The sequence below is a fragment of the Humulus lupulus genome, chromosome 8 (assembly GCF_963169125.1).
Source record: "Humulus lupulus chromosome 8, drHumLupu1.1, whole genome shotgun sequence".
NCBI classification, from domain to species: Eukaryota; Viridiplantae; Streptophyta; class Magnoliopsida; order Rosales; family Cannabaceae; genus Humulus; species Humulus lupulus.
In genome coordinates, this window is record NC_084800.1 from 19470613 (window position 1) to 19542701 (window position 72089).

General features: G+C 33.6%; 4 protein-coding genes and 1 long non-coding RNA gene across 9 annotated transcripts; 2 read left to right on the forward strand and 3 right to left on the reverse strand.

The window, feature by feature from the left end:
• Positions 1-2708: 2708 nt before the first annotated feature.
• On the forward strand, positions 2709-3599 carry LOC133793538 (protein ASYMMETRIC LEAVES 2-like; the record flags this gene model as incomplete). The annotated part of the gene is made up of 2 exons (XM_062230867.1): positions 2709-3034; positions 3581-3599. Coding segments are annotated over exons 1-2 (345 nt in total), but the record flags the coding sequence as incomplete, so codon positions are not given.
• A 10860-nt stretch (positions 3600-14459) lies between these two features.
• Positions 14460-19386, forward strand: LOC133795417 (RNA pseudouridine synthase 6, chloroplastic). 3 transcript variants are annotated; one of them, XM_062232869.1, is made up of 10 exons: positions 14460-14769; positions 15279-15407; positions 15493-15747; positions 15834-15915; positions 16282-16397; positions 16616-16670; positions 16905-17016; positions 17387-17556; positions 17842-18157; positions 18789-19386. In XM_062232869.1, exons 1-9 carry the CDS (start codon positions 14525-14527, stop codon positions 18124-18126), a joined length of 1449 nt encoding a protein of 482 aa, XP_062088853.1. In that variant the 5' UTR covers positions 14460-14524; the 3' UTR covers positions 18127-18157; positions 18789-19386. The 3 variants fall into 3 exon arrangements, with proteins under 3 accessions (XP_062088853.1, XP_062088854.1, XP_062088852.1); XM_062232870.1 differs by having other exon boundaries at positions 18908-19386; XM_062232868.1 differs by having other exon boundaries at positions 14462-14769; positions 17842-18152.
• Positions 18482-22426, reverse strand: LOC133795415 (beta-glucosidase 46-like). Of its 2 annotated transcripts, XM_062232864.1 has the most exons (12): positions 22233-22426; positions 22002-22068; positions 21824-21882; positions 21048-21123; positions 20850-20924; positions 20621-20708; positions 20243-20495; positions 19723-19838; positions 19390-19651; positions 19187-19289; positions 18978-19086; positions 18482-18897 (listed from the first exon to the last, which is right to left on the reverse strand). In XM_062232864.1, the coding sequence occupies exons 1-12, from the start codon at positions 22398-22400 to the stop codon at positions 18681-18683; spliced, it is 1593 nt and encodes a 530-aa protein (XP_062088848.1). In that variant the 5' UTR covers positions 22401-22426; the 3' UTR covers positions 18482-18680. The 2 variants fall into 2 exon arrangements, with proteins under 2 accessions (XP_062088848.1, XP_062088849.1); XM_062232865.1 differs by lacking the exon at positions 22233-22426 and having other exon boundaries at positions 21994-22057.
• A 3396-nt stretch (positions 22427-25822) lies between these two features.
• LOC133793539 (uncharacterized) lies at positions 25823-27597 on the reverse strand. Its single transcript, XR_009874867.1, has 2 exons — positions 27435-27597; positions 25823-26090 (listed from the first exon to the last, which is right to left on the reverse strand). It is a non-coding gene; the product is annotated as an uncharacterized LOC133793539 (long non-coding RNA).
• Positions 27598-30726: 3129 nt separating this feature from the next.
• LOC133795416 (beta-glucosidase 47-like) lies at positions 30727-37708 on the reverse strand. Of its 2 annotated transcripts, none has more exons than XM_062232866.1 (12): positions 37351-37708; positions 37201-37267; positions 37029-37087; positions 33528-33603; positions 32712-32786; positions 32547-32634; positions 32194-32446; positions 31890-32005; positions 31545-31800; positions 31348-31450; positions 31156-31264; positions 30727-31058 (listed from the first exon to the last, which is right to left on the reverse strand). In XM_062232866.1, exons 1-12 carry the CDS (start codon positions 37483-37485, stop codon positions 30854-30856), a joined length of 1542 nt encoding a protein of 513 aa, XP_062088850.1. In that variant the 5' UTR covers positions 37486-37708; the 3' UTR covers positions 30727-30853. The 2 variants fall into 2 exon arrangements, with proteins under 2 accessions (XP_062088850.1, XP_062088851.1); XM_062232867.1 differs by having other exon boundaries at positions 30913-31053.
• Between the last annotated feature and the right edge of the window lie 34381 nt (positions 37709-72089).

A 72089-nucleotide genomic window follows, 5' to 3' on the forward strand; every position in this document is an offset into this window, starting at 1 on the left:
TAAATGATGGAGTAATAAAATAAAAATGTTACACCAACATTCCTCTTTTGAGGTTGGTGAACAAAAGTTAAAAGAATCTATTGCCTTTTACCAAAATGCACTGTCATGGCATAAAATAAAATTTTGAGGTTGCTAAACTATTTATATTCCAATATAACTACAGAAGAAAAGACTGACTCATTAAAAAGTTACTAAGTAAGAAAGTGAGAAAGAATACATAATTATGTTATTTAGAAAGAAAAAAAATCGTTCTTATTATGTTTAATTGATTTTTACTAATTTAATAATAAATTTCATAACTTTTTCTTGGCATACAATCAAATTATTATATCTGTCATTTTATTTGAAAATAATTTTTAATGTAAATAATAAAATTGTTGTTATTTTATTACTACTTTTAATTAGTTATTCTAAAAAGGAGGCACTCTCATCTCTTATTCAAGGGCACACGAGCGAAGGGAACTGATGGGCTTTCGATGTACTCGGTCAAAATTTAGGATCTCACATCTTTTCTTTGCTGACGATAATATTATATTTGCTTGGACTAATCCTCAAGACTCAAATACTATTGTCAAATTTTATCCACTTATGAGATAACTTCTGGACAATAGGTTGATTTGGATAAGTCATCGATTACTTTTAGTCCAAATGTGGTTGTGGCTGATAGAGCAAATGTGTTGGGTGTGTTAGGTATGGATATGGCAGCTTCCCATGAAAAATATTTGGGTCTCTCAACGGTTTTGGGGCGTAATAAGAAGTGTCCGTTTGAAGGAATTTGTGAACATGTGTGGAAAAGGGTACAAGGATGGCATAGTTGATTTTTTACGGCAGTGGACGTAAAATTCTAGTTAAAGTGGTATTGCAATCAATTCATACTTATCTTATGAGTATCTTTAAGGTGTTGAATACATTGTGTGATAGGCTTCATTCTTTAATTCTGAATTTTCGGTGGGCCTCTTAGGGCATGAACATAAAATACCGTAGGTGGAAATGGACAATGGTGTGTTGATTAACGCCCAAACGTGACTTCTACTAAGCGGTGTTTGTGGTATAGTTGGGCGGTCAATTCCACAAGAAGGTAAAGAAACAAAGAGACAAGTAAAGCGGTTAGAAAATAAGTAATGTGAGAACAATAAATAATCAATATTTTTGTGGATTTGTATGTTTGAAGTATTAAAATAAAAAGAAAATAGATAATAAAAATGCTTGGTGGGGCATCGAGGTTCCACAATATATTTTGGTCACCTATTTACTTTAATAATTTACAAATGTATTTGAGTAATAAAATTTCATACTTGAAGTACATGCACATGTTATTTTTATGAGAAACCTAGAATAGACATAATATCGTTGGCAATATGTAGTAAAAGATTACTCACAAAATAATAAATTAAAATCTCATGCTAATACTATTGTTATGAGAAATCTTAAATCGTCACTATACTATTTTGACGATAATGCAGTGAATGAATTTTTATAAAGTAATAAAATTAATATAAATTATTTTTTGTAAAATTACATAGAAAGAGCTTGACTGAATTTATATAAAATTAATAATAAATATTAATTGTATAAATAAAATAATGATAGAAATAATAAAACTCAAATATTAGGCTTTGAAAAATATTTATAAAAATAAATAAAGATTACAAAATATAAGTTTTCACTCCTAATCCTCACCAAAATTACCCTAGCTTAAGTAAATAGTCATTCTCACAATTTTAATAGTAAATTATTTATTCTAACCTAGAGAGAGGCGAGAAAGAATTCTCTATATTAGAGAGAGAGAAGAGAAGAATGAGGGTGTTAAATGAGTCAAATTGTGATCTTATTTATAGGAAAATGTGATGACTAGATTGCAAAATATAAATTACCATAGGGATTACAAAGAAAATAATTACAAATTATTACTATTATGTCTCTAATACTAGAGGTGTTGCTATATTCAAATGTGAATCCTCATATTTTAGTAAAAAAAATTTATTTTTTATTTTTATAAAATTATTTTTTGTTTAGGTTGACAAAAGATAATAGACAAATATTAATATTTTAATATTTTTGAGTGTGCCTGGTGATGGCTTCTTTTTATTTTTCTTTCCAGGTGGCGTGAAGGAAGATATTAGCTGCTGAAGCCTATGCACGTAGACCGAGCCGATGGGACAGCAGCAGCTAATGCGGCTGTTAGGCGCGTCGGTCGGACTCACAGATGGCGAGCTGGAGCAGGCGGCTGGGTCGGGTTCCGTAGCTCCGGGTAGGCTGCCCTTGTGGAGGACGCATGGCACGTGAGAAGGCGCTAGGTGGCGCGTTGGGATGCTGTGAGCTGCAGGAGAAAGAAACAAAGCCCAGGCGAGCCTATGCTTTTTTGGGCTGGTTCATCTTGAGCTTGACCTCAAGAGAAATTTACATAAAAATGAGAAAATTATATATAGTTTCTAAATTTATCAGAAAAAAATAATTATATAAAATATGGTAAGTTTTGGAAAAAAAGAGTTTAAAATATAGTAATTTTATAAAATATAAAAAATAAATTATGCTTTTGTGCGTATTGAAATTAAATTGGATTAGCTATGTGATATAAGTGCTGCTATTCGAACCAGAGTGATTTTCAAGGTTGTTTCACATAACATAATCATGACTTTTTAGCCAAACTATTCCTTACAACAAGTTTATATATATATATATAGAGATAGGTACGTAGGTACGTGTAGATGGCGTCTTCGAATTCGCCGTGCACAGGGTGTAAGCTGTTGCGGCGGAAGTGCCAGCCAGAGTGCATGTTTGCGCCGTACTTCCTGCCGGAGCAACCGCAGAAATTCGCAAACGTGCACAAAGTGTTCGAAGCAAGCAACGCCGCCAAGCTTCTGAACGAGCTGGCGCCGAGCCACCGTGAGGACGCCGTGAATTCTCTTGCGTATGAAGTCGACATGCAGCTCCGCGACCTCGTCTACGGCTGCGTGGGCGTGATCACCCTCCTCCAACATCAGCTCCGACAGCTCCAGATGGACCTCAGCTCCACCAAATCCGAGCTCTCCAAGTACCAGAACCTCGGCCTCATCGCTCACACTAGTCCTTATATGAATATATATATATATATATACTTCTTCTTTTTCTTCTTCTCATTTCTTTATTCTTTTTCTTCTGTCTATTCTTTTTTTTTTCTTTCTTCAAATCTTGTTTTCTTCTTCTTCTTCTTCTTTTTCACATCTTATTTTGTACTTCATATTTGATTTTTCTGGGTTTTTTTTTTCTTCCAAATCTGTTTAAGTAACCAGGTACCATGACACCTGATTTATTTTATTCATATCTGATTTTTTTTAGACCTAGCTGTAACCAGTTGCAATAATGATTTATTTAGATTCTTTTGTTTAGATTTGATTTTGTTTTCAGACCTGACTAAGTAACCAGGTACCATGACAATTGGTTCTTTTTTTTAGATTTGATTTTTTTTTCAAACATCGCTGTAACCGGTTACGATTATGATTAGTTTAGATTTTTTTGTTTGAATCTTAATTTTTTCCAAGTCTGGCTAAGCAACTGGTTACCATCGCAACTGTTTCTGTTTTTTTCATTTTTTTTTCAGACCTAGTTGTAACCAGTTACCTTCACGATCAATTTAGTTTATTTTTTTCATATAATTTTTTTCACTAAGTAACCGGTTATAATTCAGTTGATATTTTGATAATGGTACATTACTTAGAAAAAATAAAATTATTTTTATAGTTGTAACCAGTTACTACAATACAACTTAAATAATAAAACTGATTTTTATAGTTGTAATCGGCTACCACACATCACTAATAAAATGGACAGTGGCGTACGATTATTATCACAAAAAAAAATCAAAATTATTTTGATAGTGGTAACTAGTTACTGTGGATAAAATATTGATTGAAGAAAATAAAAAATAGAAAAAAAGAAGAAGAAATGATAATTATGTAAAAAAAATATTTTATCAAATATAAATGATAAAAATTAACACAAATAGATTAAAATTATAAAAATAAACTCAAAATATATCAAAAATAGGTACTGAAAAAAATATAAAAGATAAAATATATTATACAAATAAATTTTTACAAATATATGGGAAAAAAACTCCCATAAAAATGTAAAAAAAAAAAAAAATGCCATAAAAAACTTTAAAAAAAATTGCCATATTTTTCAAAGTTTATAAAAAAAATCTCATATTTGTTGTAATTTCCTCTTTCTTCAATTCAAGTAACAAAAATACTAATTAATTCTTACAAAATAAAATAAAATAAAATAAATTATATTAATTCTATGAAAATATTAAACAAAAATTAATTTGTTTTGATTATTAAAATAAATACTTGTCAACCAAAATCAGTTAGAGGGTGAGGGTTTTGTGATATTCATTTGTTTAATAGGGCTTTTGTAGCTAAGCAGGGTTGGCGATTACTATAGATTGAAAATTCCTTGGCGGCTCGTTCGTTAAAGGATAAATTTTATAAGAAGTCTTCCATTTTGAATGTTTTGGATAATGTGGGTTCTTCTAATTTATGGTCAAACTTGGTGGGGGGCTTGGGTCTTTTGAAGCAAGGGATTCGCTGGAATGTTGGAAATGGTACTTGAATTGATGCCTTTCATGATCCTTGGATTCCTCGGCCATCCTCTTTTAAGCTTTGGCCTCAAAAGCCATTTACTTCTCATTTGGTTAATGAATTTATATTATATGGAGGAATTTGGAATGACACTTTGTTGAAACACGTTTTTCTTCCTTGTGATGTACGGGCTATTAAATGATTCCTTTGGGGGTGGCAACAATCAGATGGTATAATTGTGTGGAATTATGAAATAGATGGCAATTTTAGTGTGAAATCAGCATATGCTTTAGTTCTCAATACTTGTGACCTATCAGTTAGTTCTTCATCTAATGGGCTATCTAGTTGGTGGAACGGATGTGGAGCTTCAATAATTTTCCTAAAATTAAGGTGTTCCTATGGAGGTTGTATCATGATGCGATACTAGTGACCACAAATTTAATTAAGCAGAAGATTTATGTTGAGCCTTTTTGTGCAAAGGGTAATTTTTGCACTTCTATTGAGCATTTTTAGTCTGCTGTGTGGGTGTGGCATTTGCTAAAATATCGGCAAATGGGTTCAATGGCAGATTTGCTTGTCTTCCTATTTCGAGGTTGCGATCGGCGTTTGCTATTATGCTTTAGTGGATATGGGGTGATAGAAACTCGGTACTATTTGGGAGAGCTACTTCACATATTGATTGTGTAAATGTCTTGTCTCTGAATGCACTGGTTGAGTTCCAAGGTTTGCAGCGGCGGGGCCTATTAGGTGATGGTGGTTCTTTTACTGCAGCTCATGTTCTCTGGGGTTAGTGTCCGCCTGATATGGGGCATTTTAAGCTTAATACTGATACTTTTATTATGAGTGGGAATTCATTAATGAGATGCAACAAAGATGTTTGGGCTGCTTGGTCAGTGGCTATACTAAGTACTTTTCCAACTTCTATGGTTGAGCTGTTGGCATTATGATATGGGCTGCAAGTAGAAAACCAATTGGGGTTTAAGTTTCAAGTAGCTGAATGCGATTCTACTTTTATTATTGGTTGGGTTTTTAAGGGTTGAATGGTTAGTAGTTTTAGTTCGGTAGTGTCAGATGTTATTTGTTTGTTGAATATCGTAGGTGCTGACTCTTGTTAGTCTATCTATGCATCTTTTCTCAAAAAGTAAAAATAAATAACATATAACGACCTCATTTCTTACCGACTTATGCTGGTATTTTTTTTTCTATTTACTATAGTTGTACTTTTAAGAATAACACTCTTTTTTACATTTTTTTTACTAATTAATTTCTCTTACTCTTTTGCTGTAATTGGACATTTGGGTGGGGAAAACAATATAATTTGTGATTTGATTATTAGAAGGAACAAACACTCTATTCTTTACAATAATTTACATCATTCATTAATATTTCTAAAATATACACACTACACGATGAAATGTATATAGACATATATAAGTTATGATTTTTTTTATAAGATGGTATTCATTGTAATCATAACAAATCACATGCAAATTTAAAAAAAAACTTGAATAATTTAGAATGATTCCATACTTTTAATATTTTCGTGCGCACAAATATTATTTTAGACCTTATTTTCGTCATACTATATATTTCAAATTTTTTTGAAATTTTGTAAGAGGTAAGATGAATACTATCATGTAAAAAAACTGGTACCATAACTTATACCATGTGCAAAAATGTACCATTCATAATGGTGCACAAAATCGAACACCATTATAAGTGGGCCCTAATATTTATCGCTATGATTTAGTATATCTATATCTTTAGATACTATTATGTAAACATTTAAAAAAATATTTGATATTATATATTATAAATTTTTAATGTATATTTGGTATTTTTTTTAGTTTTTTTTTTATAATTTAAATAAAGTAAATAAAATGTGGTTTGATAAGGGAAATTTTACACTGTATGTTCTATAACATAATTTTTTTAAAATGCCAACATAACTTACTCTCCCAAACATATGCTATTTTTAAATTTTTGGACAAAAACACCCCTAGCATTAAACACTTTCTTCCCAGCCGAACTCTCTCATTTCTCTCTCAGTATTTTCTCTCAACCGAGCAGACCCCTCACATTCCCACTATCTCTCTTAGGCGAAGCGGTAAGGTAGTTGTTGTGGTTTTTTTTTCTAAAAAAATTTGAATCGTAATGTATAAAATCGATGAAATGGGTTTGATTTTTAATCTTTATTTTGCAAAAATGTAGCTTAAAATGGGTTTGATTCTATGTGCATCATTTTGGAAGATTATGTTTAAATTCTGCAAAATTTTTGTGGGTCGATGTTCATTCGATTCCACATCGATGCCACTTCGATGCTTTATCAATGGTAATTCGATGACATACAGTGCATGTGCAGATTTTTAAATTATTGAAAAGTTGTTCATCGATGCGCAATCGATGCTCCATCGATAGTATTTCGATGGACCAGTAAATGATGGCGATAGTCCATCGATGCGTAATCGATGGTATATCGATGTCATTTCGATGGTTGCATGGTTTTCATTTTTTTTGTATAAAAGTCGATGAAATTTCGATGCTATGTCGATGCGATGTCGATGGCTTTTATATGTTTATTCAATGCTCCATCAATGCTATTTCGATGGTATATCGATGATTGTTCGAGCACATTAATTTGATGGTGATGCAACGATGGTTATTCGATGCTATGTCGATGCGATGTCGATGGATTTATATGTTTATTCCATGCTCCATCGATGCTATTTCGATGGTATATCGATAGAATTTCGATGACAACAACAAACAACAACAGACTGAGTATTTTTTGTAAATTCAACTAATTCTCTTTTTTGTGTGTGGATATTTTGCATATGCCACCCAAACGTATCCCGCCGCTTGAGATCCCTATAGATGATCATTATGTCGGTCGTATGACCTATAGGGGTTCCGGGAGGTTAACAAAATTGAAGAAAAGATTTGAGGAGCATGGATTGTTGGGGAGGGTGAATGAGCCTGTTTTTGGACCATTCTTCACAGCCCCTGCCTTTTCGTTCTCTGGGGCATTGGTGCACACATTGCTTTTGCGGAAGTTCAAGTCTCTGCGTGGCGATGATGTGCACTTCTTGATGGGCCCAAACTTATGTAAGTTTGGGGTGCACGAGTTTGCCATTATCACTGGCCTGAGCTGCTCCTGTGCATCACTTGTCATTGACATTCAACCTCACATTAATTCCTCCCACCTAGTTGATACATATTTCAGTGTGGAACCCGAGAAAGACATTAGGTTTAGTATGTTGGAACAAGCTTTTAGTATATGCGATGTACCTAATGATTTGTACAAGCTTGGTTTGGTTTACTTTGTGGAGGGGATACTATTGGCCTCTGAGAACGACAATGCTATTTGGCGAGATTCATTGTCGATGGTCGAGGATTTAGATTATTTTGAAAAGTATCTGTGGGGATCCCTTTCATTCAATACAACTGTGAAACAATTCAATAGAGATATGAAAGCGATTGGTGCTACAATACCAGGTAAGAAGGCGAAGAAGATCACTGAGGTGGAGTCTTCTACGGGTGTTTAGGTGGAGGCAAAGTACACTTGCAAGGGGTATCCACCAGCCTTGCAATATTGGGCATACGAGACGATTCTTGATTTACAGAAGGAATACGCCAAGCCCTGTGGATTCAAGTTCCCTAGGATGCTACAGTGGGAGAGCACAGGCCAGCCGAAGCATTTGTATTTGAAGGATGTACTTGCGAGGAGACATATAAGTTATATTAAATTTAAATAATTCAAGAACTTTTGAATTATACTAATCAACTTATTTCGTTTCTAATTTGCTTGTTTTGTTTCCATTATAGTTGTCATGCATTTCTATCCTAAGGCCTCGACCAAATGAGCGAGACTTCTTCGATACCATATATTAGAGGTCAGAGGGGGATGCTCCTAGGTATGCGATGTTGCAGGATATGATCCAGCCTGCACCAGAGGATGGAAGACTTTACAATCCTGAGGCAGAGGCTGCTGCGATGGTTGAGATAGCCGTGGAGGCTGGCATATTTGTGGAGGATGCCCGACAGAGACTGCTCCAGATACTAGTGCAGAACCTACTTCTGCTCCTGCTCCTGGGGCTTATGAGGTTGTGTTGGGTGAGATGGCCAGACTATCAGGTGCAGTGGACGAGGTTAAGGCCACTCTAGGTATCATCCTTAAAAATCAAGAAGTCATCTTAGAGAAGTTGGCAACACTAGGTGGTATACCTACTCCTGCACTTACTCCAGCAGAGGATGTAGAGTGCGACATTCTCCCCACATGTTACGAGCCTCCTGTTGGAGAAGCCACACCTTCTCAGCCAGTGCAGACGGTCTTAGGTACGACTAATCCATGATTTTTTACATGTTTAAAAAAGATTAGATACTAATTGCTCCCGTTATAGGTAAGCGCACTAGACAGAGACCAGTAAGGTACGATGACTATACTCCAGCAGCCAAGAAACCAAAGTTCAAGGACCCAGTTATGATCCTTCCTTTAAAGGTGTTGGATCAAGATATGTTGACAACTTTTAACCGATGGGTACTCGGTGAGATTGACAACAGCAGACCGAGGAAGTTGGAATGTTATGATGGGACCCCTGTTTGGTTCTTAAAGTTGAAGGTGGCAAAAGAATGATTGGCAGAAACTATAAGTCTTTTTATATTTGTTAGAACATTTATCTCATTTTAACAATCCACTCTTCCTTAACGATACTCTATTTATTTGCAGCATCTCGACGCTGCGAATTATCTTATACGGAGACGTCTTTTTGAGTTACTGAAGACGTACCCCGTGAAAGCCACCGTACTTAATTCATCATTTGCACAGTATATTCCTGCTAGATATGAGGAATTCAAGAACAAAAGCAGGACTTACCAATGGAACTCTGACATTCTTAATTTCGTGACAGGAGATGCTAAAAAATACAAGAAGCCTTAGGGTGATTGTAACGAGGTCTACTTCCACTAGTGCTTGTAAAATCGGCATTGGGTCCTTTGTGAAATAAATTTCACTGATTGGATGATCATTGTATTTGACTCAGATCATTCCAACTTTAGCCATAATAAGTTGTCTGAGTTGATCGAGCCTTGGACTAGGATGCTTCCATCTTTACTCAATGCTTCTGGTATGTTTAAAGGACACCCTAGGTTGAAAATAGCTAGACCGAAGATCACCGTTCCAAACTTTGATTGGCGGCGCATGTCCACTGATATTGTCCCACAGTCTAGAACCAGGTATTTAGACGTACTAACTTCAGATTTTCATAACACTGTTCTCCTTTAATTTTCAATACACTCATAAATGCGATTTCTTGGTTTCAGCGGAGATTGCGGCGTATTCGCCATCAAACACTTGGAGTTTATTCTTGGAGACATTCCCTTATCATATGCCATCGAGGACAACATTCAGTAGTTCAGGGATAAATTATGCATCGACATTTTTTTATGAGAATGTGTACCCTTGATGTTAGAACATTTATTTTGATTTCTTTATGTTAGAACATTTATTTTGATTTCTCCTTAGTTTTGTATATAAAAAATGTCATTTCGATGGCTATTCGATGACACACAATAGTATATTTCTCCTTAGTTATGTATATAAACAATGTCATTTCGATTAACAAAGTCCATTAATACACAAATAAAAAGAGTAACAAAGTCCATTAATACACAAAAAAAAAGATTAACAAAGAACATTAGTACCCAAATAATTTTTTTAACATTGATGCCATAAATTTCAAACACGAACTTTACAAGTTGTCCTATTATGGCCTAGACCTCCACAAGTGCTGCACTTGCGTTGTACAACCAATTTATCTCCATTGGAAGGATGGCGTTTCGTCTTAGGCCTACCTTGTTTCTTCTTTGGACGACCAATCGGGTTTTTCTGCACATGTGTTCTCACTTTTATTGTCATAATGTCATGTGGAACAATCCACTCTTCCTCGTTACCAGTAGGATATATAGATTCTGTGTAAGAGGACCTCCATGTCTCAATTTTATAGTAATTTGAACACAGCGAATAAAAGTTCACCCCTCACTTAAGGGATCCAGATAGTGCATGAGCATATGGGATACCAATAATCTGAAACACGCCACATGTGCATGTCTTATTCAGGAGGTCGACTTCACCATTCAGATCACCATCTAACACATGGAACTCATGCCTCCATATTGCATAAAGGGATCAAGAATCGAGCTTTCTTAGCCATATCCACCAAATTTTTCTCATAGGTCGGTGCAAGAGTTGTAGTTATCTTCTCGCTAGTTTCTCTCCAACCACAGAACCAGGACTGCAGTGTGAAGCGAATAAATTCGACGAATGTAGTTATCGGAAAGCTCCTAGCATCCCGGGTTTTATTGTTGAAACTTTCAGCGTAATTGCTTGTCATTATATTATACCTAGTATCCAGGAAAACTAACATTTAATAGTAATGTACATTTAGAAGATTTCATAAATTAAAATACAATTCACAATGACATACCTATTTCCAGGATAGTAAGCACGGGACCACTTATGAAAACCCATGCCTTCTAGGTATTGAGCAATGGCTGGGTCTTTTGATTTGATTTTTTCGAAGTTAGCGTGGAACTCGAATTTCCTAAAAGCATATGCCGCATTATACATCAACACATGACAATGATCAGTCTTGAATTTAGCAACCACATTCATACTAATGTGGTGGTAGCAAGCACCGTGATAGGCATAAGGGAAAATAGTTTCCAAGGCATGTCTAATACTTGCATGCCTGTTAGATACAAACGCCAGGTCCTCAACTTCCCCAATCGCTTCCTTTAGCTTTGACATGAAATACTTCCAAAAATCATGATTCTCACTATCCACAATACCAAATGCAACTGGATATAGATGGTTATTTGCATCCAATGCGACTGCACATAACATTTGCCCACCATATTTTGTCTTTAAGAAAGTGTCGTCCACACATAACACAGGACAACATGTACGAAACCCTCTTCTACTAACTCCGAGTGAGAAAAAGCAATATTTGAATCGATCTTCCTCAGTGACAAAATTTGTCAACGTCCTGGGATTTTTCTGTTGAAGCATGAACATGTACGATGGTAACTTCTGGTAGGATGCTTCCAGTGTCCCTCTGACATAAGAAAGAGCCTTCTCTCGGCATCTCCAAGCTTTTCCATATGACAACTCAATGCCATAATCATTCTTAATGTCATCTCTTATGTTGTTTTCCATGTACGCATTCGATCCAGCCTAATATTTTTTCTTTATGCAATGACCAATAACCCAAGGTGCAGCTTGGCGATGGCCTTTATGTCGGAGGTCAAGTGAGAAAGTGTGTTTGTTGGTGAAATGAGTTATCTCGAACATATACGATTTAGGAATTCTCTTCCCCCTCAATCTCCACCCACAATTAGGATCCTTGCAAGTGATATACCAAACTTCAGTACCTGACTTCTTCACCACAAACTCGAAGTTCTGCTTCATTGCATACAAGTGTGCCTTCGTCTTCAACTTTAACTTGTTCTAAAAAACCTTCCCAACTTCTATTACTCCACAACTCACTCCAGATAACGTGGGGATAACATAAGAGGGGTATGCGATATCTTTAGCAGTATACGCCGGAGAACTCCATCTGTAAAGCCCTGGTTACCCCAGAACAATTACGGTGAACAGTGAACCGGAAATTTGACCCGCTACCCAATAATTCATATCCCGTTACCCTAAAATCCCTGGTAACGCTATAATCATTAAAAACACCCCGAGACTCACCCCGAGCCCCGAGCTCAAACCTGTTATGACCAAACCGATAAATCATGTTTAAAGATCGTCTCATGCCGAAATACTCAAACCAATCCACATTATAATGTGGTCTCACAATATATCATTGACATACAAGCAAGTATACAATTATACCCCCAACGGGCCAAATTACCAAAACACCCCTGTAAACAAATGTGGACTCACATGCATGCATTTAACATCATATTATAATATAACTCTCATAAACATGCATAAACACATTTAATGGCATAATTAAGCAGTTATGGCCCTCCCGGCCTACTAATCCAACCATTAAACCATATTAGGGAATCCGGGGCATTACACCATCTATTTCTATCGTCTTGTGTAGTTGGACGACTGTTCTCTGAGCCAGCAGTCCTCTATCCTTGGCTTTCTTGACGTTTTGGCAATGGTCATACATTTAAATTATCTACTTGAACCACAGGTAGCATCAACAACCAATCCTCTGAGTTATCATCAGAACTACTGCACCCTTCAACTCTTTCATCATCATCACCAAAATGGGCAACTGGATCATCATTGACATAAGGCTCATACTCATACCCATCATCATGCGGGAGATTTGTTGGGGGAAAAAAGTTTCATTATGACTAGGACCTCCCATGCATACACTTGGCCCAGGAGCTATTTGTGGAACAACCGTGCAGGATTGATTATGATTTTCCATATTAACACTCGCTCTAGGAGATGGATCAATAAGAGCAATGTTCTTTGCAATCGAACTAACGCATAAAGGAACCCGATATTTTAAGGACTTCGAATTGTCAAGAATAAGAGCACTAACTCCTTCATCATTTGTGATTTCAATGGGATCTACGCTAAAATCATTGCATGTAAACGACACTTCCAACTTTAAGTCAAACAATGACCTATCCACTTTCAGCTTTGAATACAACTTCTCTAATAATTCTATGTAACCAACATCAATTGGTACATGTATTATAGTGTTCAAACTAGCTTTGAAATTCCATTTTTCTGCAGTCTGTTCCCAAACACCGTTGTAAGAAACAATTATATTTACTCTAGAACCTGCAAATTTACAACAAAAAAAATATATAAGAAAATTATAAAAATAAAGTGTAATCGATGATGAATCGATGCCTATGAAAATCTGTATTACAGTTCAACATCGATGACATTTCGATGCATAATCGATGCCATATCGATGCTGAACCAAATCAACATATATGGCATCGATTCAACATCGATATACCATCAATATTATATCAAACATAACATCTAAATTATATGTTCGCCCCAACATCGAAATTTTATCGATGTACCATTGATATACCATCGAAATATCATCGATATATAATCGATACTGATGGTTGCCATGTGTACGCAATTCTATTTCGATGGTATATCGATGCCATATCGATGCCATATCGATGCTGAACCAAATCAACATATATGGCATCGATTCAACATCGATATACCATCGATATTACATCGAAAATAACATCTAAATTAGATGTTTGCCTTAGCATCGACATTTCATCGATGTACCATCAAAATTGCATCGATATACCATTGAAATGCCATCGATGTACCATCGATTTTGGAATAACTCCCACATAATCCCAGATCCGAAGAACAGTTCAAAAATTGCAGAAAAAAATCCAAACTCAACTGCGGAACAGTTCGAACAAAAAATCTAACCATGACATTTCATATTCACAAGTAGATAGAATGAAATGATATTTACTCATTATTTTTTCTCTTAAAAAACGCTAAGAATGACAATTTCTTCACTTGAAATAAATTCTTTACTTGAAATGAAACTTCCAGATCTGAGCAATCTAATTTCTTCAACGATTTGGTTGTGAAAATCGACAAGGGTTGTTGTGAAAAATAGCTGTAAATGATAGATGTGAGAAAGAGATATAAAGAAAAATGTGTTAAGTTTTAAATTTGATTGATAATAGTATTTTTGTCTAAAAGGGAGGGGACACATTATGGGAGAATTTGTATGAAGGCATGTTAAAAAAATTAAGTATATTATATTATGATGCTAAAATTTCCCTTTGACAATTAAACTATATGTCGTTGATATTGGGCCTCTTCCATCGAACGGTTGTCATCACATCACATTGATTCATGTTGCAATGCAACCAAACCCAATCCTAATTCCTGCTTAAACCTCAGAAGAGGGGGTTTACTATCTAAGGCTCCAAATATGAGTATGGGGTCAGTGAATTTCGCTTCAATCTTCGCCAACGGTTACCGTAGTCTAAGCTCCCCTGCTTTCCTCGTTCGCACCTTGGGTCTCAGTCAAGTCTCTCTCGGTGACCACTCAAACAATCTTGTTCAGGTAGCTTGGTGTCCTCGGACTCGGACTTCAAACAAAAGTATAAGAGCCTTTTCATTTGAAGCCACGAAAACAGATGTTGCCGATATCAGTACTGCTTCTTCTGCTAATGGGTACCTTAAATTTCCCAACTCATGTGCTTTTCACCAATGGAAACTCGAAGTTTTTAAATTCTCGGTGTCTCTGTTTTTGGCTTTGTGTCTATTTATTTGTTATTGTTTTGGTTTCATAGTAGACGTGATTGTGTATCGTATTTTGAAAGCAGTTTGTTTGGTTAATGAATATGTAGCAAAAGAAATGAAGCTTTACAACGTTTAATGTAAAAAAGTATTATTCTTTCAATGGGATTGTCCAATTTTCCATATTTATTAAGTGTTTATTTTCAATACTGCAGCATTACTCATTTTCAAGCCAAAGATCATATATTTTTCCCCATTGTCAATGGTCTTTGTTTTTTTTCCCTTCAATATTTTTTAATCCTATGCTAATAATAAGTACTATTTGCAGTAACAGTGCACAGTCGAGTTATGATTAACACACCTATTAGTTGGGTTCTTTAAATGACTAGTTTTTTATCAAATAATTTTGATTCCTGACTTTTAAGACTTTAAATTCTTATCAGCTACCCTAAATATGATCGCTTGCTACCATGTCCCACGCACAATTTACCTCCAAGGGTTGAACATTTGGTTGTTACTGAAGGGGGACGTGTGCAGGAGTATATCTGTAAAGCCTTGGATCTTCCTCCTTTGTAAGTGTTTCCTGTTTAGTCAATGCATATGATTTCTGTTATAAAAAGATTGAATAATTAGTAAAAACATTTTTATGGTTTGAAGGTTTGTTGCAGATCTCATCCATTTCGGAGCTGTATTTTATGCCCTGGTATGTCCAAGGCCTCCTCCAACTGCAACGCCAGAGCAAATAAAGTTATTCAAACAATACACAGCACCGTCAGCTTTGGTAAATAGAACTTCCATCAAAGGTAAAACTGTACGAGAAGCTCAGAAAACTTTCCGGATAACCTATGTAGACCAGTTTGTTGAAAGTGGAACATACTTGCGCGTACATGTGCATCCAAAGCGTTCTCCAAGGTAGAACACAACATTTGATGGCTTTTGAATCCATTCATTTTCACTAAGCTTCACTCTTCTTGTTGACCAGTAAAATATTTGACTAGGTGCTATGAAATTGACTGGAAATCAAGAATTATAGCCGTGGCTGAATCCTATGTTGTTTTGGACAAACCTGCTGGTACTTCAGTATGTAACAAATCCATAAGTTTTATATTATGTTGATGTGACATCTGAAGGCTCTCTTGAATAAATAGTATTTCTGTATTTATTTCATATTCCTCCATGTGGATGCTGCATCTTTGTAAGTGGCTATAATTGAAAAAAAAAATTTGGTAGGCTGGTAATCAAATTAAGATGTTGTGTTTGTTGTGAATTTTGTAGCAGTAACAAGATTTGGTCTCTGTCTTGAATGTACAAAGAGCTTTTAGCTAGGGTTGTATATGTTTCTGATTTTCTTGAGTATAACTAACCCCTTGATGAACTTTGCTGCTGTTGTTGTTCTCCTTTTCTCAACTTTATTTACACTGAATCATACTATGCACTTTGGGTCAGGTAGGAGGAACCACAGACAACATTGAGGAAACTTGTGCAACTTTTGCAACTCGTGCCTTGGGATTAACAAGCCCATTAAGGACTACACACCAGATTGATAATTGTACGGAAGGATGGTAATTCTCATTGAAGTTGCTGTCATGTGATCTGTTTTTCTTGGATGATGTGTTATTGAAGTTTTTTAAGCCCATTAGGGACTACACACCAGATTGATAATGTTACGGAATGATGGTATAATTCGTATTACAGTTGCTGTCATGTGATATATTTTTCTTGGATGACGTGTCAAGATAATTGAGGGTGTGGAAATAATGCTGTTTAATTCTTTTTGCAGTGTTGTGTTAGCTAGGACCAAGGAGTATTGCTCAGTTTTTCATGGAAAAATCAGAGTAAGTCAATATGATTTTATTTCTTAGTGTTGCCTTTGTAGAGAGGGCATACAACATTAACTCGAAAGTGACCAATATTGAATTGAATGCAATGCAGAAATAAAAAAAATGCTCATAACTGCATGTCACAGGTGTATATGGGTATATGAATGTATCCATGGTCATTTAAGTAATTTGGACCATTTGATCTCAAGGCCAATTGCTTCATTAGGAATTTATTTTTGTAAATATCAGGAGAAAATGGTCAAGAAGCTTTATCTTGCTCTTGCTGCTGCTCCTCTTCCGGTTGGAATAATTACTCACTACATGCGTCCAATTAACATGGCGCCAAGGCTTGTTTCAGAAGGTATTCATTCCTTTAAATAAATTATATTGATAATGGATGAATAAAGCTTTCTTTTAAGTAGGCCTTATTAGCTAAACAGTATGGATGGATACTGTGTTTCCCATTCTTATCCCTTCATGTGTTTATTTATCCCTTTGGGACACTAAGATTGAGGAATTCCTCGCATAATTAGTTAAACTGAGAAAACTGACTTAATTTTCATTACTCTCCAAGGTCTTTTTCTTTACAATTGTTTTCCGTTAGTAAACTCGCCTCTAGTGTAATATGGTAATGCGGAAAAGTTACCATATTTTATCAATGGTTTTTAAAGGGATTCATTCTCTTTAATGTACATATTTAAACTTAAAAACCCAAGCTCTGTGGTCTGCAGAAAAAATTGAAGGATGGCACATGTGTAAACTTGAGATAATAGAATGCAGAAAGGTTCCCTGGCCAAGTAGTGCCATTAAGGAGAAATATTGCGTTGAAGATTGTTACTGGCCTTCAAAAGATTATGCATATGAATGTAAAATCAATCTTTTGACTGGAAAGACTCATCAGGTTAGAAACAGAGACTTTTATTTGCTTTTTTCTCATTTAATATTCATGTTCTCACCTCGCCAGTTTGCAAGGAGCAGTACCAAATATTATCATCCTACACTTTAGTATATTAGGAGATCTAGCCTTTTTAAAGACTTGATCATGTCAAGGGTGTAGGAGTTTGCAAGAAAACTGAAAAAAAAAAAAAAGTGTAGGAATTATTATCTCATAGGACAGTATCCTTTGCTATTAGTAAGACAAGACTTATGAGTTATTGCCTTGGAAATGATAAGTCTTCTGATGCAGATTCGAGCACAATTAACGGCCTGTGGTGCACCAATATTGGGTGATTCAGCATACATGCCAGCTGCACTTGCGGAGATAACCAGTCCAGGAGTGAACCCATTTGGAAAGTACAGGAAAAATCAGTCAGTCGAGGATATAAAAGAAATGGATATTACAGAGTGGATAGCGCAGCATGGAAAGGAACCCAGTGTTGCTATTGGTCTTCAAGCATGTCAGATATCGTGGGATGATGGGAAGCACATGTACGAGGCTGGAATCCCGTGGTGGAGATGTGAAGAAGCTTAAAACAGAGGATATGGATCGACTGCAAGGTCTGGTAACTCCTTGTGCTAAAGTTGATCGATTTGTATGCCATCATAATTTTTCTGGGGATAACCATTGGATAATCCACATAATGGAAAACCAGGACAGCTCCTTTAAAAACATTTCCCCTTGCAAAAAAATACATCATCTGATAAGCCATCAATTTTGAATTGTAACTATCATTGTGTGATAATTTAATACACCATACTCATGTTTTTGTAGCTGATTAATTTGTTATCATGTTACTAGCGATCATCATATTTCTTTTATGAGTTTAGCTTTCTCACATCCAGTGTTGTTAGTGAAAACATTATCAGTAGTTTGCGTTTGCTTTGAATGGATTTAAGCTGATTGTTAGCCAGCCCAGCATGCTGAAGAACTAAAGAAAGTTTTTGTAATACCGGAAAAGCAAACATGAAGTGACTTGCATATAGGATAAACTGCATAGTCATTTCATTTATACAACAGCTATGTAATGAAGTTTTCTATTACTTCTCTCCAAGATAAAAAAAAATTGGAAGAAATATGTGAATTCCTTAGTATTGGAAGCCTTCTCCATTATGTTGTGGAATTATGACCTTTCCCTTGTGCTTTTCAATAAATTCCTTGTACCAAGTTGCTGATAGTTTCTTGCTTCTCTTCAGCGTGGCATAATCTACTTGGTGAAGTCCAAACCTTACTGTGTATCCATATTTCCACTCAAAATTATCAAGCAAAGACCAGGCAAAGTAACTCCTTACATCTGCTCCTTTTCTAAACACAGATAGAACAAGTCATTAAAATCCACGATCACTGTCTCAAGAACAGAAATAATTGCAGTCAACAATGGCTACCTCACTGCTGTCAACAGAGCATCTAAGTAGTCAGCCATATACTTCACTCTGTAGTCATCATGTAGAGTTTCTTTGGTGTTGGTTTCAAGATTCTCAGCGAAACCATACCCTACAAGAGCCACAACAACTCTCATCAGAATTATGCCCTTGTACTGAAGATGAGTATATGTGTCTCTTAATGTCCAATTTCAACTCCACTCTATGCTTACCATTTTCTGTAATGAACATTGGTGTGTTATTGTATCTTTCCATTACATAAGTAACAATTTTCTCCATTCCTTGTGGGTAGACATTTATCCAATCTACTGTACCCTGCACAACCAAAAAGTTTCATTTTATTTGTTCAGAGACCTCAAGGTTAATTGGTAAACTGGTATGAATATCATTGCTATGAGGTCAATATTTTACATACAGGCAGAGATTCTCCAATGGGGACCCCTGTTCTTTCTGAACTTTGTTGGTACAAACCTTCAGTCCAGGAGACTCCAAACCCAGGTTCACAAGAAGAATTGATACAGTCCTGGACATAGTAACTAGTGTAGTGATTGATGCCTATAAATTCCAATGCCATATTCAGTTTCTCCTGGTCACTAGTTGAAAATTTAGGCAAGACAGATCCTGCAATGTCTTCCATCTCAGCTGGATATTTACCATGTATGATTGGGTCCAGAAACCTGCACCAAACTTAACTCTTGTGTCAATTTTTTAAGTGCTTGACCATTCATCAAGAAAGAGATAAGCTAACCAGTTCAATGTGAAGGATCGAGCTCTTTCAGCAGCTGCCTTGTCTGCCATGGAGTTGCTTAAGGGTTCATGCCATAATGCCTGCAAGACGATCCCAATACTACCTCCCTGCTCTTTCTGGAAAATCATGGGGGTGAAAATATATTAAAAGGTCAAGTAAAAGGATTTATTTTTATTATATGGTTTGAGAACTTCACCTTTCCAAAACTTGTGTATGATCATTTATCAAAAAGAGCTATAAACAGAAGCGTCAAATGAAGTTCATAATGAATATGTTTCCCATGAATATATATATATATATATATATATATATGTGTGATAATTTTGCAAATAGACAATGGAGATTTGAGAAAGAATAAAAAAAGAAGTTAGGTTTTCATTATGGTGTGAAGATGATAACAAGAGTATAAGAGAAACAAAATATATAGCTAAAATAATGAGAGGCTAAAAGACTAAATTGCATTTACGTATTAATAAAACTTATATTATTAACGGTATGTATGTATAAAGCAAGGGGTTACCTGGTATTTGGTCCTGTAAACATGAACGGCGGCTGCATGGGATAGGATCATGTTATGGGCTGCTATAAAGGGCTCCCTCTCTGAATCCCCATTTGAACAGTTTCCAAAGTGGGTTGAGCATCGAGATGGTGGATTTGTACCGAAGCGGTAACCCGACATAGCTTGTATGTTTGGCTCATTAAAGGTCACCCAATACTTGACCCGATTGCCAAATTGTTTGAAACATGTCTCAGCAAAGTACGTGAAGTCATTTCTGGTCATTGTGAATCAGCATCATATCATATATAACCATTCTTTCTAGTGGGGAAAGACAACTATAATGTGTGGTATTCGATCCATTAAATTATGTATAGTAATGAAAATGAATGAGTTTCTTACTGTGATTTTGGACTTAGCCAACCTCCATATCTATCCTCAAGCTCTTGGGGAATATCATAATGTGTCAATGTTAGAAATGGCTCAATCCCTGTGAGTACAATATTTTGCTTTCACATTTGACTTTTAGAAGTGATATAAAAGGTGGAGACCATTTAACAAAAACATAATAAGCTTTGGCGAAGATATAATATAATGAGAAGATAATGAAGATAGATAGATGTGTACGTGCCTTTAAGTAGCAGAGCATCAATTAGTTTGCTGTAGAAGTTTACTCCTTCTGGATTGACGTCGCCATATATTCCTTCTGCACTTGCAAAAACGACGATGGAATATTTCAGATTGGTTTTTGTCGTTTTGACAATTAGTATATTTCTTTTATTGAAGTTAAATGAGCATGTGCTCTTTAGGAATTAAAAAAAAAACATACTGGGCAAGATTCTGGACCATGAAATAGAGAATCGATAGCTGTTAACTCCAAGGGACGACATTAGATTTACGTCTTCCTGTTTTGAACATCAAAACGTACGACAATACTAACTAGTAAATGAAAATGATCAAAAATTAAGACATATATCTTCCATGGCATTTATGTCTGAGGATATAAGACATAGACCTACTTCATATATAGCCTTTTATGCCATTTAAAAAAAAAATTAGACTAATATAGACCCTACTTCATATATAGCCCCATATACTATATATATATGGTATAGTCTTTAATGTCTGAAAATAAGAGACTTTTACTGTTGAAAATACTTTTTTTTTTTTTTCAAAATCAATGGTTGAAACAAAATTTTCTTTTTTTTAAAGAGTTATTATTTTATTTTTATTTTTATTTAAAAAAAAAAAGCATGCATGAGACTCTCGCATGTTGAATTAATGCCGTGGGATTTGAATCCTTAAGACGTGGAAATGTTTAAAATTTGAGAAGAGAACAGACAAGAAAGGTCTCCAATCCAAACCTACCTAGTAAGCATCTATTGGTGTCTGAACCATTGAAATTGCTTTCATTAAGCAATTTACCATCAAAACACATGGGGTCGAATTTGAGTACTATTAACTTTGCTCTTCTTTCTTCTTCCTTGAAATTCACTATTTCAGCTTCTATTCCTATATTCTCCTCTCCTTTTACTCTATATACCAACAATAGGCTTTTGGGTTTTATTGCATACATACATTACATATTTATACATATATATATACCAGATAACGGTGATAATGGTCCACGGCTATATCTCCATTGCTTCCATCGATTATGTTACCTGCAATATTATATTACTCATCATAAACAAAATTCTGGTTTAACTATACTAAATTTATTAATTGCTTCGTAAATATATAATATATTATGGTACAAATATATTTGTACTGGCCTTTTCACCTGGTATGTGCGTATAAACGTCCCAATTACCTAACCCTTTGCCATCGGCTAAGTAAGCGCCTTCAAACTACAAGAGTCAAATAAAATATCAAGTGAACAACAACACACATATATATATTTATATGTTTTTTTGCTAAAAGAAAGAGCTAGCAAGCATTAACCAAATAAAAGAAAAAAGGTAGAGAATTGAACCACTAATTAATATATATTAGGAATGAGAAATATATAGACCTGGTAAGAAGAAGAAGCAGTGCCAAAGAGAAAATTAGGGGGTAATGGAGAATTAAGATTGATAAGATCATCGTCACATAATATAAAGGGAGATGATGATGATATTATTAGTAGTAGTATGATCTCCAAGAGAAATAAAAGAGCATTTTGAAGCCTATGAAATCCCATGTCTTAATTGGCTTCCCTTATTGCTATATGATATTATATAATAATCAGAAGAATGAATTATGGTATGTTTCTATTTATACTGAAAGGCCAACATTATTAAGAGAAATAAAAGCAGGTTTAGTGAGGAAATTAATTGCAGTTAACTTTAATAATGTCACTTCATCACCTTTCATCTTTTTCTTTATTTTTATCCCATGTCCCTACCACTATCATGCATCCTCTTTTCGTGAATTATCAGCAATGCAATATGCCTTGACAAATTATTATTATTATTTTAAATAATTGATTATTATATTTATAGGGACTTTCGACGGTGAACTCCAATTTTTTTTAGGATGGTGTACATTGTAGTTATTTAAAGTATCATGCGAATTTTTATAAAATTTTAAATAATTTATAAAGTAAAAAATAAGGTTAAAATGCAGCTTTCTATGCGTATAAAATAAACAACCATGTGTGCTAAATTTTTTTATTATTGTTTTCGGTACTGTAAATTATTTTGAATTTTCTGAAAATTTGCAGGATACTCTAACTACCTGTAATGTACACAATCATAAAAAAAATTGCGTTAAAAACTATTCACGAATCAAAAACACAAAAAGAATGCACCGATATTCTCCCTTTTGGGGTGCACCATAGAACTCCCCATATTTATATTAGCAAATTGCATTGTATATATTTGTTTAAAGTCTAGGACATAAAATCACAAAAATTTCCACTGCCTATATTTTCAATCCTCATTATTTTCTAATTAATTAATTATGAACAAACATATGTTATATATCAAGTAAATTAATAAAAATTATTCACCACAAAAAAAATAATAAAAATTATTAGATGCATATAAATATAATTGCGCAAGTGGTTTGTGAGGAGGGGATAGTATTTGGCTTTTTTTTTTTAATTACTTCCTCATAAAATATTAAGTAAGGAATTTTTTTTAGTTCATCCTTATTGAATACACCAAATATATTACATGACTTAAACTTTTTATGAAAAAAAAAACAACTAGAACATACGATTGAAAAATCTTCCAATATAATTATATATATATGGATTTGTGAACCTTCCATTTTTTGGTATACTGGTATATGTATTCTCTTCTTGTTTTCAGTACCGAGATCATTTTTGGCGTAATTTTTCTTTTATGATAATGTATATTGTAGCTATTTAGAGCATCCTGTGAATTTTCAATAAATTTTGAATAATTTAACGTGTTAAAAACAAAGTTCAAACATATTACTTTTCAAACATATAAAAAAAATATTTGCGAGTGCAACAAACTTTTTTATTCTTGTTTTTGGCACTGTAAATTATTTGGTATTTTCTAAAAATTTGCAGAATGCTGTAAATAACTAGAATATACACGGTCATAAAAGAATTTAAGCCGAAAACTATTCATGAGTCGAAAACATAAACTGGGTATACCGGTGTGCCCATTTTTAAGGGTGTCCTATAAAATTCCCCATATTTATATTAACAAATTGCATTGTATGTATTTGTTTAAAGACTTGGGCATAAAATCACAAAAATTTCCACTGCCTATATTTTCAATCCTCATTGTTTTCTAATAATTAATTAATTAATTATGAACAAATATATGTTATATATCAAGTAAATTAATATAAAAATTATTACATGCATAAAGTCTATATATAATTGCGCAAGGGGTTTGTGAGGAGGGGATAGTATTTTGCTTTTTTTTTTTTAATTACTTTAGATATATAATAAAAGAATTGCCTACAATTGAATTGGGTGTCAACCTTACAAAATTATATAATAAAATATTAACCACTACAAAAATATCCTCTTAATTATTAAGTAAGGGTTTTCTTTAGTTCATCCTTCTCGAATACACCAAATATATTACATGACTTAAAATTTTTATTTAAAAAAAAAAAAAAACTAGAACATAACCCCAGGGTAATTCTACGGTTCACTCTATAAAATGGGACACATTAATTAGTGCACCTCCCTCATGTTTTCAGTTCGTAAATAATTTTGCCGCGATTTTTTTTTTACCATGTATATTGTATTTATTTAGAGTAGCCTACAAATTTTAAAATTTTTTTGAATAATTTACAGTGTCAAAAAATAGTTAAAAAATTTGTTACACGTGTAACTATTTATCTATGCATGTGGAAGTAACATGTTTTAATCTTATTTTTGACATTGTAAATTATTCAAAAAATTTCGAAAATTTACAGAATGCTCTAAATAGTTATGTACACAGTCATAAAAAAAATTTGTGCCGGAAACAATTCACGGGCCAAAAACACTAAGGGTGCACCAAAGAATTTCCGTGGACTTTATGCATCTAATAATTTTTATTAATTTTTTTCAGGGAATATATAATTTTTATTAATTTACTTGATATATGACATATGTTTGTTTATAATTAATTAATTAGAAACCAATGAGGATTAAAATTATAGGCAGTGGAATATTTTTTGTGATTTTATGTCCTAGACTTTAGACAAATACATACAATGCAATTTGCTAATATAAATATGGGGAATATTCTACGGTGGACCTTCCAAAAAGAGACATATCGATGCACTTTTTTCATATTTTCGATCTGTTAATAGTTTTCGGTGGAATCTTTTTTTATGATTGTGTACACTATAATTGTTTAGAACATCTTGCAAATTTTTAGAAAATATCAAATAATTTACAATATCGAAAATAATAACAAAAAAGTTTGTTGCATGTGCGACTGCTTTTTTTATGCATGTAGAAAATAACATGTTTGAATCATATTTAATTGTTCAATTTTTTTTGAAAATTTACAAAATATTTTAAATAACTACAATATACATGATTATAAAAAAAATTATGCCAAAACTCGTGTCATTACTTAAAATAAAAGGTTTACTAGAGAAAATCTATATTCTATATATAATAGCGCAAGTGGTTTGTGATGGAAAAATAGTATTTTGCTTTTTCTTTTTAAAATTATTTTAGATTTATAATAAAATATTAACACTACAATAATACTCATAAAATATTAAATAAGGAATTTTTTTTAGTTCATCCTTTTCAAATACACCAAATATATTACATGACTTAATTTTTATTATTTAAAAAAACTAGAAGAACCATTTAAAAATCTTCCTAAGGATTTTCTCCCGTAAACCCCTATTTTTTGGTTTACTGGTACCCTTTTTTTATTTTTAGTGTATATTATTATTTAGAGTATTTTGTAAATTTTAAAAAAATTATGCATAATTTACCGTGTCAAAAATAGAGTTCAAACAAATTATTTTTCATGAATGTAAAAAAAAATGCAATCGTGTATGAAATAAATTACTTGAACCTTATTTTCTGCACTGTAAATTATTTGATTTTTTTAATTTACAGAATACTCTAAATAACTACGATATTCACAATCATAAAAAAAATTGCGCCAAAAATCATCGCGGTACCGTAAACATAAAAAGTGTGTATTGATACACTCAAAAATAGGAGGTGCACAAGAGAATCCCCAATATTGCATTAGTTGAACTCTTCACACAACAAAAATAAATGCTATTACGGCGGGAAGGTCCGCTGCTAATGTCCCGCCGTCATAATACTGACTCTCACCAAGATCCATTTCTACTTCCTCATTTGTCGGTAAAAGGAAGTCTTCCACAACGTGAATCATCTCATCGTCTTCATTCTCATCAACCACCTCATCAGCAACAATTTCTTCCACCTCACCATGAAAAATTCACTTATCATAAGCTTGATGAAAACTCTTATCGAATACGTGTGTCCGAACAACATCTAAATATTCGAATCTATTATTATTGCATCTCACACAGAGGCACCTAATTCTTCCATCATAATCTTTATGTTCCGACGCTATCCTAAAAAAAGCTTGTAGACCATTCCAATATTCTTGACAACCACAATTTCTCAATATTGTCCAAAATTTATCAATCGCCATCTATGATGATTTAAGAGAGTATAATAAATGGTAGAAAAAAGAGCAACTATCCTAGTCCTATCATTTAAAAATGTTTATTATTTTAAATATTTTATGATGTCTTATAAGAAGTGTTATTCCTGGAAAAATTTGAATTTTATGATCTATGAACTAAATCAAGTAGCACGTGTTTTAATAGTATTAGAATATATTGTAAAGTTACTATTTTTTTAATTTATATAATATATACAACAAAAAAACAATATCTTCATAACAAAAATAATCAATTTAGTCACTATAAAAAACCAACGGAAAAAGATAAAGACCAAGAATTTAAAAATGTGAAAAAGGAAGCGTTACTTTTAGTAAGGAAAATTATCACAATTTTTTGTAAAATGGCTTGACAAGATTTGATTTTGACATATATATATATAATTAGAGAAAAATAGGCCAAAATTAAATTGGTCACCGACCCTAACATATTGGTAGGTACTTCAGAAGGCTTTCAGCAAAAGTCTCATCTTTGATCCAAACCAAAGCTACCATTTTTTTTTTTGTCATTAACCAAAGCTACCATTTTAGAATATGTTTCTAAATTAAAAAAGCATTAGAATCACCTCAATCTTCTTTTCCATCGGAGTACATTACCAATATACATATATAATTAAAGAAATAAATAATATTTATATATTTAGAGAAAGAGAGAGATGTTGGCCCAGACAGTTATTGAAAAGACTTAAAAAATGAATAAAAATTTCACAATTAGTAAGCAAGGCCTAAGAACCCAAAATATTTTCCATTGACAGGTCACTTTATCATCAAAGAAAGACAAAATAGTTCATACAAAATAAATTATATTTCATAAACCAAAATATATTACTCTCAATGAGTAACATTAACATTAGAATCACAAATCTAAAAACCCAAAATTAATAAACAAAAAACCAGAAATCTATGAGAGAGAAAGAGAAAAAAACCCTTACCTAATCAGACGAGCGTTAGAGAGAAAAAGACAGAGATAGAAAGAGAGGTATTAAGGGAGAATTGAAAAAAAAAACCATCATAAAATAGCATAGGGTGAGAGAATTAATATAAAAAAAATAAATAAATAAACATATACATACATGAGAGAGAACCGAGATAGAGAGATGAGGAGGAGATAAGCTTCATCGGTGGAGTGAAGGTGTTCAGGCCATAGAGGAATTTGGAGAGAAAATGCGTTTTAGGGATTTGGGAGAACGAGACGTGGGGTGCTTTGATAAAGTTCGCCGCTATTAATATAGCCAGTCGCTAATAATAGCATTAGCGGCGGGTAGTCTGCCGCTAATACTATTAGCGGCTAATAATCTACCTCTAATAAATGTGATTATCCACTGCTAATAAATCTTAAAAAAAACTCATCACTTTCTCGGGCATTTTTTTTTTGTATATTAGTGGTGGGTCCACCGCTAATAATGGTAAGTTTGCCGCTAATAGATATTATAATATTTTATAAATAATTAATACATTATTAGCGGCAGACACCTAGTCCGCCGCTAATAACCTCTAAAATAACAACGGATTGGGTCCGCCGCTAATAGTTACACCGCAAATGGTATTAATTGTTGTAGTGTCATCTAAAACAAATCACGAATTCATCGAAGGCCTATTTATACTAGCTCCAAAGGCTGTTTTTTCCTATCTTGCTGGTAAATTTTTGAGCGACATGAGCAAAATGATTTACATTTTCTTAACAGATTTTGATTTTATATTTTCCTTAGACAAGTTGTTAACTCTTTAACTTGCACTTTATTTTGGTATGAGAATGATTAATTAAATCGGAGAAGTGAAACTTTTGCCATTTTGGTTAGAGAGAAAAATCATTTCCCATAGTTGAATTATTCGTGTGTACCATGGGCACAAGAAGCGGATTCTCCACTTAAAAATAATAATTATCCACAATCGGTCAAGTTGGCTATGATTATGAAGAATAAGTTCTTTTTCATAGGCCAAACAAATCCCAGTAGTCAGGGTATGAATTTTAGTCTTTATTCCTTTGTTCTGTTTTCATTCACTCCCTTGGTCAATGATTTTCAACTATTTCATTTGCCAAGGCAAAAGAGAATTTACAAACTACTCAATGGCACTAAGATAATTAAATGAGCAAGAATTAAAAAGAACATTTACAAAATAACACTTTTGAATGAGATAAAGTGGGCTTTTGTTCCCAATTAAGGTGACATTCAAGATCATGGCCATTTTGATACAGCTTTTAAAAAAAGTAGAAGTTACTTTATTGTACAATAAAAGTATTTGGTTAACAGTCAAATTGCAACATATTAAAGAATTTATGCAGAAATTATAATTAAAAATTGTTTTTTTAGAAAAAATTTACAATAATATATTTTTTTTATCTAAATGTATTTACGTATTTATTATATATTAATTCAAATTAAAATATTTAAATAAATTAATATGATAATAATATAAATAATATTTAAATCTTAAATATTATTATTTTATTTTTATAATTTTATATTTATTAGATATTTTTTATTTTAGTAATTTTATATTAATAGACCACATTAATATAGATTTTTTTAAATGTTTAATATATATTTTATTATAAACTATAATATTTTTAAATTATAATTTATCAAACACAATAATTCCATGCTTTAGCAAAAAAAAAAAAAGAAATAATTAAAAACGTAAGAAGTAAGAGTTTTGCATAACCTAGGTGTTGTTCGGTAAAACTTAAAAAATATTTATTTATTTAATTAATTAAAAATTTTACAATTAAACATGTTTGGTAATTCTATTTTTATTTATTATTTTTTAAAATTTTAATTAAAATTCATTAAATTTTGAAAATAGAAAATTTTCACTTTCAAATTTTTTTTAAACCATTTTCGACTTTTCGTTTCTTTTTTTTTCTTCTCTTCTTCAATCAACATCTCATTTTATATTTTTAAACAAAAAAATAAATAAAAGTTATCAAACGCATTTATTATATAATATTATTAGTTGCGACATTAAACATGTTCACCGCTAATATCACATCAGGTAATTTTTTTAAATTAAAAATATTATTAGCGGCGAAATTTTTAATATTAGCAACGAAAATAAATTCAAAAATATCTTGAAAAAAATGTGGGAAATTTCCCACCAAACTGAATATAAGACTATTAGCGGTGACAGGTATTTGTTATGTTGTTGATGTTTTGGAATTTTATGTGTTCGTTACAATTATATATCCATAAATAATATATATATATATATGATACTCATACTAACAAAAAAATTTGGTCATATTTAGTTTAAAGATGTTAGCAGATGTAGCTTCATACCATTGCGGATATGATGGTGGTCAAGATCCATCAGATCCTATTATCATCGATACCTCCACAGTATCCATGGCCGATGTCTCCGCACACACCACAGGCACCGCAACCACCAAAAGAAGGGGACAATATGGAGGACGTTGAGGGTTGACATGTTTTATATATTATTGTATGCATATTTAATTTGGATAATATTGTATTAGTTGTGTAATTTGAATAAATTATTAATTTTATGCATATTTAATTTTGATATTATAAATTAAAAAATATTATTTAAATATTTTGTTTTAATAATTTATTTTTATTTTTTCAATTATATAAAAGTATTAGGGGCGGCATTTGTCCCCGCTAATACTATCAAAGTCGCCGCTTATATTATATTATTAGGGGCGGGTTTTTATTATCAGGGCGAAATATGATATGAGAATCACAATTATTAGGGACGACATTCAATTTATTAGGGGCGAAACTGCCGCCACTAATACTCAATATTAGGGACGTCTTTTTTGTCGCCGCTGATAATCGAAATTAGCGTCGAAATATTAGCAGCGACATGTGGCCACTAATGACTATCTGCAGTGACTTTGGGTTTCCATCGCCCCTAAAGACATTTTTTTTTGTAGTGTATTTTTTTAAAAAAAAAACAAAAACAAAAATAGTTACCAAACATATTTTTATTTTTTAAAAATAAATAAACAAAAATAAAAATAATATTTCTATTTTCGTGTTTAAAAAATTCAAAAACAAAATTTTTACCAAACATAATCCTAAGTCTTTACATATTTGTGATTATATCATAACGAGATTATTATACTATGATTATTATAATTAGAATTATTCATACACCTAGTTATAATATATATACAATTATATATGTATATTATATAATATAACATTTTTGTTGATGATTATTTTATTAGTGTCTTATCAAAAATATATTTTAATTTTAGCATATTTAAATAGATACAATATTTATATTAAAATCTATGTAATATGTGTGAATTTATTTTAACAAAATAAAATAAATGATATCTATTTTGGTCTTTTAATATTTAGTAACACTTTAATCAATAGTTTAACAAACACTCCAACATTGTTTTTTCACCTCACAACGCTTTAAAATCTATAATTTACCAAACACTCAGCAATTTTCCAACTACGGTAGATTTTTCCCAGCATAAATGTACCAAACTCGCTAATGTGTTACATTTTTACATATGTTACATTGAATAAACTTGAGCAGTGGAATTTTTCTTCATTTTACTAGCAATGAACTTTCTGTACCAAATAGCTGAAAATCTTGCTCTTCTAATGAGATTGCCAAAATCAACATGGTAGAGTCCAAAACGTAGAGTGTATCCACTTGTCCACTCAAAGTTGTCAAGCAAAGACCATGCAAAGTAGCCTCTTACATCAGCTCCTTTTCTATCCAAAAATAAAATAAAATAAAATTTTCATTCCCTATTATCTCAAAATCTTTCAAAGCTTCCTTTACTTTAGATTAAGAGATTTTCAAGCATACCTGATAGTAGAGGCTAAAGCCTTTAAGTAGGACGCCATGTACTCCACTCTTTCAACATCACTCAATAAATCTTTTACATTCGAATTGGGTTTGTCCTTGTAACCGTACCCTTCAAAGACAAAAACATAAGATACTTCAGTTTCTTTGAGTAGAGACAGAACAAGTTCTAAGATTCTTGATCATCATACTCACCGTTTTCTGTGATGAACATAGGTGTGTTGTTGTACCTTTCTTTTATGTACATAATAATATTTTCCAATCCTTGAGGATAAACATATATCCAGTCAACTTCAGTCTGCATCAGCAAGAAGCTTTTAAGTGAGTGATTTTGAACCCCCCAAAAAAAGAAGAAATTAATTTGATCTGTGATAATGATGAGCTTTACATACTTCTTTTCCAATAAAAGAACCATACTTTTGAGGAGTTCGTAATGCAAATCCTTCTATTTTTGAATTTCCTGGTCCTGGTTCACACTCAGAATATTTACAGTCTTTTATGTAGAAACTAGTGTAGTGGTTTACACCTATAAAGTCCACTCCATTCTTAAGCTTCTCCACTTCATGTTTTGAAAACACAGGCAAATCCAATCCCAGAATTTCTCTCATCTCTTCAGGGTATTTTCCATGCACAATGGGGTCTAAGAACCTGCATTGGAAGGAACTGTCTAAACTCGTACACAAAATACCTCATTTTAAAACCTTTTATGTTTTGGTATTGCAGAAAAAATTTCATACCAGTTCATATAGAAAGATATGGCTCTCTCAACAGCTAGCTTGTCTTCAGATGAGTTGCTGAAAGGCTCATACCATAAAGCATTCATAACAATCCCAATGCTTCCACCTTGGATTTTCTGAGTGTTCAAAACAGTTTATACAGATTAAGAACTCAGTTTGATGCTTAAACGAGACTTTACTACAGAGCATGGCCTAAAACATATATGTGAAGATATTAATACACTGGTAAAACCATTGATTATTTCAATCATTGCCAATCGATTTTGAGTTGCAACCTTATAAATCTTATAAGAACATTGTTCACCTGATATTTGGTTCGGTATACATCAACAGCTGCTGCATGAGATAAGATAACATTATGAGCAGCGGTTAAAGGCTCTCTCTCAGAATCTCCATAGCTGCAATTCCCAAAGGAGCCAGAGCAACGAGATGGTGGATACATCCCTGACCTGTAGCCTCGAATGACTGCAACATTGGGTTCATTGAAGGTTGTCCAGTACTTTACTCTGTCCCCAAATGATCTAAAACATATATCTGCGTAGTATTTGAAATCTTCCCTGATATATATGCATAATGATAAGGCCATTATATATGTATGTATATACAGTTGCATTCACAAATGGAGAAGAAGAAGATCAGGGTTTTGCTGCAACTTACTGTACTTCTGAACTTAACCAAGCTCCATATCTTTCTTCAAGTTCTTGAGGGATGTCGTAGTGAGTCAAAGTCACAAAGGGTTCGATCCCTGAAAGCAGATATATTTATAGCTAGAGATGACCAAATCTAATATTATTGGTGTTTGTATATTTGAAGTTAGAAAACCTCTATGTAGAAGAGCGTGAATGAGTTTGTTGTAATAGTCAATGCCAGCCCAATTTATGTGTCCAAATCTTCCTTCTGCGTGTGAGAATTGAGTAGAGAATGTTAGAATAATATAAGAATATGAGACATATGTATTTGTATTATATGGAGTAAATGGCGGCTAACTTTTTTTTCTCTAAATATACTCCGTGTATTTAAAATGTTTCACTTTTATACACAAAATTTTTTTTGTGGTAAATATACTCAATATTTTTTAAATATTGTACTTTTATACTTATTTTTTTTATTATTTTGATAAATAATAAGAAAGTGATGGAAAATATAAGATCTTAATTATTTTGTCTTTCTTATTATTTTTCAAAATAATTATTTAAAATTAAATATTAATAAATATTTTATTAAAATTAATAAAAATAATTTAAATAATTAAAAACTTACATATTTTCATCAATTTAAAATATAAATTTTTTAAAAAAAATAAAGAAAAAATATAAGTTTAATTATTATGATTAATTTTACTAATCTTAATTTTTTTTATTATTTTGAAAGTGAAAATAATTTAAAATTTTATAAATAAATAAAATTCTATATTTCTTCATCACTTTTTTATTATTTCTCAAAATAATTTTAAAAAATAAGTATAAAAGTGTAACATTTTAAAAACAATAAGTATATTTACCGAAGAAGAAAAATTTGGGTATAAAAGTATAACATTTTGAAAATATTAAGTATATTTCCCTAAAAAAAATTAGATATAAAAGTGTAACGTCTTGAAAACATAGAAGAAACTTTTTGAAATGAGATGGGAACACGTACCGGGTAAAATTCTTGCCCATGATATAGAGAAACGGTAGCTATTCACTCCAACATGATTCATGAGATTCAGATCTTCCTGTTTTTCATTCCAGAATCAAACTAAGCTAGTCGAGGAACCATAATGAAATAATGACAATTGACGAGCTTTGATTTGGAAAAAAAATATATATATATATATATATATATATAGAGGAAATTATATTTTATATGAGATTTTTATTAGAGTGTGCAAAAATATGGTTTTTTTTTCAAAAAAAAAAAGTTAATCTATGGCTTTTTTTAATAATTTTTACTTTTATGGGTTTATTTTCCCATATTTTTGTATAAAAGTTGGTTTATGCCATAGTTTTACTCTTAATCAAGTTTTATTAATTTGGAAGGGTATGTTTGAAATTTGATTATTATTTTTTTAACTTATTTGTTTTTTTTATATTGTTTTTATATTACTAATTTTATATTAAATTTTTCTTTGGTTGTTTTGCAAATTTTTTTTTGTAATATGAATTGTTTTTAAAATTCTTTTTTATTTATTATAAACACGTTTTTTTAGATTGTATGTTTTTCTTCTTCAAATTCTAGGTAAGGTAACCAGTTACTTTATTGATCTTTGACAATTATATAAAAAAAATCTTAGAGCTAGGTTAAATAACATGCATCAGGAAGGGTAACCAGTGGTTACCAGTTATCCTGAGATGAGTAACTTTTTACCATAAGATGAGTAACCAGTTACCTAAGAGGGGTGACGAGTTACTCATATTAAATATGAAAATAAACATCAAATTTGAAAGAAAAAGTGGAAGAACACTTCATTAAAAAATGAAGAAGAAATAATTATGATTTTAGTAATATATGTAACCAGTTACCATAAAGAAACCATAAATATACACACATCAGAATGTGAAGGTAACCAGTTACCTCCAGAAATATACATACAAAGAACATGAAGGTAATCAGTTACCCATTCATGTTTTCATATTTTTATTAGTTTTCTTTCCAAATTTTGGTATTCCTATAAGTGTTACAGTAAAAAGAAAATGCTGAAAAAATTGATTTGAATTTTTTTTACATATAGTGGAAAAAACTATAAAAAAAAATTACAATAATAAAAGATAATAATAAAAAAATAGTAAAATAATTATGTAATATTAAAATATATGTGTGAAAAAAATGAAAAAAAAAATGGAATGAGAAAAGAATAAGTACAAAAATGAAAAAAAAATGAAAAAAAGAAATGATGAATAAAAAAAATAGATGAATAAATAAGAATGAAAAGAAGAAGAAAAATAATAGAAAAATGTAAAGAAAAAAATGAATGAAAAAAATTGGTAGAAAATTTTGAGAAAAAAAAAAAGAAAAAATGGAAGAAGAAAAAAAGAAAGAAAAAAATCTCATATGTGTGAAAAAAGAAAAAAAAAATAGAAGGGGAAAATAATAAATACAAAAATGAAGAAAAAATAGAATGAAAAAAAAAACTGAAAAAATATGAAAAAAAAATATATATATATATATAAATGAAAGGAAAAAAAATTAATAAATGCGTAAAAATGAAAATAAGAAGAAAGAAGAATGGAAAAATTGAAAGAAAAAAAAGGATGAAAGAAAAAATTGGTAGAAAAAAAAAAAGAAAAAGGAAAAAATAAAAGAAAAAATAAGTAAGGGAAAAAAAAGAAAAAATAACTGAAAAAATAATAAAAAAATAAAAATAAATAAAATTACATTCATAATAAAAAATGCATAATTATAATAAAAAAATGTGGTATTTTCATATTTTAGTTAGCTACTAATTGTGTTTTCCATACTTTAACTTCTTCTTTAATAAATTTTTTCATACAATTTAAGAAAAATATAATTCTCATATTTTTGCACATTGATAGTATAAAAGCCATATTTTTAAAAATTCCAATAAGTAAAGGGTCAATATATCTGATTTAGCGAATTGGAATTAAGACACTAGACTAAGAAATAAACTATTAAATTAGACTATTTTAGAATAAACAAAATCTTATAAACTTCTAGATTATTTTGAGTACATCAATATCAAGTTGTGGAACTTCAATCAATTTGCTGTCCTATTCTCTACCCACCAAATAGCAGGACGACACATGTCAACTGACTCACACAGCAATAAGGCTTTGTTTGCATGAAAAAACACTTCAATAACAATAAATAAAAACCAATTGAGCTTCCCCAAAATCAATAACTGAACTCAAAAAATTAATAAATGCATACTACACATTAAAAAAATAATATATATACAATAAACATATTTGGAATGAATACAAAATTCTACAAAATCATAAGTTTTATTTATATGAACTTTTATATTAAATCCCTAATACTTGTTCCCAATTTTTTTTAGATGAATAAATAATGATGTGGAGTTTTTTTTTCCAAGATTTTCGTTAAAAAAAATAGAAAAAAAAATAAGGACTTAATATATAATTTTATACAGTATCTGCAAAAATATATAAATAAAACTTTTATGATCATTTTGTAATTTTTTGTGTGTTGATTGTATATATATATATATATATTTTTAATATGCATTATAGTCTATACATCTCGAACGGATAGTACGTGGGTTTATATATTTTTGGATCTTGTGTTTTGTCTCATTACCTATTTGGATCTTGTATTTTGAGAAATTTCTTTTTGAATCTTGTGTTTTGTAAAATTGTTCAAATAAAATTCTAAACCCAATTTTGATGAAGAAAAAAATTGAATATAACAACACGGTTGTTAGACAAAATGATTTTTTTTTTTTTAATTGTTAGTTTGGTGAATTATTTGTAATTTTAACTCAAAAAACTTTGACTAAAATCGAGTTTAGATTTTTATTTTAACTATTTTACAAAATACAGAATCTAATATATTATTTATCAAAACACAATATTCAAACAAATAATTTGATAAAACACAGTTGCAAAAAAATATAAACTATTTATTTGGGTTCAGTTATTGATTTTTATTTATTGTTATCAAAGTGTTTTTTCAGACAAACAAAGCCTTATTGCTGTGTGAGACGATTGACATGTGTCGTCCTGCTATTTGGTGCACAGAGAATAAGACAGCAAATTCGGACAGACGATCCGCGTCCGTCTACCACTAGTTTTTTTATTTTCAGTTTAACTTTCGTCGGGCACCGCCATGCTGTGCTGTCTATGTCAAAGACTAGGAAGGTTTCCACAGAAAGTAACGCCACTCAAGCGAAGCGATAATCATATGGAGAAGAGTGATTGCTTCAACTATTTTAGCTCTTTCTTTCCTAATTTCCTTTGGTTAAGTTATTGTTAAATTCAACTGAAAATTTGGACTAAGAAAAATTACTTCATACATAAACAAAACAACTACGAAAAGAGAATCATGTTAACAAGCAGTTCATATAATTTGCAAATTTTTGTAGGAATACAATATAGGAAAAATTATCAAGAAAAACTGGATTTATATGAACTTGTTTGGGAAGAGAAGTAGATCGATTTGGAGGTTCAGAATTCGACTTACCTCATAAAGATGGTACTGATCAACAGCGATGTCTCCAGTAGTTCCATCAATGATAGTACCTTTCAAAAAAACCCATATATCACTTTAGTACGTACTACAACTATTCACAGAGCAAAGGTTGAAGTCAACATACAAATTAATATACAGAACAAGAGTATAAGAGCAATCTAACCAGGCTTATGCGTGAAAAAATCCCAGTTACTGAGGCCTTTACCATCACTCAGAAATGCTCCTTCGTACTATAAACCATTCAAACATAATCTTTTATAAAGACATGTGTTCCAATAATGTTTAGTAGTGGAAAAAGATGAGGAAAGCGAACCTGATATGAAGAAGACGCTGTTCCAAAGAGGAAGGTGTTAGGGAATGATGAGACTGAGCTCGACACCATGAGTATGGTGGAAAAGTATACAAAAATTCCAAGAACACAGTGACCAAGTAACACCAAAACCTCCATATATATTATTGTAGAAGAGGAAGATTTTGAGAGAGATACATATAAATGGTTACATTTCAAAAGTACAAATGTAACATAAATAGCAAAATAGTACTAACTTTTACATTTTCAATACTGTCATTTTCTGCTTGGGTTGTTTTCATGTCACAGTCAGTCCTTTTAGGGAGCGCTCTCCAATTGGCTACATTTTGTTTCATATGTATAGAAAAATATATATTTACAACCTTTGTTCTCCATGAAAGAAACTTATGATATTTCACATACAGTACCACTGCTATAAGAGATTCACATCAACATTGTGATCAACGACGGATCTACGGGCTAGGGCCATGCCTGCCCACCCTATTTGTTTGTTTTTTTTCTTTTAAATTTTTGTATAATGGATTTTTAGGAAATAAATAAATAAATATGTAAATTTGTTAAATCATTTTCAACAAAATTTAAATATTGTGATAAATTTGACATGAATATTATATATACCGATTGCAATGCATATTATTTTGGTTAGTTTTATTTAGAAAATTTACTAATTATTTTTATTAAGTTTTTATGATTATCATATAAATTTAAAAAAATAAATAATATTATATATAAAATAATAACATAAATATATTAAAAGAAAAATTAAATCAAAACATCGTTATAGTTTTTTTTTTTAAAATAATACGATAATCTTTTAGATCACAAATTACATATTTAAGGTACAAAACATTCATGATATTATTCAAATCACACTTCAATAATTGGAGACGAAACTTGTTTATTCTTGATAGAAAATAAACGTTATGTTAATTTCTTATTTAGTTACACAATTATATTATATGTACAAATATGAAACTTATATATAATTTATTTATTATGTATTATATATTATTGTTATAATAATATTTTATAACATAACATGTGAATTTATATTAATATAACTACTAAATATTTATTCTAGAAAATTTTTATAAAAATTGAGACCATATATTATATGTTATACATAATAATAATAATAATAATAATAATAATAATAATAATAATAATAAAAATAAATATCTAGTTATAATAATAATATATTATAATATTTGAATTTATATTAATACAATTAATAAATATATATTTTAATTTGTTATTTATTAAATATCTAGTTATATATTATTATAATAATTTTAAATTTATATTAATATAATTAATAAATATCTAGTTATAATAAGGATATTTTATATATTTGAATTTATATTAATATAATTAATAAATATATATTTTTAATTTTTTAAAAAGTATATTCTCTTAAATATTTAAAATATTTCGTTAAAGTTAACAAAAAAAAGTCGTTAAAACAAAAAAAAAATTGTTATCTACACACTTTTTATGTATAGACTAGGTGCAAGCAATGTGCAATGCACATTTGTTTAGTTTTATTTTTAAAAAAATATTAAATTTTTATGATTGTCATATATATTTAAATAAATAAACAATATTATGTATATATAAAATAATGACATAAACATATTAAAAGAAAAATTAAACATAAACATTGTTTATGGGTTTTTCAAAAAATATATATATGATAACATTTTATATCATAAACTACACTATTTAATATATAAAACATTTATGATATTATTCAAATCACACTTTTATAATTGGAGAAGAAACTTTTTTATTCTTGAAAGAAGATAAATGTTATCATAATTTCTTATGTATTGTTAGACCGTCATAATATTTTTACACACATGACACTTATATATAATTTATTTATAATGTTTGAGATAAAGTTCTAGAGATATTGTATTTTGTGTAAATCAGCCCAAAAAGTTCAGAGCATTTCATTTCCTTTAAATAGCCAAAAAGGCACTTTACAACAATTCTCAAAAGAGGACTAATACAAACTTGACACGTAGCAAAACAGAATTGCACAAGTTACAATGCATAACAGAATTTGTTAAAGCAAAAACAATTGAAAAGAATTGCAAATATGTATCGGGATCCCATCATTCTGTTATGCCATCCTCTGCCTTTTTGCTGCTCCATACGTTTTCTCTAACACCACTCCTCAAACGATATGGTGACATTGTCACATTGAGTTTGCCAATCAAATACTGAAACCGTGGGGGTGAAAGGCTCTTTGTAAGACAATCTGTAATCTGCTCTTGAGAGGGAACGTATCTAATCTCAAGTTTCTTTTCCAGAACCTTGTCCCTTACAAAATGGACATCTAGTTCAATATGCTTGGTTCTTGCATGATAACCCGGTTTTAAGGCCAAGGCACTTGCACTTTGGTTATCACACCAAATAACTGGTATTGAGTTGCAGTTGAACCTGAGTTCAGTGAGAAGTTCTTGAAGCCATGACATCTCTGCTGCAAGATGAGCCAAGGATCTATATTCTGACTCTTTACTTGGCCATGCCACAACACTTTGCTTCTTAGAGGACCATGAAACCAGAGAATTTCCTAGGAACACACAGTAGCCTGCTACAGATCTGCGATCATCAGGACAGCAGGCCCAATCAGCATCTGAATATCCAACAAGAGTCAGGTTGTCACTAGGTACTATATGAATACCGTGATACAAAGTTCCCTTTAAGTAACGAAGAATTCTTTTTGCTGCATTCCAGTGGGTGTCTGTCGGCTGTTTAAGAAACTGGCTAAGTCTATTTACAGCAAAAGAAATATCTGGCCTTGTATGACTCAGATATTGCAGCGCTCCAACTAAACTTCTGTATTATGTCTGTCTATCTAGTAGTCTTCCTTCTGTAATAGACATTGGTTTCCCTGCAATCATAGGAGTCTTGATTGGCTTGGTATGTAGCATCTGAAATCTCTGCAGCAACTCTGTAATGTATTTACCTTGCGAAAGGTACATACCAGTTTTGTCTCTGAACACCTCAATTCCAAGGAAAAAATGCAGTGGACCAAGATCCTTGAGTGAGAAACTCTTGTTTAATTTGGCAATAAACGTATTCACCTCAGCTGAAATATTCCCAGTCACAACTATATCATCAACATAAACTAGAACCATAATAACAAAACTGGTTTCCTTGAGAATAAAAAATGATGAATCTGCCTTAGAGTTAACAAAACGCCAGTGAATAAGTGTGGTCTTCAATTGATCATACCAGGCCCTAGGCGCCTGTTTAAGTCCGTAAATAGATTTGTGCAGCTTACAAACATAATCAGGTCGTTGAGGATCTTCAAACCCAGGAGGTTGTGCCATGAACACATCCTCTTCAAGTACACCGTTTAAGAACGTGTTATTGATATCGACTTGTCGCACCTCCCAGTCATGAGCCACGGCTAAAGTTAGAACCACACGAACAGTCGCTGCCTTGACCACCGGACTAAATGTCTCACCAAACTCAAGCCCAGGTCTTTGATGAAAGCCTTTGGCAACTAATCGGACTTTGTAACGTTGAAAAGATCCATCGGCATTAAGTTTCTCTTTGAACACCCACTTGCACCCAACAATATTATGAGCATCAGACAACGGCACTAAGCTCCAAGTATGATTTCGTTTGAGAGCCTCAAATTCATCAACCATGGCACGATTCCACCCCTCATGCTGAAGGGCATTCTGGACTGAGGCAGGAAGAAAAGATGAGTCAGAGAAAGCAGCTTGACCAACAAAAGTTAGAGGTTTAAAAATACCATCCTTCGCACGAGTAATCATGGGGTGCATTGAGACAATAGGTGCGGGAGCTGGTGGCAATGTCGACTGAGAATCCGATACTTCATGCGCAGTAATGGGTGAGACGTCAGGGATCGCACTATCATACGGAATTGGCGAACCAAGAACAGAAGAGACTGATCTATCAGAGGAGGTGCTGGACGGTGATGCTGCTGGAACACTTGGAGAGGACACTGCAGAGACATTAGATGGTACAGACCTTGAGGAAGAAGGAGGAACTGACACAGTGGGCAAATTGAACCATGAATGAGGAGTATGCATTGTAACAAACTGTTCAGGTTGCCTAGTGTTTAGAAACCCAGATGCAAACGGAAATTCATGTTCATTAAAAATGACATGCCGAGTAATATATATACGACCATGAGGACTAAGGCATTTATAACCCTTGTGTGCTTCACTATAACCCAGATTAACGCACTTTACAGAATGAAAATCAAACTTGTGATTTTGATATGGTCGAATACAGGGAAAACATGAGACCCCAAAAGTTTTCAAAAATTTATAATCTGGAAGTTTTGAAAACAATACCTGAAATGGTGATTTTCCCTTAAGCACAGGAGTTGGAAGACGATTAATTAAATAAATTGATGTTTGAAAAGCATCAGACCAAAATTTTAGGGGCATTTGAGCTTGGGCGAGAAGTGTTAGGCCGGTTTCTACAATGTGCCTATGCTTACGTTCAGCTCTCCCTTTTTGTTCAGACGTGTGTGGGCAAGAATGTTGAAATAAAATCCCATGTTCATTAACTAGATGTGTAAACGCTTGAAATTCCCCTCCCCAGTCTGTACGAAGTTGTTTGATTTTTCTGTCAAATTGATTTTCAACAAGTTATTTGAATTGGACAAAGGCTGCTAAAGCATCTGATTTTTGTTTTAAGGGGAATAACCAAGTGTATCTGCTATAATCATCCAGAAAATGTATATAATATCTGTAATTTGTGTGTGATGCAACTGGGGATGGTCCCCATAAATCTATGTGAATGAGTTCTAAAACATGGGTAGCTTGACTATTAGAAATAGGAAATGGAAGAGCATGTGCTTTGCCAAACTGACATGCATCACAAAAGGTGAGAGTTTCATTAGCATTGACAGTAACATTGCATAATTTCAAAACATGATTTAAAACTGTTCTAGAGGGGTGACCAAGGCGTTTATGCCAAGTATTAACTACAGATATTTGTGACTGATTTTGGGCAGAGACGTTTGGAACTCTTTGTGAATGGACAGAGAAGGCTTGTTTCGTTGGTGAGGTTGAACCCAGACGGTATAGGCCATCCTCAAGTGTTCCTCGCAACACCTCCATCCTTGTTTCCAGATCCTTCACGCAACAAAATTCAGGAAAGAACTCAATAGAGACATTGTTGTCACTAGTCAACTTCGAAACACTGATAAGATTCTTTGTAATGGAGGGAACATGCAATAAATCATTAAGTGCAAGAGGAATAGAGTGAGAAGTGCGTAAGGACCCAGTTCCAATATGTGCAATTTGAAGTTGACTACCATCCCCAATGACCATATACTCCTTACCATTATAGTCGGTTTTGTTGTTGAGTTTATCAGCTTCTGGAGTGAGGTGATTGGATGCTCCACTATCTGCATACCAGCTGTCGTCTTGCAATGTTTGAGGTGTAGCAATTAGAGCTGACAATGGAGATGATTTGTCAAAGTTCTGCTGAGGCTCATTCTGGGGAGTGTGACCCATATAATTGTCATTATATCGATAGTAACACACAGCTGCTGAGTGTCCAAGTTTCCCACAGACTTGGCACGTGGGTCGTGTATTGTCTCTTCCGAATCGTCCTCTTCCACGGTTGAAGTGTGAATTTCCTCTTTGTTGATTGCTTGGATAAAAAGACCCACGGCCTTGAGCATTGTAGTTGTTCCCTCGTCCAGAACCACCCCTGTTTCCTGAATAGTATGGTTTCTGTGCAACATTGACAGAGAAATTGCTGATTGTTTTGCTATTTTGGGAAATAGCTCCTAGTCGCTCAAGCTTACTGTCGAAGCTAAGGAGAGATCCCTGGAGTTCCTGCCAAGACAAATCAGATCTGTTTTCTAAAAGCAGCACAATAGATAGATATTCCATATCAAGACCTGAAAGAACATTTGCTATTAAATGTTTTTTTGGATAAGGATCTCCTGCAAGAGCTAAAGAGTCGGCCCACATCCTCTTCATTTTAAGGTAATCGGTCATGGTTTGAGCTCCTTTCCGAGTTGTTTGTAGCTTTGTACGCAGATCATCCATATTTGCTTTAGAGTATGCTCCATATAGCTCTTCCAAAGCAGTCCAAAGTGTTGAGGCCGATGTGCAACCCATGACTTCAGAGGCGATTGTTTCTGTCATGGATCCATACAACCAGCCCATAAGCAGCTGGTCATGAACAATCCAGTTCTCATAGTCTGGATTTGATTGCATCTCTGTAATTGTTTCTCCATTTTCTTCAGTTTTCTTCATTTCCATGAACTCCGATGGGCACCGTTTTTGTCCGTTGAGATAGCCTTCAAGGCGATGACCTCTTATAATTGTAAAGACCATTGTCTTCCACAATGGAAAATTGTTTCTGTCTAATTTAAGTGAAAATGGCTGACTTAGAGTATTGCTGAAGGGGCTGGATATTGCTACAGGTTGAACAACCATTGATGATTGAGCTCGTGAGCGTTTCTAGGTAACGTCGGGACTCACTCGTCCTGGTGATTCTTGGGGAGTCTGACTCTGGTTCGTCGACATGGTGGCTGGCCAGCTGCAACCTCGCTGCTCTGATACCAAGATAAAGTTCTAGAGATATTGTATTTTGTGTAAATCAGCCCAAAAAGTTCAGAGCATTTCATTTCCTTTAAATAGCCAAAAAGGCACTTTACAACAATTCTCAAAAGATGACTAATACAAACTTGACACGTAGCAAAACAGAATTGCACAAGTTACAATGCATAACAGAATTTGTTAAAGCAAAAACAATTGAAAAGAATTGCAAATATGTATCGGGATCCCATCATTCTGTTATGCCATCATTTGCCTTTTTGCTGCTCAATACGTTTTCTCTAACAGTTTGTTATTATTTAATATGAATATATATTTAGTTAAGTTACATTAAGTAATAAACAAATATTTCTTTATAAATATAAAAAATAAAATATTTAATAAAAATTAAAATTATGTATAATAATGATATTTTATAATATTTGAATTTATATTAATATAATTAATAAATATTTATTTTTAATAATTTTTAAATGTATGTTATCTACATATTTTTTTTATATAAAAGAGATACGTGACACAAATTTTAAATTGTACTCTAAAACAAAATAACATTTTGAGATCAATTTAATATATATAAAATATTAAACTATCATAAATGATGCATTAATATTTATTGAAAATATTAATTTTTTTCTTTTGCATTTTTTTTTTTTTTTTGTACTTTAATAACATTATTGTAGTTATGTTCTTATGCTGTGCCAAATTTGTTCAAAATATAAAAGTATTATATTGCATCACTTATTCATCAATTCATCACTCCATTTGAGATGTTTTTAATTGATGTTGTTGACTTTTTGATGGCTTTGTAATTCTGTTATAAAAAATATTATATATATATATATATATCTCGGAAAATTCAACAGTGGGGACATGAATTTTGTCGACACTTGTAGGGACATTTTGTTGGTCCTCCACCTGTACCGTTGATATGGCTAATGGTAGGACTAACCGCATGTAATTTATTTTCTTATTATTATTCTATTGAAAAGCTACGGACTGACCTGGTTAAATGTTGACTTCATTTTTTAAAACCCTCCATAAAACAGCAAATATGGAAATCAATGGAGTCTGTCTGTCTGGCTGAGCTATTAGGTTTCTAATTTATTTTTATTTTCGTCATATTATTTTTGCACCTTACATAAATTAAAAAAGAATAAAAAATATTATGGACAAAATTGAACTCTTACCAGAATAAAGAATATGACCGTAGCCTAACATAAATTTAAAACTGATAAAAAATATGAACATATTCATTTCTTCAACTCTTGGCTTAACCACTCCACCATTTTATTCAACCCTGCTGGGCTCTTCACAAACCTTTTGTCAAACCATCATAGGTTTTTATTTTTAGCCCGGCATTGATCTCATCTTGTTGGAATTTTTGCAAAAAGTAAATTATTCAAAAAAATAGAAAAAGTATATTTTGGTGTGTGATATGGGAAAAAGAGTCTCAAATGTATTTGGAATACTCTACCAATAGTGTATATGAGATGCAAATGCTAGTTATTAGGGTGTGCCAAGTGGTATCTAGTTTTGTGCGAATGGGTGAAGACTCACACACTTGACCACCATACGCGTGCGCTGCCATCCGACCAAGTCGGACGAGTGGTGTCACACTATATATTTTGGAAAATTATTGAATTAAATATAATTTGTACTTTATTCATTAAATTATATTTAAAACGTGCTTACATCAGTCAAATTAGCAGACTGAATAATTTATTCTTTATCCTTAATTTTTGCATGAGATCACCTCTCTTCCACGTTCAAAAACGTTTTCGTATTCCTATTACTGCTCCTTGTTAGATTAAATGAAATATAGGCATATGAACAATTCTATACATGTATGCGTAATTGATATATAGATTGAACATATACAAAGAGATGATCGAATATTGTATAACTCCAGTCATTGCAATTGATAATCTCGATCTAGTTTTAGATCTACAAAAGAAAAGAGTTACTGAAAGTTAGAATGAGCAATGAGCTTGGGGACCAGTACTCTATATTTATAGAGTGAGACTTACTATGAGAGTCTCTGTCACAGATTAAGATATTCTCTCAATTAGTTGCGATATGCAAAATCGGGTAACAAATAATATTGACCATTAATTAGAATATTTTGTCAATAACTAAAATATTGACTTTGATATATTAAATCAATTAGTTTTTAACAAATTGATTTTACATACCATAAAAATAAATATTCTAACATTCTTAACTTTTTAATTTGAAAATTTGACTGATGGAATGTTAAATAAGATTGAGTAAGATAATTGTTATTTGTATATGAATTATTTAAATTATTATGTATGGAGGTTGTATAGGATGGATATTAGGTAGTATAGTATGATGATGTTGATAAGTTGATAAGTTGGATGATTGGTGGGACAAGGAAGAGTTATGTTTTAATTTTTATGTGTGTAGGAAAAGAGGAGACAAGGTAGTAAGTTAGTAGTAAAAGACTTGATTTTGCTACTCAAGCTTAGTTACATTTGGAAACTTGATGGGGTATTTATAGTTGCTTACCCCTACATTTAATTTTATCTAGATTATTCTAGTTCTATATGATTTACAACTTTTCTAGACTTTTCTAATTGATTTACATTCTTCTACATTCTTTTTGATTGGTTACTTCTAGTTTTCTAAATATTCTAGGCTTTTCTAGTTTATTTATTTTACTAGATTTCTAAAGTTTTCACTAGAATATTCTAAGATACAAATATTCTAGAGATGTGTAGCACATTTTAACATTGATTGATGAAAGTAACAGAAGAAACATGCTTTTATCAAACAAAAATTTTATTTTCCTTCCTCTCGAATTTTTTGAGCAACAAAAGGGTGTATGTGAATGGACTCCTTCTGTGCAAAGGGATACCGATACAGAGTACTGAGTTGTATTATCCTGAGGACACTGTGAAACGTCTTAAAGAAAGCAGCAGTGTTTGCGACTCAACCCAAAGAATTCATACGGTAATATCGTTCTAATGTAATTTCTACATCAACACATCCCATCTACAGATCTGGCAACGACTATGAACAAAGTGCAGGTGACAGCGAAGACGTCCTTCGCAATAGCTTTGCTTGCGACAACTTTCCGCTGCTACTGGCTTTGAACGAACCACTGATAGTTGGTGCATGGAGAGATGAGTCTTTTGAGTTTGCAATGTATTTCATTTCATTTTATTTTGGTAGGTGAATTTCATCAGTTTCGAACGAAGGATGACCTGGAATTTTTTTTATTAACCTGTGAGTGAATAATCATCACAGTTCCATTTTTTTGCAAGTCAGGAAAAAGCCTCCGGCAAAGAAATCATCTTTTAAGAAATGAGGGGCCATTGTTCAAAACATTTTTAGTGCTTTTTTCTATTTAATTTACTAAATGGGCAAAGGCAAATGGCTTAGGCGTTCTATTATTTTAATAAAAAAATGCTAAATAAAATTTCAAATCAGATCAAATAGGTCTGACCATGTGCTAACTTTTAATAAGAAAACATTATTAAAATAATACCAAAAAAGAACAAAAAATTCAATGTGGTAGGTACTAGGTACATCTTTAATATAATGCAACTCAATAAATATGAGTCCTTAAATTTACAATGAGGGGCGTAAAAAGTAGGCTGAGGCAAGAGTGCATTGGCAAAATGACCCTAATGAAAATTTTTATTAGCAAAATGATTTTTCAAATATTTTTATTAGCAAAATGACCACCTTTTAAACTTAACTTAATAATTAATTTAATAAATATAATTAACATTAAATTAATTTTTCTTTATCATTTAAAGAAAAAAAAAACAGGGAGTAAAACTCTAGGGAAAAAAACCGTGACCTCTCTTGAAGGTCTTCCTCTCCACATTTTCTAAAGTTTTCTTCATCTTTATTGAGTTCTTCTCTTCATCTCCATTACAATACTCAAGTCTTTCTTCTTCAATGATATTCATATTCACCTTTGACTTAAGAAAATCAAGAAACCATTAAAGAAAGAAGAAGTGAAAATTCCATCCAAGAATTTTAAAGGTTAGTAATTGACTATAATCTCACGTTTAACAATTGAGTATTTGTTATTTACAATTATATAACAATATGAAGCATAAATTTAGGTTTTTCTAAGAAAAAAATAAAAATCTGGTGTGAAAATAACCTCAGTTCGAGGTTGAAGACGACCTGTAATATGCGACCATATGCGACCAAAGGCAACCCTTTGGTCGCACATGGTCGCTTAGTGTAAATGGAAAACTATACTATGCGACCATGTAGGTCGCACATGGTCGCTCAGTGTAATCGAAAAACTATACTAAACGACCATATGCGACCTTAGTGTAATTTTCAGATTCACACATGTGGTATTCTTATTTTACACTTGTTAATTTGAATATTTAACTTTATGACAGGTATGGATCACATCTTTATATGCATGGACTATAATGGTGAGTGGAAGATTACAAGTAATCGTATTTGGGAATGGTTTGGTACTGGTTGCAACAAGGGATTTGTGGTTGACCGGAGTATCAAGTTTCATCAACTAGTGAATAAAGTCTATGAAAAAGTAGGTGTTGATCGAAATTTATATGAAATTGAAATAACTCATAAGGTGGCTAGTGAAACATTCAACAAGATGGCACCAAGTAAGATTTGTGGTGATTCTGATGTAGAGGATCTGTTGAAGGAGTTGTACAAAGCTAAAGAAGTGATTCTTTTGTATGTGTGCGTCAAAAAGAATAATGATAAAGGAAAGATGAAGCTTGTCAATGATGGTGATGGTGATGGATTCACTGGTGATGATGTTGAATTTGGTTGTGATGATGATGTTTTTGATAATGGAAGCTTTTATGATAACTATTTTGGGTGTCATGTAATAGATCAATTTCCAAATGATCCAAGCTATGTCCCGAGTGAAGATATAGCGCAGAGTGGTGAAGACATCATTGGTTCCAATCCCACACCAGATGATATAGTACATGAGGGAGGTAACAATGTACTCGAGGAATGTGATAAAGTAGTTCAAGAAAATAATGATGTAATTGGGAATGACAATATAGTCGGGGGAGGTCAGATTATCCCTTATCAACATTTTGATACGTTTATGGGAAATTTTGCACAATTCAATAGAGAAGCAACTCAAAATAGTGGCAGACATGATGGATCTGATTTAAAAGTGGGTCAACACTTTGAGAGTAAGGATGATTTGAGTTATTATCTTAGCATCATCGCCATTAATGGGAGATTTGAAATGCGAACAACCAAATCAACCAAGTCTGTAAAGGAGGTTCGTTGTATTAGTGAAAATTGCTCATGGAGAGTCAGTGCTATAAAGATGAAAGATTCACATTTCTTGGTCATTCGACAATACTATAGTCTTCACAGTTGCTCATTAATGAACCGAAATGCCAATCATAGACAAGCATCCAGTCGTGTTATTGGTTCTCGTGTACAGGGACACTTTAAGAATAGTAAAGACCCACTCAACCCAAGAAGCCTCGCAGGATTCATGCGTGAGGAAATGAAAGTTCAAGTCAGTTATTGGAAAGCTTGGAAAGGAAAACAGTGGGCTCAAAATTTGATTAGAGGAACGGCCAAAGAAAATTTTGCCTTGCTCCCTTCGTATTGTCACATGTTGAAGCGGGCAAATCCAGGTACAGTTACTCACATTGAACTTGATTCAGAAAATAAGTTCAAGTACTTTTCTATGGCTTTAGGTGTGGCCATAAGAGGGTTCACTTACATGAGGAAAGTAATTGGTATTGATGCTGCTTGGATCAAAACTAAGCATAAGGGTGTGTTATTAGTAACAACTACACAAGATAGTGAATATCATACTTACCCCATTGCATGGGGTTTGGTTGACAGTGAGAATAACACTTCATGGACATGGTTCTTAGAGAAGTTGAAGGAGTTGATACCTGATAGCTCAGACTTATGTTTTATTTCTGATAGACATCAAAGTATCAAACATGCAGTTCGTCATGTTTATGTTATGGCTTCTCATGGGACATGTTATTGGCATGTAAAACAGAATATAAAACACCGTTTCAAAAGTGCTGCAGGGACTAAATTATATAAGAAAGCTGCAATAGCGTACCGTATCGAAGAGTTTAATAAAAACTTCGACCAACTTCGCAAAATATATCCACGTGTCGCTAAGTATCTTGAGAATGATGTCAAGTTCAGAAAGTGGTCTAGAGCACATTTTGGTGGTAATCGATATGAATTCATGACCACTAACATAGTTGAGTCAGTGAAAAATTTGATGCGAAAGGCAAGAGAGTACCCTATTATTTCTATGACCGATTTTATCATAAGCACGATGGGACAATGGTTCCTTGAACGTCGACGAGAAGCATATGTTGTAACACCCCAAGTTGCTAATAAGGTTTAGGACCTTGATTAGCATGCCTGGAGGGCAATAAGTGAATTAACATGATAATATATGAATTTGAATGAATATGTGATTAGAATGCATGTTTAGGTGGTATAAATATGCATGTGGACCTCGTTTGTATGATAGGGGTAAATTGGTAATTTTAGCCTGCTGAGGGCATAAATGTGTTAATGGTATTATGTGATTTGTACCACGTGAGTGTAGTGTTATTAATGTGATGCACGTGCCGAGACGGTCCTAGAGAGCTAGTTAACTCAAAAGTCACAACGGGATTTCATACCCGGCTCGGGAGGAGCCTAGGGGTACTTTGGAGAATTTCGTGAGTTGAGTTGAGAATTTGTGGTTAATGGTTATTGGTGATTGAGTAACCTGAGTAACCATTAGTAACTGCTGTGAGTAACAAGTTTAGATGGGAAAATGGTAGAATTGTAATATAGGTGAAAGGACAAAGGTGTCTTGAGGTTTAGTTAGGAAAGGATTTTGAGAGAGGGTAAAATGGACTATTGGCTAAGGATAGATAAGTTTGAGCTGAAGGGAAAGATGGTTCACGTATAACACTTGGTCACATATTGGTTTATGCTGAAAATTGGAAGAAAAAGCTAGAAAGAAAGGGAAGCAAGAAGGAGGGCTGGAACTTGAAACCTAGGAGGAAATTCAAAGGAGTTTGAGGCAACTAAAACCATATTTAAGCTAGGATTGTTCAAAGGTAAGAATTGTGCTATGCTTTTGTTAAATTTAAGTCTGAATTTTCAGAGATTGAGTGTGGAAACCTAAAGGAAATATGGATGGTTTTACTTGGAAATTCAATTAGGATAATCAAGAGGAAAGAGGTTGGAAGCTGGAATTGAGAGGAGTTCAAGCTGAGTTTTGATTGAGGTAAGAATCCTTAGCATGTTTAATTTTCGTATCTGATGTGGTTTAAGATTTTAGAGGCATGATTTATAGTTTTCAAGCTCTCGTTTAGGACTTGGAAGCCATGGTTTAAGTTTCAGGAATTTGAAACTCAAGAATGGATTTTGAGTGTGATTGTGTAATTGAGTTTGTTTTTTATGTTTATAGGTTGTTAAAGGGTTCATTTGGGGTTTTAAATTGATTTTGGGGCTTAGGTGCTTGTTTGGGTTGAATTGGAGTTGTTTTGGCTCGGGAAAATGCAGGAGGAAAACCCAGAAATCTGGGCTCGCGTAGGGGCGCCGCGGCCCTGTTCTTTGGTGCCGCGGCGCAAGCATGCATCAGGATTAGGGGAAAGCTTCTGGGCGCCGCGGCCCTTGATGGGAGTGCTGCGGCCCTAGGCTATTTTTGGCAGCCAAATATTGCACTTTTAGGGCTTTTGCCCGGGGGCTCGGGGGATGATTCCAATACATTGTTTTAGAGAATTAGAGGTCCCGAGAGTGCGGGATTGGTCTCGGGAAGTGGTTTTGGGATTGGTTAGTATTAAAAGTATTTTATATGTGTTGTGAATAGGATTTTGGAGAGGCTCGAGTTAGAGGACCATGCTTGTGACGTTGGTGCATCGGAAATCTCGGGATACAGGTAAAAAAACTGTAGCACCCGTAGAGCAGGGCTTGGGCCCATAGTATTGTTGCAGGGCGCGGCCCTAGATTGTATCATTGCTAGGATGTAGCTTTAAATGAATGATTATATATTTGATTGTTATTTGAGAATGCTAAATGTGGTAATAGCAGAGTGAACGGCAAAGGGGCCGGGAACGGCAAAGGATACATGGGATATCCTTACGGTATGGACCGAGAACCCAGGCTTTGGTAACGCTTCTGGGACGACATGGTCGTATATGTGTTTAATCTTGTGGACTGTCTGATTAACTGTGAGTTATTTGCTATAGTGATTGTGTGATATGCATGTGTTATGTGCTGTTTGAGTTTTCTTGCTGGGCTTCGGCTCACGGGTGCTCTGTGTGGTAGGTAAGGGCAAAGAGAAAGTCAACTAGCCATGAGTACGGAGAGCGTGGGGGCGGCGCGTACATGTTTGGCCTACCCGACTGCTTTGATTGGAGGCATTTTGAGAAATGGCTGTATTAAACTCTGTTTTTGATAATTAGTCAACTGTAAATCTATTTAAAGTTGTAAATATTTTACAAACCTCGTTTTGGGATCCCAAATGTTAAACCCTTGGAACTTTTAATGAAATGGAGTACTTTTAAAGATTACAGCCCTATCTTTTTGTTTAATCACACTTTTGTTTTCAAAACCTCGCTGAGCGGGTTAATTGCACATTTTAAACTCACCTAGTAACGACTCTAAGGTAGTAGGGCATTACATATGCAGTGACAACTCCATTGACACCGAGGAGGGAAGAAATATTACGTAAAAGATGGGATGAAGTTGGTTCATTGATAACTCTCCAGTTAAACGAGAATGAGTACAATGTGATGTGTGGAGAACTCGATTCAATAGTAAATTTAAGGTCAAAGAGTTGCACGTGCAAATTTTTCGATATTGAGAACCTTCCATGTATCCATGCAATAGCCGCATCAGGAAAGGCACAACCCCAAAATACTGGGGAACTCATATATTCTATGTGTTCAAAATACTACACGTCAGAATATTGGTTATTAGCATATGTTGAAACTATTTATCCTGTTCCTCCAAACTCACAATAGACCGACATTCCTGAAGATGTTATTGCAGTACAAGTGATAGAACCTCCTGAAGACAAGACTAAAGGAAGACCAAAAATCAATCGCATACCTTCCCAAGGTGAAGTCCTTAAGAAAAAATATAATTGTGGAGCATGTGGACAATCAAGACATAATTCAAAAAAATGTCCTAGTCGACAAGTGCCATCAGATGTTAGAAGCACAACTCATGGGTGATTTATTATTATTTAGTTCTCTAAATGCTATATTTAATGTTTCTTGTATTTGATCTATGCAAACTTGATTCAGATCTATCTATCGAATTTATGCTAATTAAAGTGCTTAATGTGGATCTTGAGAAAGCTTGTGCGACCTTGTGCGTGTAATGACCCACTAATCTAGACTAATTGAACCATTATCGAAACTATACATAAAACTTACATTTTTACGAAAATACCATAATTTATTGAGTAACTTGAAAATAAGAGTTATTTACAAATAAACAGAATACTAAGAAGGATTTTGGGATCCCATTGTCTTTAAAACAAAACAAGATTTAAAATAAAAGACATTACATAATAATGCGGACAATACACATAAAAACCAAAAAAACATAAAAGGAGACTATATCCTCGAATCGAATAACGCTCGGCCCCTTGACTCCATTCATCATCGATACACATTCTCCAAGCGTCACGAATCTTTCCGCCTCTAAACTTATTTTCCTGCACATAAACAGAAAGGAGTGAGCCTAATGCCCAGTAAAGAAAATCTAACACAAAGTCACATACATAATTTCATAAGAAAACATAAAGACTTAACATAATACATATAACATACACTTATTATAATGGCCATTATTACTTGGGGTCCCATAGACTAAACAAGCATATGCCCATGGGATTAGTGGGGTCCTACTAGCTAAGTAGGTCATATGCCCATAACCCATTTGGGGTCTTGTTAGTCATATGGGTCATATGCCCAAGCCTACAAACATACACATATATCATAACACTTTTAATAACATAAAACATATAGATAACATAATCACATAACATGTTGATTCTAGCCTATTTCCTTACCAAAGTTACCGGGATTATGGACTGAGTTGGGACTTTTGGAACACTCCTAAAACCATAAGAAAGAGTGAGTCTAAAGGAAGGAGATGAAATGAAAGAGATGAAAAGACTAAACCATAAAAACATACTTACCGACTTATATGCTTAAGAACTTGGATTCCCTAACCAAAATAAGAATAAGGTTAGGGGACTGAGTAGAAGGTTTTGAGAAAGGAAATAACATAAAATACAGAAAGGAACTAGAGTTTTGGGTTTACCTTAAAGATTGCAAGATCACTCTAACCTCCACCGAAATACTATAGAACTCACTTCCCAAAGTGTTTGATAAGCTTATGATGTTTAAGCTTATAGTTTTTCCCCAAACCAGATGTTTACACTCTCACACTCACTTAACACTAGCAGCTTCTGAACTTAGAGCAAATGGTGAATAATGGCTGGGTACTAGGTCCTATTTATAGAGTTTGGGAATGAAAATATCTTGATTTTACTTGAATAAAAATAATGGCTTTTTAAGTGAAAATCATTTGAATAATCGTTCAGCAGAGGCTGAAGACTCGTTCAGAAGATGCTGGACTGTTGAAGGAGTTTGAATGGCTGAAAGGAAATGAATTCAAAAGTATTTGAAAACATGCTGGTGGAGGCGATATATCGCCCCCTGTAGGCGATATATCGCCTGGGCCAGTATGCCCGAGGCGACCGTGCATCGTTTCGTGTTTTCCGTATCTACGTGCTGCGACATATCGCCCCCTATAGCTGCGATATATCGGCACACGCTGAATATTTAAACACGAAATTACACATTTTTAGCCAAGTTTGAATGGAGTAAACAGCCTTGACTAAGCCCTCAACGTACTCAAAGCTGCTGACTGACCCTATAACATTCAAACTTTACTCCTTATTATATTTAATCCTCAAAAATCTTTAATCCTTAATCACCATTCATAACATGTGCTTAAAATCCTATTGGTTGATGTCTAAACCTTATAATATAGTAAATAAAATCCTTAATATCAGTCACATTAATCAAACCTTAGGTTAACTTAACATTCTTAAACTATAGATTAAACTTAGAAAATCTATAAGTACTACTATGAGTGTCCAAATAATTCCCGGTCTGAACCAAAAATCCAAAGTAACAAAGATAATGCTATAAATACTATCATACTACTATCTATCTTAGCTAAGTAAAGTTCTTGGACTCTACAGTGCGACCTTAGTGTATTTCAAAGTGTATCATAATATTGGTTTATACGACCTGTGCGACCATGTGCGACCATGGTGTATTTAAGAGTATATCCTAATATTGGTCTATGTGACCATGTACAACCCTATGCGACCATAGTTGATTAATTAATTTTTTGATAATTAATTACAATATATAAGTGATGACATCATTTATATACATTATATAAGTTTGATTAACAATTTAATTACATTATCTAAGTGTGTCAATATATAATTAGATTATGTGACCATGTGCGATCCTGTGCGACCATATTATATAATTGTTTGTAATCATCTAATTACATTATGTAAGTGAGTCAATCATTTAATTACAATATATAATTAGATTATATAAGTGCTTTCAACATTAAAGTACATTATATAAGTCTTTGTAACTATTTAATTACATCATTGAATTACAATATAAAAGTATAAGACCATTTAATTACTATGTTATAAGTGATTTTATCTATGAATTTCATTTAATTAGTGCAAATTCAAGGTCTTCTTTAAAATGGTGGAAAAACCCCAAAAGATCATGATGGTCGCTTAGTGCAAATTCAATGTATTTTGTGGTCGCTTAGTGCAAATTCAAGGTCTTCTGAACTCCAAAAGACCATAATGGTCGCTTAGTGAAAATTCAAGGTCTTTTATGGTCGCATAGTGCAAATTCAATGTCTTTTGAACTCCAAAAGACCATGATGATCGCTTAGTGCAAATTCAAGGTCTTTTATGGTCGTATAGTGCAAATTAAATGTCTTTTGAACTCCAAAAGACCATGATGGTCGCATAGTGCAAATTCAAGGTCTTTTATGGTCGCATAATGCAAATTTAAGGTATTTTATGGTTGCTCGATGGAAATTCAAGGTCTTCTTTAAAATTGGTGGAAGAACCCCAAAAGACCATGATGGTCGCTTAGTGCAAATTCAATGTCTTTTGTGGTCGCATAGTGCAAATTCAATGTCTTTTGAACTCCAAAAGACCATGATGGTCGCTTAGTGCAAATTCAAGGTCTTTTATGGTCGCATAGTGTAAATTTAAGATCTTTTATGATTGCTAAGTGCAAATTCAAGGTCTTCTTTAAAATTGGTGGAAGAACCCCAAAAGACCATGATGGTCGCTTAGTGCAAATTCAATGTCTTTTGTGGTCGCATAGTGCAAATTCAAGGTCTTATGAACTCCAAAAGATCATGATGGTCACTTAGTACAAATTCAAGGTCTTTTAGGGTCGCATAGTGCAAATTCAGAACCCAAAAGACCATGATGGTCGCATATACTATATTAAGGTCTTTTAAAGTCACTTTTCTCACAAAAAGTATATAATTATATTATATAAGTGATTTCACCATTAAAGTATATTATATAATTGTTTGTAATCATCTAATTACATCATTGAATTACAATATAAAAGTATAAGACCATTTAATTACTATGTTATAAGTGATTTTATCTATGAATTTCATTTAATTAGTGCAAATTCAAGGTCTTCTTTAAAAATTGGTGGAAGAACCCCAAAAGACCATGATGGTCGCTTAGTGCAAATTCAATGTCTTTTGTGGTCTCTTAGTGCAAATTCAAGGTCTTCTGAACTCCAAGAGACCATGATGGTCACTTAGTGCAAATTTAAGGTCTTTTATGGTCGCATAGTGCAAATTCAATGTCTTTTGAACTTCAAAAGACCATGATGGTCGCTTAGTGCAAATTCAAGGTTTTTTATGGTCGCATAGTGCAAATTCAAGGTCTTATGAACTCCAAAAGACCATGATGGTCTCTTAGTGCAAATTCAAGGTCTTTTTGGGTCACATAGTGCAAATTCAGAACCCAAAAGACCATGATGGTCGTATATACTATATTAAGGTCTTTTAAAGTCATTTTTCCCACAAAAAGTATACAAAAATTAGAAACTATGTTTATCTAGCTAGCTAAGGATCTGCACTACCCACATATAATTGAACTGCATATGCCTTTCTGAATGTATCTATGTTGTTGTCGTTGAACACCAATGTAGCTGACTTGTCGCACTTATCGGCAATGTGCATTTCCATTGTCTTAAGCATGAATATACCACAATCTTCGCTATAAAGATAAATTTAACTACGTTAATATTATCTTTACAAGTTTGGATTTAAAAAAGAATATATAAAATAAAACTTACGTTCTCTTGTTAAGAGGAACAGTATCTGCAAGGGCTACTTTTATATTCATGTGACGATTGCACTAATGACGTAAGTTTTCAAAATGGCCACTGTCTTAAAGTAAAAAAGGAAAATATTCTGCAAGTGGGTGCACAGATTTTTTCATGGCCTCTATAGAGATCCAGTGACTTGGAATCGAGTCATAAATCCATATCGTCCAGTTACGGATGTCAATTACCACTAACATCCAGTGTTGTTCACCGTCATTCCAAGGCACATAGAAGTAATTGACGTCCGACCAAACTCTTGCCCTAACTGGTCTGATTCCATCAACAAACAACATTAGCTCTGGAGTTTTTTTACATACATTACTATTTTCCTGTCGAGACGTGTGGTATAGTGCATGCACATGTTGTCCAAACTCATCAGTCAATATGCATATATCTTTTGGAAAGATATTATGAAATTTATCCATTCTTTTTCTAAATAAATAGGTAATTTCATCAACATGTTGCCAAAAAAACATTTATTAATTATTAATTATGATGGGAATATAATTAGTATTATATAATTATTATGATATATTTGAATGATAAAGCTTACCTCACTATCAATATATCGTTGCTTTGCCAACAATATCTCAAAAAAACTTCTGTCATGTGACATCTGGCCACAACGAATATAACTTGTACCACCTGTATCGCCATTGTACCACCTAAAGAATGCTTGCACATCATCTTCAATAGGTTGCCTAAAAGGGTCGAAAATAGGAGGTTCTAACTTAGAGTATCGACGTTTCCTCGGCCACGGTGTGAATGGTGATTTCAAGCTTGGGGCCCGTTTTCTTAACCTCAACGGTCGACCATCTCGAACAATTTGTTCTACCTCGTCACCAGGCTCTTCATTAGTAATTCCTTCATAAATAATTGATGGCGATGTCTCATAGGAATTTGCAGACATATGAGACTGTGTGGCGACTTCGTTTTCTGCAGGTTGTGTAGGAAAACCAGATGTTGTATTCTCAACAATCTTCTCTCCTACAGGTGTGGAGGCTTGGCCACCCTCCATGTTCCTTTCTCCTATAGGTGTTACAAATCCATCTCCAAAAAAGTGTGCATAAGATGGTGAATCCTACAACCATGAAGTTACAAGGCATATTGATAACTCTACAAAATAGAGTTATTTTACCATATTTTATATGCTAATTGTTGCTTAGTTCTTGAGTTTTTAATTAACTTATTAAAGTTTTTATGTAATTTTTAATTTATTAGTCTTATTGTAGTTTTCTAGATTTTTATATGTTTTTATATATATTTTATTATAATATGTTGTAGTTTAATTATTTGAAATTTGTGTTGTTAGATTATAAGTTAAAAAAAAAAGAAATGTGATTTTATTGAACTTAATTGCCAAAGTAAATTAAATTTTAATTAATATTTTCATGGACTTAATATGAGTTGTTTTACAATTGAAAATATTTGATTCTAATTTAATGTTTACTTATTTTGTAGATAAATTGTTGCATTTTTATTGCTCTTGAAAAGAGAAAAAAAATGTTAGAGTTGAAAGAAAAGTGAGAAAAGTTGGTGTTTTTGAGCAAAGACCCAAGTCAGCCCAGCCCAAGTGCCAGGCCCATTTCCACCTTCAGCAAACCAGGCCCACGCCTGGCCCAACTCAGCTGCCTTCAGCAGCTCCATGCCCATTAGGCCCATGCACTCTTCTCAGCCAGCCCCAACCGAAAGTCACCAAAGCCTCCCTCTGCCTTCAATGTTCCAGCCGCATGAAGCCAAGCATCAATGAAGCTCATCCAATTGAAGCAGCCACGCCTGGCACCAGCCCATGAACCACCTGCCCCATCTGCCAGCAGCTCCACGCCCAGCCTGACCCAGCCCCCTCTTGAGCCCATCAAGTTGTACAATGTCCCCTATGTCTAAAATGCCACTTTTTACCCATTTTTCTACACACTTTTTACCCCAAAATCATCATCACTCCTATAATTTACCCCTATTTACCATATTATTATTAATTTAATCAATTTACTTAATTTAAATTGATTATTTTAATAATCTCATTTTGGCTATAAATAAGGGTTTTGAAGACCATTTTTAGGGTGCTTAATGTTTTGGTTACCATCTTTTTCTCTCATTTTCTCTCTACCATTCTCTCTTCCATTTGGGTTTTTCAAGAGCATTTTGCAAGTATGTATGTCATTTATTTTGTAATTTCTACTCTAGTTATGTGCTTCTAATCTTTTCCATAAGATTATTAAGATCATGATGAAGCAACTTGTAACTAGGTAATATTTATGTTGTATGTTGATTTCCCTTGTAATACAACAAAGTTTATGGATTTTTCTTCTACATATATTTCTTTCATCTTAAATATCTTGTATTTTAGATTGTTAGAACATATTTACACTTTGTTCTTCATTAGTGCATAAACATAATATTCTTTGTGTAAGATGTGTCATTAAATTGTACACATCCATGCTTAGAACAAAAATATTATGTTTTGCCTTATAAATAATGTTCATTGATTTATTTGTTATTTCATTAGATTGATTTACACTAAATGCTTTGAAATTATAATTTTGAAAAGTGAAGAAAAATCCTATCTTTTTATAAGAAATTTGTGCTTAAAATTATAAATCTTTTTGGAAAATGATAGTTTAAATTATTTTAACTATCACTAAAACTTGGGAATCAATATACTAATAAATATTATTAAACTTACATTTTGTGGATTCTAGTATCTTAATAATCTTTTCTTTTAACACTTATTGTCAACTCATTATTGCTTTATTTTTATTCTCTTAAATAGCTTTATTTTACAATCTTTTAGTTTATGTTCATAATATTAAAACTCATCAATCTTTGGAACTAGGTTAGAATTTATTAATTTTGATTTACAATAGTTTTCTTTTTGATTTTAGACAACTCCTTTGGGTTCGACCTCGTGCTTACACGAAAACTATTCTATAAATACGATTCGTGCGCTTACGAGTATAAATTTTTAAACATACCCGTTTTGGGTCCATCACATATTATTATAAATAAAAATATAGATGACAATAAAAATAGCTATATTAAAGTTATTGCAAATAAAATTTACTTGTTGGTTATCTTTTGTAGTCTTTTCTCCTCCAGCTCCTGAAAGTTGTGCAGCTATAGGTCGAAAGATGTCAATCAAAACATCAAATCTTTCTAATAGTGTCTCATGCCTCACTCTATTCAAGTAAGCATGGTCGGTGATGGTTGTCATTATTGCGTCGTGTCTTTCTTTATTTACACGTTCAATCTCCTCATATCTTGCATTGTGCAACTTTTCTTGGTTGGCTATCAAACGCTTCACTGATTCCAATAACTCACTACGAGCATCATAAGAAGAGGGAGGCAGTGAAGATGGATGCAAGTATGATATTTGACGAATTTGAGTGAATTGGGAAGGCTCCATATTCGAAGATGGAGGCTCCACACCCAAAGATGGAGGCTCCAAACCCGAAGATGGAGGCTCCACATTCGAAGATGGAGGCTCCACATATGGCGCAGAACACTGTGGATCACGTAAAATGACATCACCCACTAAAAATGAAGAAATCTGATCAATTACGTCATCTTCATTGTCCTCGTAGCAACCAAGACTTTCATAAAAAAGTTCTGCCTTCTCCTTTGAAGTTGGAGCTAATGTAGGTCGCACAAAAAACTAATACACAAAGAAAATAAACTAACATAAGTTTCCTTGATCATATTTTTTTAATACAAGACAATAAATAATTTTGTATGTGGATAAATACCTCAACATCATTTTCTATTACTTTTGATATTCTTGTAACTGTGAGTTTATGCTTATCATTTATTTTCCAACCAAGCCATCGAGGAATATGGTTTCCTGGGATTCTTTATCCTACCATGTCGCCCAACTTTGGCATTGCTTCACAAATCCATATCTATAAGAGACAAAACAATAATTAAAATCATATCACAAAATATAATAAAAAATATCCAAAAATAAATAAACTTAATAAAAATATAATCATAATAAAAAAAATTTACCATAAATATCCAAGGACAACTAAAGAAGTTCCACTTTGTAACGCCCCAAACACCAGGGACCGTTACGGTGTGCCTTGTAAACAGTGCTAAACTCGCTAATCGAGTCATTTGGCCAAAAACGTGATCTAGGTATGATTAGCGATTTAGGGGTTAAACATTTGGTTAAGATGTAACGTTTCACTAAAACGTTTAGTATATACATTGGGATCCCGAAAATAAAGCTTCAGAGTTGATTACGGAAAATATTTACAACAGGCCGTTCTAAGCGGCAAAACAGGGTTCAACCCTAGTTCCACTTTAAACCTCGGCCGTGGCGGACGAGCAGCTGCATATGTACACATCATCACCTAAGCTCTCAAACTCAAGGATGGTCCTGCTTCCTCTTGCCTTTACCTGCACCACGTAGCACCCGTGAGCCAAAGCCCAGCAAGAAAACACAATAAAGCGTGACATAGTCTCAACAGCGATCATAATAACCATTCAGGACTATCAGTCCAAGCAAATAGGTGACAATAGCCAAAAGTCACAATGATGAGCATCGCTCCTTCTAGCCATGTGACGATAGGGTCACCAGGGCTTAACTAACAAGTGATCCTTTCATAAGTTTGGTTGGGACAGGTGCATGGTGAATGGTCACCAACATAACCTTCCTCCCGACTCTAGAGTCGTGCTATGGACAGCGTCCCTTGACCATGTGACAAACAGTCACCGGGGTCATATACCTTGGCCATAAACATCTGGTCATAGACCAGGCAAGCGCTTATAGTTCTCATTGACCTTCCGGTCGGTCCAGCATTAATACCCCATATGAGTCATTCAATGCCGACCTCGATTAGATCTAATCTTTAATCGGCCCAGCGTTCACAACGCACTGCCACTTCTGACCCTTGGGTCGGTAAAACACGACCAGTGCTCAGCCCGTGGTGAACTTAACTAATAAGTCACAGCTTCACAGACGGATCTGACACCATTGTCGATTCTGACTAATAAGCCAGCGCCACACACAAGTAAGCCATGCCACCAAACATTTATCACATGTCCAATATCCATAAACAAGGTATTTAGCATGCTTACTAGCAGATACCAGTACAATTAGGACCATATACAACCACAGAGACTCAAGCTCTGAACAGTATCATACCCAGTATACAAAGCATATCCTAACCACATGTTCCTCAAGCACTATATGCAATATAACCAGCAATCCAACATGCACCAATAACAGCTATGCATGTCACGTTTAATAGTCAGCCAACATGCATCAAGAATAGCCATGCATGTCACACATGATAATCAACCGACATGCATCAATAACAACCATGCATGTCATACTCAATAATCAACCAACATGCATCATAATAGCTATGCATGTCACATATACACAGGGTGCAGTTTTCTTACCTCAAAGTCGAGCTAGAACAATAAAAAGAGCGACCCTTGAGAACGATCAACTTTTAGTCATTTAGCGGTCACCTAGTCATAACCAAATACAGTCTCCAATTAATGAAAATCACCAAAGATAGGGTCTTAACCTAAACCCCACTCTCGGGACCTCAAAACATGCCCATACGGTGAGTAGATTCGATCCCGGGCCTTAAGGATTGAAACCCCAAGCCAAAAGCCCTTAAAAACACCCAAAACAGGGTTAAGAGGAAACAGGGGAGCTCTACAGCGCTGCCCTTCTAGTGCCCCAGCGCTCAAAGCAGAAACACAAACCGCCCAACCTCCCTGCAGGTAGCGCTATAGCGCCCTACACTGGGCGCTGTAGCGCTACCTTCAGCCAGCCAATTCCCAGTTTTTCCTTCCTTCGATTTTACCATTTCTAACCCAAACCAAAAGCTTCCAAACGTCAAATTAACTCCCAAATGAACCCAAATACCATCTCCACATGTCCTAAGGACCACAACCCCAAGAACCCTAGCCAAAACTCCAACCAATTCCCAAGTTTCCAACCCAAAAACCAGCTGAAACTTAACTTATAAAACAGAGTAAAACCAAGAGTTCTAGTGGCTAGAAACTCACCTTAATCTTGGCAACACACCCTCTTCAATGGTGGAGCACAGCCCTAGCTTGGCTAAGCTTGGTTCCTTGGCTTAACCCTCAAACCGAGCTTGAAAATCCAAAGAGAAAAGAGGAAGAAAATCTATCGGGAGAGAAGGAAGAGAAGCTCTATTTTTCCCCTGTATTTCCACAGCCTTCCAACACTTAAAAGCTGATATAAATCCTTAGGGTCAAAAGACCATAATGCCCCTAAGCCAAATAAACCCCTTTAAAGGCTTCCAAGGGTAAAATCGTCATTTCCCGCCTATCTCGTTAATTATAATTAACGCTCTCCAATTCCCGCTATCCTCAATATTCCCAAATACCAATAAACCATATCCCATTACCCTTTAATTCCCGGTAATGCTCTAATCATAACATTCACCCCGAGACTCACCCCGAGCCCCGAACTTAAGCCTGTTATGGCTAGACCGAACACCTACATCTCATGATCGTCTCATGTCGATTAGCTCGAACCAATCCACCTTATAGTGTGGCTATATTAATTAATCGCAATCACGCACCAAAAATATACAATTACGCCCACAGTGGCCAAATTACCAAATTACCCTCATAATTAACATATGAGCCCATATGCATGCATTCACCATCATATAATAATATAATTCACGTAAACATGCATATAATCATTAAATACTATAATAAATCAATTATGGCCCTCCCGGCCTCCTAATCATGGTCCTAAACCCTATTAGGAAATTTGGGACATTACACACTTAATCTCCTTCTCAGTGGGATTATTCTTCATATCTATTTTCACGATTTGCTCTATTAGTTTCTCATATGCCAGCTTCCCCCAACAATATTTGTCAAATATATCTAGCTTGTCCACTAGTTCTAGCCATTTAAGATCTACTATCGAACCAGGACTTGGCATTATTAGAAATGCCCTGAGCAAATAGATAAAGCACAACTTCACTCTGTCCTTAGTCCTACATTCTTTCGATATGCTATCTAGAGCACTAGCTATGTCCTCTATTTTAATAGACATCTTGTCATTGAAGTACTTTTTCTTTAAATTGTTCTCAGAAGAAACAACATTCATTTCTTCAGGTGTTGGTCCGCCACTAGTGTACAACCAGATACTATTGCAAACTCTTGGAGAGAAAACCTCATAGGTTTGCCATTAATCAAAAACCATAACTCATGCCTCTTTTGGCAATCTACCATCCTCAAAACTATCTGGTTTGCTAAGGTGCCAGGGAAAGAGCCTCGAGTGTCAAGGTCCAACAAACGACCCAACTGGGTGTAATGTTTAAAAACAACCTTGTCAGAATTTGAAAGCCAATCTTTTATTTGGTCTATTACACTCAGCGGAGATCTGATGGTAACTTTAGATTTTGCAACTGTATTAGTAGTAATGACACGGGGTATACAAGGAAGCTCTGTTGTTAATACAGTTCTGGGCATCTACAATAATAATTTGCCAAATGAATAAAAATATGTAAATTAATATAAATAATAAGAATATAAATATAAAAACTATAACATGAATTACAAATTTAACTAAACAACCCAAATTTATTAACTAAGTGACTTTATGCGACCAAAAATTTAACTAAAAGACCTTGTGCGACCATGTGCGACCCACATGGTCGCACATGGTCGCACAAGGTCGCATAGGGTCACACACGGTCATACAGTATATTTCATATATTTCGCAAATCATGTGCGACCATGTGGGTCGCATAGGGTCACACATAATCGCACTGTATAGTCTATATTTTCATATTTTTTGCAAATTGTTACTATGAATCAACTTCATTTTTTTTAATTTTCAAGTATTTAATAATGAAAATTTCGAAATGCAAAGTGTAAAATTGATTGTTGCATTTTATCTATTTTTTTCTTTCATTTCTATATGATAAAGATAACATTCAAACACAAATTTTCATGTAGAAAAAAAATAAAAAATCATAATACTTACTTGTTCACATTCGTTTGATGGTGTGGGAACTGTAGTTAATACATCATTGGTTGATTCCATTACAATTATGGAAGAATAATTATTGCAAATAAGAGAATGAAGAACAAAATCCCAAAAATATTAATGGAGAATGAAGAAGAATGAAAAGAAGATAAGAGTTTTTTTAGTCTTACTACAAATAGGGGAAGGGGGGGAGTGGTTGTTGATGAAGAAGACAAGAAGAAGAAGAAGAAGGAAAAGAGAAAGATATTGACTGTGGCTGGTCTTTTTGGTCTTAACAGAGGAAGAAAGAAATGGAGTGGAGGGCTAGTCTTTTTGGTCTTAGCAATGGAAGAAAGCAAAGGGAGAGGAGAAGAGAAGGGTATCGTGACTTTAGGGAGAAAGACTTGTGGAGGGCTGGTCTTTTTGGTCTTAGCAATGGAAGAAAGCAAATGGAGAGGAGAAGAGAAGGGTACGTGACTTTAGGGACTTTTGGAGATGGCTGGTCTTTTTGGTCTTAGCAATGGAAGAAAGCAAAGGGTGAGGAGAAAAGAAGAGAAGGATATCGTGAGTTTAGGGATTTTAGGGTTTGTTGTTAATGTGATTTTTTAAAATTAATTGAGTGCCATTTCATTAATTTTTAATAAATTAAATAAATTAAAAATAAAAATAAAATGAAATGTTATTTTGCAAATTTCAATTTGTTACATGGTCATTTTGACAAATTCCTCCTGAGGCAAATGCCCCTACTATAAACTTGTCTTATATATATTAATAGTGAATTTTTCTTAGGTGCTTCACTTTAAGCCCTATCGGTGGAGCTCTAAGTATTCTCGACCCGTGAACATTTTTCGGCGCGATTTTTTTTTTATGACCGTGTATATTGTATCTATTTAGAACATCCTGCAAATTTTCAGAAAATTCTAAATAGTTTACAATACCGAAAACTAAGTTCAAGCATATTGTTGCACATGTGACTAATTTTTTTTATGTGCGTGGAAATCAACATATTTGAACATAATTTTTAGTACTGTAAACTATTCGGAATTTTCTAAAAATTTGCAGGATGCTCTAAATAGCTACAATATACACGGTTATAAAAAAATTGCACCAAAAATTGTTCATGGGTTGAGAAACACTAAAAACCTCACCGGTAGGGTTTAAAGCAGTGAGGGTTTAAAGTGAAGCCCTGTAAAAGAATTGAAAAAGCATATGTGACTAAGATTGAAAAAGCATATACTCGATCACTTTGCATAGGTGGGGACGGATGGTAATTTAACTACAAATATTTTTATTTTTCAACTCAAGATGCCAGGCCCACGATGAATCGATGTAATTTAATAATAGATTTTACATAACTATAAGATTAAGTGATGCCACAAATAATTAGGACAATTATCTTATAGGAGCTTCACTTTAAGCTCTATCGGTGGGGCTCTCAGTGTTTCTTGACCCGTGAACAGTTTTCAACATAATTTTTTTTATGACCGTGTATATTGTAGCTATTTAGAGCATCCTTCAAATTTTCAGAAAATTCTGAATAGTTTACAATACCGAATACTAGGTTCAAACATGTGTGTTTTCTACGCGCATAAAAAAAATAGTCACGCGTGCAACAACATGTTTGAACTTAGTTTTCGGTACTGTAAACTATTCAGAATTTTCTGAAAATTTGCAGGATGCTTTAAATAGCTACAATATACATGGTCATAAAAAAAATCGCACCGAAAACTGTTCACGGGTCAAGAACACTGAGAGCACCACCGATAAGGCTTAAAGTGAAGCCCCTATAGGAGAATTCCCCCAAATAATTATTGGTACAATTTAAGATTATGTTTGACATAAGAATATGTGCGTACACCAATCACTATTTGTGTTATCATATGGTGCTTGACACCTTAATGCACCATTCTTTAACTACCCTATAATATTTGTTTCTTTTAAATTATAATTAATGGTTTAATTTTCAAAGTATTATTATTTGGGTTTATACATTTTTGGACTTTGTATTTTGTGTTATCATTGTTTGGACCCTATATTTTGATAAATTATTTTTTGGACTAGGTGTTTTGTAAAATATTTCAAATAGACCCCTAAACCTGATTTTAGTTAAAGATTTTTTAACTAAAATGACAAATAATTCACCAAACTTACAATTCAGAACAAAAATACAATCATTTTTCCTAACAACTGTGTTGTTATATTCAATTTATTTTTTTTTATCAAAATCGGGTTTAGGAGTCTATTTAAACTATTTTACAAAACACATGATCCAAAAGTAATTTGTCAAAGCACAGGGTCTCTGAAAAATTTGAGGGATTATATTGGGAAATTTGAGTTTTTACGCTTAATGAGGGGTTCTAAGTAAAAAAAATGCTAGTCGTTTAAATCATTTAAAAAATACCAATTCTTTTGACAATATCCAAAATACCCCTCCCATAATTTTTCCATCCACTTCCTCTTCTCTCTTCCCTCTCTCACCCTCAACCCATTCCTCTCAACTCTCTCTCTGGAAAAAAAAATCATGGTTAAGGTAAAATATAAGAGAACTCAATGTAATGGTAAGTATTCATCACTTAGGACACTAAAATATTGCATTTCGACCAGATCTGGGCATAATTTTTGGGTTTTTCTTGTGATTTTTTTTCTTCAGATTTGAAACTTTGAAATCTGCAAAAAATCAACGTGGTTCGATGGTGCTCGATGCCAACTCGATGGGGCTTCAAAATCAAGATTTTCATGAAAAAAAATCGATGTTGCTTGATGGTGGTTCGATGGTGTTCGATGTGATTCTTGCAAGATACGTAATTTTTCACTCTGGTGTCTGTTTGGGTAATTTTTTTTGGGTATTTATTCAAGATCTACACGTTTCAGATGTGTATATACACAGTTGGGAAATGTAAATCTTGAAAAAAATACAAGATGCAAAACATACCACATGTTCAAGACATGTTTTGGTATGTTTTCAAGTTTTGAACCTTGAAAATGTGTATGTGAACATCTAAAACATGTAGATCTTAAAAAAATACCCAAAATAAAAAAACACCACAAATGGACACCCGAGTGAAAAATTATGTCTATTACAATAATTGCATTGAACCACCATCGAACCACCATCGAGCAACGTCGATTTTTTCATGAAAATCTTGATTTTGAAGGCCCCATCGAGCTAGTATCAAGAACCATCGAGCAAAGTCAATTTTCTACAGATTTCAGAGTTTTAGATCTGAAAAATAACTCAAAAATCATGTCCAACTCGATGGTTTCTCGATGGTGTTCGATGCCAACTCAATGAAGCATTCAAAATCAAGATTTTCATGAAAAAATCGACGTTGCTCGATGGTGGTTCGATGGTTGCTCGATGCAATTATTGTAAGAGACATAATTTTTCACTTAGGTGTCCGTTTGTGGTTGTTGACTGTGTTTTTAGCCAATGACGTGAGAACTTCAAAAACGACAAACCTTCAAGAGAATTTAAACAACACAGACGGTTTAATAAAGAAAATAAAGAACACACAAGATTTTTATAGTGGTTCAGCCCCGATTGTCGGTAATAGCCTAATCCACTTAGAGTTGTGATTTATAGATCTGTACTCAAGATCAGATGGACTGAGCCAACTGAGTTTCTCCAGTACAGATTGCAAAGATACAAGAATTCTTTCAAATGCCAGCACTTTCTCTCTCTAGAATACTCAGACCCAAGTTTTCTCTCTCTAGAAAGAAGAAGCAGCAGAAACCCCTCTCTCATCCCATCACCCCTCTATTTATAGGCTTAGGGTCATACATACGGTATCCCCTAGAACCGGGATATTTTATTATATTTATTACATTTAAATTACAAAGAAACATTCAAAATTCAAAATGTAACAAACCCCCCATTTGTGGGAAGAATGAGAGATTCCCGTATATCTTGTTGAAGTTGTTTCTGGGAATCTTGACTTAGTCCTCCTCTTGCTAGTTGATCCACCTCCTACTGACTACCCATGCAAGTGCTGGTAGGACATGTGCATGGTGGTAGGACATGTTTTTGTGGGTCGGACAAGTGCATGGTGGTAGGACATGCACTCCTCTCCTCTAACATGGCACTCTCATCTAACATGCCATATCTCTCCTCTAACATGGCACTCTTTTATTTGGGCAACCATGCACTTGTTGGACATATGTATAAAGACCAAATTCTTGGGCTCTCCTCGGACCACATCCTTGGGGTCTCCTAGGACCACTCTCTCGGGGTCTCCCAGGACCACTCCTTGGCTCTCCTCGGACCAAGGTCATGCATGCTTGGCTCTCCTCGGGCCAAGGTGGTCCGAGCCAATCTCCTTGGCTTCTCCTCGGACCAAGGTGGTCCGAGGCAACCCTCTTGGAGCTCTCCTCCTCGGACCAAGCAATCTCCTTGGCTTCTCCTCGGACCAAGGTGGACTTGGCTTGGTTATGACATCTATCAAGCAGTCCAAATTCTTCGTCAATCTACCGGGTCACTTTATCACAACTCTGAGGAGTCAATGTATTTATTGACTATTTAATGTGTCTTTTACTGACCATGCACTGCCACTTGTCACATTTATTGCCACGACATTGATCTCCAATTTTTGGGGATAACAGTGGTGATTTTTTTTTATTTTGGGTATTTTTTTAGATCTACACGTTTTAGATGTTCACATACACATTTTCGAAGTTTAGAACTTGAAAACATACCAAAACATATCTTGAACATGAGGTATGTTTTTCATTTTGCATTTTTTCAAGATTTACATTTCCCAAATGTGTATATACACATCTGAAACGTGTAGATCTTAAATAAATAACAAAAAAAATCACCCTAAACGAACACCCGAGTGAAAAATTACGTATCTTGCAAAAATCGCATCGAATCACTATCAAGCAACATAGATTTTTTCATAAAAATCTTGATTTTAAAGGCCCATCGAGCTGGCATTGAGCACCATCGAACCACGTCGATTTTCTGCCGATTTCAAAGTTTCAAATCTGAAGAAAAAAAATTCGCAAAAAAAGTCCAAAAATCATGCCCAGATCTGGTCGAAATGCAACATTTTAGTGTCCTAATTGATGAATATTTGCCATTACATTGAGTTCTCTTATATTTTACCTTACCTATGGATTTTTTTTCTAGAGGGAGAGTTGAGAGGAATGAGTTGAGGGAGAGAGAGGGAAGAGAAAAGAGGAAGTTGGTGGGAAAAAATATGGGAGGGGTATTTTGGGTATTGTCAAAAGATTTAACATTTTTTGAAAGGGAAATTTGACTTTTTATGCTTAATATGAGGTTGTAATTCAAAAAAATGCTAGGCATTTTTATCATTACAAAATAATGCCAATTCATTTTAGGATACCCAAAATACCCCTCACATTTTGAATCTCCCACTTGTCTCTTCAGTTTTCCCTCTCTCTTTCTCTCGGAACTCTACAGTTTTCCCTCTCTCTCTTTCTCTCGGTACTCTTCAGTTTTCTCAGTGCGCCCACTGACATCGATCCTCCGACTCCCCGCACGACAACCGCCGACTGCCCGAGACCGCCCACCGAGACCGACGGTCTGTCTCCAACTCCCTCGTCGATTCCCTGAGACCCGTACGGCGACGATTCCTGAACCCAACTCCGAGTCGATTCCCCGAGACCTCCCTCCTCCGCCTCAACGGTCCCTGACCCACTAAGTTTGATCTCCCTTATTGTATTCAGATGTGCATGTGGTGTGTATATATATGATTATATGTATACTTTTTTTTTATTTTTGTGTGAATGTTATGACTTTTTTCGTTTATTGCATAGTTTACGAATTATTTTGAGCATATTGATATGCTTTGTTTGAGTATTTTGGAATGGGCATTGTAACGCCCTGGTTACCCCAGAACAGTTACGGTGAACGGTGAACCAGAAATTTGACCCGCTACCCGAGTCCTTTGGTTAAAAATGTGCTCTAAATGTGATTAACAAGTTAAGGTGAAAAACCATTAAAAAGAAAGGATATTTTATATTGTAAATTGCTCTGCTGAGCTAATCAAAACATTAGCAAGTTGTTCTCAGTACAAAGTGGTCATTACTGTTTCAAATTTACAATCCCGCCGACCTAAGCGGAAAAATAGGGTAAGCCCCCTAGTTCCTCTGAGAACTCCTTGGCCATGGTGGTCAAGTAGCCGCATATGTAAACATCACCACCTAAGCTCTCCACTCAAGGCTGGGTGAGCTTTTCTTTCCCTTTACCTGCACCACATAGCTCCCATGAGCCAAGGCCCAGCAAGAAAACTCAATATAGCATGATATAATATCAACAATGATCATAATAATCATTCAGGACTATCAGTCCAAAACAGATAGGTGACAGTCGCAAAAGTCACAAAAGTGGGTACAATCCCCTCTAGCCATGTGACGATAGGGTCACCAGGCCTTAACAGATAAGTGAACCTTTCACAGCTTAAACATGATAGGTGCATGGTGATTATTCACCAACATAACCTTCCTCATGACTCTAGAGTCATAACTATGGAACATCGTTCCCTAGCCATGTGACAAACAGTCACCGAGCCTCATGCCCTGGCTCTGAGTAACTAGTCTTAAACTAGCCAAGCGCTTATAAGTTCATCGACCTTAGGGTCGGTCCAGTGTTAATGCCTTAGACCCATTCAACACTGATATCGATTAGATCTAATCTTCATTCGGCCCTGCGTTCAGGATGATTGTGCCGTTTCTGACACTTAGGTCAGTGTCCCTGACTAGTCAGTGTCATATACA

Coding starts and splice junctions, on each gene's coding strand:
- LOC133795417 (XM_062232869.1), top strand. CDS start 14,525: ATGAGTATGGGGTCAGTGAATTTCGCTTCAATCTTCGCCAACGGTTAC. Junction 15,408..15,492: donor GCCTTGGATCTTCCTCCTTT/GTAAGTGTTTCC, acceptor TATGGTTTGAAG/GTTTGTTGCAGATCTCATCC. Junction 15,748..15,833: donor CATCCAAAGCGTTCTCCAAG/GTAGAACACAAC, acceptor ATATTTGACTAG/GTGCTATGAAATTGACTGGA.
- LOC133795416 (XM_062232866.1), bottom strand. CDS start 37,485: ATGGAGGTTTTGGTGTTACTTGGTCACTGTGTTCTTGGAATTTTTGTA. Junction 32,787..33,527: donor ATGGGCAAGAATTTTACCCG/GTACGTGTTCCC, acceptor TCTCACACGCAG/AAGGAAGATTTGGACACATA. Junction 32,447..32,546: donor TGGTTAAGTTCAGAAGTACA/GTAAGTTGCAGC, acceptor CATATATATCAG/GGAAGATTTCAAATACTACG.
- LOC133795415 (XM_062232864.1), bottom strand. CDS start 22,400: ATGGGATTTCATAGGCTTCAAAATGCTCTTTTATTTCTCTTGGAGATC. Junction 20,925..21,047: donor ATGGTCCAGAATCTTGCCCA/GTATGTTTTTTT, acceptor TTGCAAGTGCAG/AAGGAATATATGGCGACGTC. Junction 20,709..20,849: donor TGATGCTCTGCTACTTAAAG/GCACGTACACAT, acceptor TTGTACTCACAG/GGATTGAGCCATTTCTAACA.